This window comes from Peromyscus eremicus, chromosome X (assembly GCF_949786415.1).
Source record: "Peromyscus eremicus chromosome X, PerEre_H2_v1, whole genome shotgun sequence".
NCBI lineage: Eukaryota > Metazoa > Chordata > Mammalia > Rodentia > Cricetidae > Peromyscus > Peromyscus eremicus.
This window is the reverse complement of record NC_081439.1, coordinates 69,384,727-69,456,815: the sequence shown is the minus strand read 5'-3', so window position 1 is coordinate 69,456,815 and position 72,089 is coordinate 69,384,727. Positions and strand designations below refer to the sequence as shown.

Genomic DNA, 72,089 nt, shown 5'->3' with positions numbered 1-72,089 from the left:
TCCTGGCTGGAGTAATCACTGAGTCCGGAGCATCTCAGCCAGTAGTCTTGAAGCTGTTCTGGGTGGATAATTCTGAGGAAACTGCAACAAAGGCAATATGAGAGGCTGGATTAGCTGGGCCAGCCATTTTCATTGATATCTGGTCTCCTTAATCTGAAAACACATAAACATTCAAAGGTAACATACATATCTGCATTAACAAATGTATGGAATGTATGGTGTGTAAAAGTCAGCTAAAGATGAGTTTTTGTTTTATGTTTGAGTAAGTAAAAGGCATCTGTCAACTTTATATGTCCATTTGGACTGTATAGTCAAACTAATAGAAATCTCTATCCATGCTATATGAAAGGATGGCATATAATAATAAGTCATGAGGATAATGTAGTCAACAAGATTAATCATGTCTTATCTCATCTCACAGCTGTTCCCACGTCAAGAAATCAGCTTACACATCACCTATTCTGTAGTCTTTTTTGGCTTCCTCTCCCAGGTCTGTAGCCAAGACACTCAGGAGGTCTTCCTTGGTCAAAACAGATCATTATTAATCTGGAAGGAATCCACAACCTTTCGTTTTTCTCTGGAAACAAAAGCATAACCTCTCCCCCGATGCAAGAGATTGTCTGACTTCCATTTTGAAGTCAAGACATTTTTAAAGTATATAAGTTGGTTTAATTTAGTAAATTACATAATCCAATGTCTCTCAGCAGTTATTGTTTTTTTGTATGTTAGCATTTAAAAAAATCAAAGTTAACAAGACACCATATGGGATCCATATTCTCAGGGTATTTTCCATCCTTATATGGTTTAATTCTTTATCATTTTACTCTCTAAGATTTTATTATTTTTAAAATATTTTTTCTATGTCTGTCTATACCCATTTTTCCTTTAAATCTATACACATTGTTAAACATACTGTAACATGTCTAGAGGTTTTTTTTTTCCATCTGAACTCGCTTTATTGCATACATGTATCCTTTTCTGTCTACATGAACAAAACCTTAAACCTGGCATATGGTTTTGCTCATGGTACACTAGTGGCTTGAACATACAGGAACCTGCATTTTGCCTCAGTTTTGTATGGTTAGAATTTTTTAAAAGTTTTCTCAGGTCTTATGTGGATATGCATGGTGGACATTGGGCATCATTTGTAGCAAGTCTTATTTGTCCTTCATGCCACCTCCCAAATAATCAAATGGAGACTTCTTATTAATTATAAAAGCTTATACAATAGCTTAGGCTTATTTTTAACTAGATCTTACAACAAATTAACCCATATCTTTAAATCTAAATTCTTTTATATGGCTCAGTTACCTTTACTGTGTAATGGCCATGACGCTTCCTTTCTGTCTGTCTGGCAACTCCACCTTCCTTCTTCCCAGAGCTCTCTCTGTCCCCAGAAGTTTGGCCTAACCTCTCTTCCTGCCTAGTTACTGGCCATTCAGCTTTTTATTAAACTAATCAAAAGAAGCTTTGCTGAAGACACATCTTTACAAAGTACAAAAAGATTACTCTACAACAAAGGACAGCAAAGCATTGCAAAATGACTTTAAAACAAACTTTATGAAGTTGATAGAGGTTCTTAAAGAGGAAATAAAAAAAATCCTTAAATAAATTAAGAAAAAAACCAAACAAACAAATGGAATAAATCAATAAATCTCTTAACAAATGCCAAGACAGAAAAGAAAGAACACACAAACATGTGAAGGAAACAGTTCAAGAACGTAAAATGGAAATAGAAACAATAAAGAAAACACAGACTGAGGGAATCCTGGAAATGGAAAATCTGGGTAAGTGAACAGGAACTACAGATGCAAACATCACCAACAGAATACAATAGATGGAAGAGATAATCTCAGGCATTTAAGATACTATAGAAGAAACATTCATCAGTCAAAAAAAATTTGTATCTAAAAAGTTCCTAACAATATACATCCAAGAAATCTGGAACATTATGAAAAGACCAAATGTAAGAATAATAGTAATAGAAGTCAGAGAAGAATCATAGGTCAAAGGCCCAGAAAATATATTCAACAAAATCAAAGAAGAAAAAATTCCCAACCAAAAGAAGGATGTACTTATAAAGGCACAAGAAGCTTTTAAGAACCTCAAAGAGATTGGGCAAGAAAATAAAAAACAGTGCCATTGCCATATAATAATCAAAACACTAAATATACAAAATCAAGAAAGAATATTAAAAACTGCAAATAAATAAGACCTAGTAACATATAAAGGCAGATATATTAGAATCACACCCAACTTCTCATCAGAGACTCTAAATGCCAGAAGGGCCCTATCTTAATTAGGGTTTCTATTGCTGTGAGAGACACCAGGACCATAGCAACTCTTATAAAGGAAAACATTAATTGAACTAATAGCTTACAGCTCAGAGATTTTGTCCATTATCATCATGGCAGGAAGTATAAAGGCTGGGAGTAGGGTTGTCTGTAGGAAGTCATGGTGCTGGAGAACTCTACATCCTGATCCAAAGGCAATAGGAAGGGAACTCAGACACTGGGTATGGCTTGAGTATATAAGAGACTTCAAAGCCCACCTCCACAGTGACACACTACCACTACTTTTGGGGGCCATTTTATTCCAAATAACCACATTCCACTCCCTGGCCCCCAAAGGCTTGTAGTCATATCATAATGCAAACAATGCATTCAGTCCAACTTCAAAAGTTTCCATAGTATTTCACAGTTCCAACAATGTTTAAAAGTTCAAAGTTCAAAGTCTCTTCTGAGATACTTGCAATCTCTTAACTGTAGCCTGTGGTTGAAATATTGTGCACCCCAATAAACTTATATGGGGGTCAGAGAACAGAACAGCCACTATATCGGTTATTTGAGTTACAGATATTGTAATTGTTTACGATGGTTGGTTAAAAGTTGTTAATTGAAAATGGTCAAAAGATTCCCAGAGAGCACTGCCCCAGGTCCTATGCCTGGGCACCAGCCATTCCGGGAAAGAACTGCCCAACTTGGCCCCAGGTTCTGGCCATCAGGCAGGATGCCCCCACCCCCACCAGGAAGGTTTCCCTTCTCTAAGACCCGCAGCAGGCCCTGCAATCTCCACGCCCTGCCCCCATGCCCATCCGCCAAAGACTCCAGCCACTTCCTGACACTTACAGACCAGCCCCCATCTCCCATCCTGCCCCACACCTCCCATCTGGACAAGAGAGACCCCAGCCACTTCCTGAGACTTAGAGACCAGCCCCCACTCTCATCCCACCCCAGAGCTCCCATCTGGACAAGAGAGCTTCCATTTGGACCAGAGAGAGGCTTCCCGAATCTGTCAGCTCTGTCTGGACCAAGAGCGCTGAAAAGACCAAGAATGAATCCACAAGGAGATGGGCAGACGTCAAGGCAGAAGTACATACAGCAAAATGAAGAGCAATACAGCATCAATAGAACCTAGCCCTCCTCCAACAGCTAGAACTGAACATCACAAAATGGAAGAAGTAGAAGAAAGTAATCTTGTGAATAACATCATGAAAAGGCTAGAGCCTTATATTGAAGAAATCAACAATGTAATTGAGGAAAAGGCAAACAAAAATGGGAAGAATGCTATAAAAAACTAGAGGAAAGGGCAAATAAAGCAGAAGAAAACAATAAAGCCCTGAAAGAAAATCATGAAAAAGCAATGAAACAGATGAAGGAAACAGTCCAAGACCTGAAAAGGGAAATAGAAAAAATGAAGAAGACACAAACAGAAGGAATGCTGGAAATAGAAAATCTGAGTAAATGAATGGGAACTTCAGATGCAAGCATAACCAACAGAATGCAAGAGATGCCTGGAATGAAGCCTACTTGATCATGGTGGATAATTGTTTTGATGTGTTCTTGGAGTCTGTTAGCCAGGATTTTATTGAGTATTTTTGCATCACTGTTCATGAGGGAGATCGGTCTGTAGTTCTCTTTCTTTGTTGTATCCTTGTTTGGTTTAGGAATCAGGGTAATTGTAGCCTCATAGAAGGAGTTTGGTAATGTTCCTTCTGTTTCTATTGTGTGGAACAATTTAGAGAGTATTGGTACTAACTCTTCTTTGAAGATCTGGTAGAATTCTGCACTGAAACCATCTGGTCCTGGGCTTTTTTTGGTTGGGAGAGTTTTAATGACTGTTTCTATTTCATTAGGGGTTATTGGACTATTTAAATAGTTTATCTGGTCTTGATTTAACTTAGGTATGTGATATGTGGTATCTATCCAGAAAGTTATCCATTTCTTTTAGGTTTGATGGAAGAGAGAATCTCTGGCATTGAAGATACAGTAGAAGAAATAGATTCATCAATCAAAGAAAACACTAAAGCCAAAAAAGTCATGACCCAAAATGTCCAAGAAATTTGAGACACCATGAAAAGACCAAACCTATGAATAATAGGAATAGAAGAAGGAGAAGAATACCAACTCAAAGGCACAGAAAATATCTTCAACAAGATCATAGAAGAAAAATTTCCCAACTTAAAGAAGGAAATGCCTTTGAAGATACAAGAAGCCTATTGAATACCAAACAGATTAGACCCCCCAAAAAAAGTCCCCTTGCCACATAATAATTAAACAACTAAATGTACAGAATAAAGAAAGAATATTAAGAGCAGCAAAGGAAAAAGGCCAAGTGACTTATAAAGGCAAACCCATCAGAATAACACCCGATTTCTCAATGGAAACTCTGAAAGCCAGAAGGAAATGGACAGATGTAATGCAGACACTAAGAGACCACAGATGCCAGCCTAGACTAATATACCCAGCAAAACTTTCAATCATCATAGACAGAGTGAACAAGACATTCCAAGACAAAGCCAGATTTAAACAATACTTATTCACAAACCCTGCCCTACAGAAAGCACTAGAAGTAAAATTCCAATCTAAGGAAGTCAGATACACCCCCAAATCACAGGCAATATATAATGTCACAGCGGTAAACCCCAAAGAAAAGAAGTATATACACACTACCATGAAAAAATAACAGGAATGAACAATCACTGGTCATTAATATCCCTTAATATCAATGGATTTAATTCACCTATAAAAAGACACAGGCTTACAGAATGGATATGAAAGCAGGACCCATCTTTCTGCTGCATACAAGAAACACACCTCAAATTCAAACGTAGACAATACCTAAGACTAAAAGGTTGGGAAAAGACTTTCCAATCAAATGGTCTTAAGAAGCAAGCTGGTCTTAAGAAGCCATCCTAATATCCAGCAAAATAGACTTCAAACTAAAATCAATCAAAAGAGATCAAGAAGGGCATTACATACTCATCACTGGAAAGAGCCACCAAGATGAAGTTTCAACATTACTAAAGCTTAAACCACACATAAAACCCCACACATTAATAGTGGAAGACTTCAACACCCTACTTTTACCACTGGACAGATCTGCCAAATCATATCTTAACAGAGAAATAAAGGACTTAACTGATGTTATGACTCAAATGGACTTAATCAATATCTGCAGAACATTCCATCCTAACAAAAAAGAATATACCTTCTTCTAAGCACCCCATGGAACCTTCTCTGAAGTCGACCACATACTTGGCCACAAACAAATCTCAACAGATACAAAACAATTGGAATAACCACATGTGTTCTATCAGACCACCATGGTTTAAAGTTAGATTTCAACAACAACAAAAACTACAGAAAACCTACAATCTCATGGAAACTGAATAATGCTCAACTGAATCACCAATGTGTTAAGGAAGAAATAAGAAAGAAATTAAAGACTTCCTAGAGATCAACAAAAATGAAGACACCACATACCCAAACTTATGGGACACTATGAAAGCAGTGCTAAGAGGGAAATTCATAGCACTAAATGCGCACATAAGGAAGTTGGAGAAATCGCACACTATGACTTAACAGCATACCTGAAAGCTCTAGAACAAGAAGAACCAAAGTCTCCCAGGAAGAATAGACACCAGGAAATTATCAAATTGAGAGTTGAAATCAATAAAATAGAAACAAAGAGAACAATACAAAAAATTAATGAAACAAAGAGTTGGTTCTTTGAGAAAATCAACAAGATAGACAAACCCTTATCCAAAATAACCAAAAGACACACAGAGAGAGCATCCAAATTAACAAAATCAGAAATGAAAAGGGGGACATAAGAACAGACAGTGAGGAAATCCAGAGAATCATCAGGTCATACTTCAAAAACCTCTACTCCACAAAACTGGAAAATCTAAAAGAAATGGATAATTTTCTGGATAGGTACCGCATACCTAAGTTAAATCAAGACCAGATAAACTATTTACATAGTCCAATAACCCCTAATGAAATAGAAACAGTCATTAAAGTCTCCCAACCAAAAAAAGCCCAGGAACAGATGGTTTCAGTGCAGAATTCTACAAGATCATCAAAGAACTAATACCAATACTCTCTAAATTGTTCCACACAATAGAAACAGAAGGAACATTACCAAACTCCTTCTATGATGCTACAATTACCCTGATTCCTAAACCAAACAAGGATGCAACAAAGAAAGAACTACAGATCGATCTCCCTCATGAACATTGATGCAAAAATACTCAATAAAATACTGGCAAACAGACTCCAAGAACACATCAAAACAATTATCCACCATGATCAAGTAGGCTTCATCCCAGGGATGCAATTGTGGTTCAGCATACGAAAATCCATCAATGTAACACACCATATAAACAAACTCAAAGAAAAAAACCACATGATCATCTCACTAGATGCAGAAAAGGCATTTGACAAAATCCAACACCCCTTCATGATAAAGGTCTTGGAGCGATCAGGAATACAGGGACAATACCTAAATATAATAAAGGCAATTTACAGCAAGCCAACAGACAACATCAAATTAAAGGGAGAGAAACTTAAAGCAATTCCACTAAAATCAGGAATGAGGCAAGGCTGTCTGCTCTCCCCATACTTACTCAGTATAGTACTTGAAGTTCTAGCCAGAGCAATAAGACAACATAAGGAGATTAAGGGGATACAAATGGGAAAGGAAGAAGTCAAGTGCTGTGGGATGGTCTGTATGTCAAGTGTGTTGCTGATTGGTCAGTAAATAAATCACTGATTGGCCATTGGCTAGGCAGGAAGTATAGGCGGGACAAAGAGAAGAATTCTGGGAAGTGGAAGGCGGAGAGAGAGACACTGCCAGCCGCCATCAGGACAAGGAAGATGTAAAGTACCGGTAAGCCACAAGCCATGTGGCAAGGTGTAGATTAATGGAAATGGATTAATTTAAGATATAAGAAGAGTTAGCAAGAAGCCTGCCACAGCCATACAGTTTGTAAGCAATATAAGTCTCTATGTTTACTTGGTCGGGTCTGAGAAGCTGTGGGACTGGCGGGTGAGAGAGATTTGCCCTGACTGTGGGCCAGGCAGGAAAACTCTAGCTACAGTCAAGTTTTCCCTATTTGCAGATGACATGATAGTATACTTGAGTGAACCCAAAGATTCAACCAAGGAACTGATACAGCTTATAAACACCTTCAGCAACATAGCAGGATATAAGATCAACTCAAAAAAATCAGTAGCCCTCCCATATACAATTGAAAAACAGGCTAAAAAGGAAATCAGAGATACATCACCCTTTACAATAGCCACAAATGACATAAAATACCTTGAGATAACACTAACCAAGCAAGTGAAGGACCTATATGACAAGAACTTTAAGTCCCTGAAAAAAGAAATTGAAGAAGATGTCAGAAAATCGAAAAATCTCCCATGATCATGGATAAGCAGGATTAACATAATAAAATGGCAATCTTACCAAAAGCAATCTACAGATTCAATGCAATCCCCATCAAAATACAAACACAATTCTTCACAGACCTGGAAAGAATAATACTCAACTTCATATGGAAAAACAAAAAACCCAGGATAGCCAAAAGAATCGTGTACAATAACACAACCTCTGGAGGCATCATGATCCATGACCACAAGCTCTACAATAGAGCTACAGTAATAAAAATACTTGGTACTGGCATAAAAACAGACATGTGGACCAATGGAATCGAATTAAAGACCCTGATATTAATCTGTATACCCATGAATATATAATTTTTGACAAAAAAGCCAAAACTGTACAATGGAAAAAAAAAGCATCTTCAACAAATGGTGCTGACACAACTGAATATCAACATGTAGAAAGCTGCAAATAGATCCATATCTGTCAATGTGCACAAAACTTAAGTCCAAGTGGATCAAATACCTCAACATAAATCCAGCTACTCTGAACCTTAGAGAAGAGAAAGTAGGAAGTAGTCTTAAACGCATTGGCATGGGGGATCACTTCCTAAATATAACACCAGTAGCATAGACACTGAGAGAAACAATCAATCAATGGGACCTCTTGAAACTGAGAAGCTTTTGTAGAGCAAAGTATATGGTCAACAAGGCAAAGTGACAGCCTACAGAATGGGAAAAGATCTTCACCAACCCCACATCTGACAGAGGACTGATATCCAGAATATATAAAGAACTCAAGAAATTAGACATCAAAATGCCCAACAGTCCAATTAAGAAATGGGCTATTGAACTAAACAGAATTCTCAACAGAGGAAGCTCAAATGGCTGAAAGACATCTAAAGAATTGCTCAACATCCCTAGTCATCAGGGAAATGCAAATCAGAACGTCTCTGAGATACCACCTTACACCTGTCAGAATGGCTAAGATCAAAAACACTGAAGACAGCTTATGCTAGAGAGGATGTGGAGCTAGGGGAACTCTCTTCCACTGCTGGTGGGAATGCAAGCTTGTACAAACATTTTGGAAATCAATATGGCGCTTTCTTAGAAAATTGGGAATCAATCTCCCCCAAGACCCAGCTATACCACTCTTGGGCATATACCCAAGGAATGCTCAATCATACCACATGGGCACTTGCTCAGCTATGTTCATATCAGCATTGTTTGTAATAGCCAGAACATGGAAACAACCTAGATGCCCTTCAACTGAAGAATGGATAAATAAAATGAGGTACATATACACAATGGAATACTACTCAGCAGAGAAAAACAATGACATCATGAGGTTTGCAGACAAATGGATGGATCTAGAAAAAATCATCCTGAGTGAGGTAACCCAGACTCAAAAAAGACAAACATGGTATGTACTCACTCATAGCAGGATACTAGATGTGGAACAAGGATGACTGGACTGCTACTCACATCACCAGGGAGGCTACCTAGAAAACAGGACCCCAAGAAAGACACAGGGATCGGCCAGTGACAGAGAAATGGATGAGATCTACATGAACAACCTGGATGTGAATGGGGGTAATGAAGGGCAAGGGTTGATGGAAAGAGAGCTTAGGGGAGCAGGAGATCCCAGCTGGATCAAGAACAGAGAGGGAGAACAAGGAATAAGAGACCATGATAAACGAAGACCACATGGGAAAAGGAAAAAACAAAGTGCTAGAGAGGGCCACAGAAATCCATAACCATACATCCAGCATAGACTACTGGCAATGGTCAAGAGAAAGCCCAAACTGACCTACTCTGGTGATAGGATGGCCAAACACCCTAATTGTAGTGCTAGAAACCTCATCTAATAACTGAGGGAACCAGATGCAGAGATGCATGGCCAGGCCCCATGTGGAGCTCTAGGAGTCCAATTAGCGAGAAAGTGGAGGGTTTGTATGAGCAAGAATTGTTGAGACCAAAATTGGAAAAAAACACAGGGACAAATAACGAAACAAATGGAAACACGTGAACTATCAACCAGTAGCTGAGGAGCCCCCAACTGGATCAGGCTTAATCTGTTTGGGAGGCATCCAGGCACTGGGACCGAGACCTGTCCTCAATGCATGAGCTGGCTGTTTGGAACCTGGGGCTTATACAGGGACACTTGGCTCAGCCTGGGAGGAGGGGACTAGACCTGCCTGGACTGAATCCACCAGGTTGAACTCAATCCCCAGGGGAATCTTTGCCCTGGAGGAGATGGGAATGTGGTGTGGGCTTGGGGGAAGGCGGGGAAAGGGGGGGCTGGAAGGGGGAGAACAAGGGAATCCGTGGCTGATATGTAAAATTAAATTAAATTATAAATTTTAAAAAAAGAAAAAAAAGAAAATGGTCAAAAAAAAAAGAAAAAGAAAAAAGATATAGATAAGAGGTAGATTATTGAATCTACTCTGAAAAAAAGATAGAATAATAGAATAATAGGGTAGATTATTGAATATACTCTGAAAAGAAAAAAGGGAATGTATAGAAATAATAAGATAATAGGTAGATTTTTAAAAAAGATATAAAAATAAAAGCATAAAACAATAGATTTTTGAATCTACTCAGAAAAGGAAAAAGAGAATATGGATATGGTAAGATAAAAAGGTAGATTATTGAATCTACTTTTTTAAAAGAAACTACTTGTTTTAATTAGGATAAGAAATGAATTTTTTGTCTGAATTTTTCAAATTTTAATGGACTGGACATTGTTATTCTAAATAATGGAGTTTTTTTGTCTGAATCTGTCAAGTGTGAATGGACTAGATATTGTTAATGTGATTCTTGACTGTATGTATTGTATATACTTATTGTATATACTTTTTCTTATATTTTTATAACTTTTTTATCTTAAACAAAAAAGGTGAAATATGGTATATATATATATCATGCACCCCAGTAAACTTATCTGGCAGTCAGAGAACAGAGCAGTCACTATGTTAAACATAGGTTTAGGCAGTGGTAGCACACACCTTTAATTCTAGCATTCAGGAGGCAGAGATCCATCTGGATCTCTGTGAGTTCAAAGCTACACTCGAATCAGCCAGGTATAGTGACACATGCCTTTAATCCCAGGAAGTGATGGCAGGAAGCAGAAAGGTATATAAGGCATGAGGATCAGGAACTAGAGCCATTTTAAGCTTTTAGCTTTTGAGTAGCAGTTCAGCTGAGATCCACTCGGATGAGGAAACAGAGGTTTCCAGTCTGAGGAAACAGGATCATCTGAGGAATTTGGTAATGTGAGATTGGCTGGCTTGTATGTTTCTCTGATCTGTCAGTGTTCACCCCAATACCTGGCTCCGGATTTGTTTATATTAAGAAGACCTTTTAAGATTCATGCTACAGTAGCACCCTAAAAAATAAAATAAAATCACATACTTCCAACATATAATGGCACAGTATATAGATTGTCATTTCAAAACATAAGGAAGGGAGCATAATGATGAAATACTAGACAAAGCAAGACCAAAAACCAGCTGGGCAAACTCCAAATTCTACTTTTGAATTTTGAATTGCTAGATGAGGTTTTACTAGAAATTTTAAACCTAAACTATTTGAATAATGAAGAGAATGGAATTTTCTGAATTGGCTATTAAGCTAAGCAAAGAAGCATTTATTTATGAGTTTTGGTACAAGCTAGGAAAAGCAAATATAATGTATATATAAACCAATTATGTTATAATGCATTATACTTCCACAACTACATATATTTCTACACAATCAGGTGATACATGGGTTTGTAAATATGTTTTATTCATAAAGGAAGTGCTACAAATTACATAAATAAAAACAAGATACTCAATATGTAATAGCCTTTAGTGATGTCTAGATTAGCCTGTTATATCTTTGGAAACAAACTGAACTACTAACAAACATTTTACCTTCTACATTGACTTTCAAAGTTCAAGATTATCCATTCTCCTCTTCTGTTTCATGCATCACAGATTTCCCAGATGGTTTACTCTTATTAAAACACCTGTCTATGCCTCTGAATCACATTTTAGCTAATGATTTTGACTTTAGGCTGCACTGTCTCTTTTCGTCTCTATTAAATGTCTGTGCCTCCATTATTTGTTAAGAATGTTCTTAGATTAAGTTCCCAGATTTTTGCCCAGGATGGTGTGACAAAAGGAATGTGTCACTGAAAATGTCCCTAGTGAGAGAAAGAAAAAGGAGCATTAACTACTTAGAGGTATGGTTTGAATCTAAAACAGTTAAGACTATAAAATTTCAAGGAAGCCCTATAAGTTGGAAGGCACTTCAGAGATGACACAAAGTGTGGCCAGGGGCCATGTTCTCTATCCCCTAATCACTGAGTAATTGGAGATATGTTATCTCTGGGAAGAGATATTAACCCTGTGAGTGGCAGCACACCTTTATTGAAGGAAACTGACAGTGAGACTCTCTGTTATGTGTGATCAGCCATCAGTAACCCTGTGTTTAGGCAATGAAGGTTGCAGTCTAAGAGACATTGACTAAAGAACCACATTTTAATTTTCTTAATATCACCAGATTTAACAGAGAACAATACAAATGAAATATATATTCTTAGTTGTATATATATATATATATGTATGTATGTATATATATTACATAGTTAAGTTACATATTATTTATAGATTATATGTGATGTGAACATATCTTAGTGAATTTTTATGGGAAAGTGTAAATCTGTAGTGAATATTAGGTAACTTGTATAATTCAAGAAAACGACTACCTATATGGATTACAGTGAAAGTATTCATTTGTTATTACCCCACACAAATTTTGGATATAGTTATCTTTTCAAAAGAAATGTTAAAATGTTTGTATAACTGTACATTATAAGTATCATTTCATATTTTCAAGCACTACATATTCTTTTATTTGTATAATATCTTTAAGTAGTATGATTATTGAAAAATTAAAAATAAAACATCATGAATAATGAACAAATATTTTTCTGAAAAAGTAACATAGAGCAATGATTACTAAACAGTTGAAAAATATCATACAATGATATTGAAAGATTTGGGGTAACTTATGTACCAAACTATAACCTTTAATTTTCTTTTATGTTTATTAAAATGTAGCCTATTTACCCTCAGTTAAACAATATAAATTCATAGTTTTTTTTTTCTGGAGCTCTCCAATTTGGCTAATCTAGCTGGGCAACAAGTTCCCCAGATCCTCCTGTGGCCTCACACTATTCAAGCTTTGCAATAAAAATCATGTAAAAGTATTATTAGTTATATTCTTATTTCTGGTGAACTAGTGAATTTCTAGTTGTGTAGTTTTTATTCTTTGTAATCATAATCCAGAAATGCACTCTACTTTGGGCTCCATATTTATTATATCCATTCATATTTAACAATATTATATACATTGATGTTGAAACATTTTCCCACTTGTTCACAAACTTTGTCAAGTATTTACTTTGTCTTGAAATTGGCAAGTTTTCCCACTGTTTTGTTGAAACAAATGACTTGTTGGAGACCCTGGACTCTGTTCCCCTGGATTCTGTTCCCAGGGACCCTTCCTACACCAGTGGATCCCCAGCTCCTTGCCATGTGTGCTGCTGGGCCCTGCCTCCAATCTCAAAAGACTCTGACCACTCAGACAGGTCATACCATTCACAGATGGCACGAGCCACAGCAATTTGTTCAGATTTCAGCTGCTCAGGTGCAGGCCAAGCTAACACACAGAAAGAAGGACAACTCCCAACTTGGACAGAGATTCCCAAATAGACCAAAGTCATGCCAGCTGCCAGAAAGCCATGGCAGAAAGTCCAGAAAATCAAAGAGGAAATAGAAATCAAGGAATAAAGTACCCATTAAACAAAGAGAAACTCAGAAATCAGAGACTACAACTAATCATCCCAAAGCCAGATGCCTAAAGACCAGTGTAAGAGCACAATCAACAACAGCCAGGACAATATAGCAGAGCCCATCAATACCAAGACCTGGATATTCCAAGCCATCCAAAGCACAAGAAAATAACCTTAAAACCAACTTTATGACTATGACAGAGGTCCTTAAAGAGGAAATGAAAAAATTCCCTTAAAGAAATTGAAAAAAAGACAATCAAAAAATTAGAGGAAATCAACAAATCCCTTAAACAGTGCCAATAAAAAATAAACAGAAGAAGGAAACTATGCATGACATGAAAATCAAAATAGAAGCAATAAAAATACTAGCCAAAGTCCCCAAAACAAAATTCTAAGAAAACACCAGAAGATAGGTTTTTGTTGTTTTTCCTTTTGACATTATTTTGATTTTATGACTGCCAAATTGTTATATATGTGAGTATTTATGCATACATGTAATACATGTAATTGAAAAAGTTAAAATTTCATCAAACTGCTTTTTCACATTCAAGTACAAAAATGTTTTTGCAAGGCTGAAAAAGTGTACAGATGTAACACATATTATAAATACAGGTTTCTGCAAAAACTGTGTAATGATTTCAATGTACAGATTTAATTAGCTATTTCAAAATGTTTATATTTAAGAACATCACTATAGACTACAAATTTATTTTAGTATATTTCAAAATTTCATACTTAAACATGGAATACAATTGAAATTTTTGTTACTGAATATACATAATATTAACTTCCATATATAAATCCACAATTTGTGTACTTTCCTCTCCCAGGCAGATAGAACAATTCAAAAATCACAAAGCAGAAACACTTAGACACTATCAACTGTTTCATTTATACTAACTCACATGAATTGTTTATTGCTATTTTTGTTAAACTAATCATATCAGACACAATCTGGATCAATTAGGAGTAATAAAATCAAATTTTGGTAATTTATTTTTAATGTGATTTTAAGAAACTCATGGAATTTTTCCTTCATTCAAGTGATTTTTAATATATACTAAATAAAATCAAAACGGATTATTCACATACATATGAATGAATCTGATTGATTTTTGAACATTTGTTTTAAGTGTATATAAAATATAATTTAAAAAGCAGTCTAGCCAAGAAGCAGATTACCCATAACAATTGAACAAAATAAATCAAGCTCATAGAAAATGTGATCACGAAATAAATTTTTTTTTTGTTTTTTGTTTTTTGTTTTTTTGAGACAGGGTTTCTCTATAGCTTTGGAGCCTGTCCTGGACTAGCTCTGTAGACCAGGCTGGCCTCAAACTCACAGGGATCCACCTGCCTCTGCCTCCCGAGTGCTGGGATTACAGGTGTGTGCCACCACCACCCGGCAAAATAAACTTTTAAAACAAAATAAAGTTTGAAATTCTAATAAATTTTGAAAACATTAAAAAGAAAAAAGTTGCCAAGTTCAGTATTCTATATGCTTATTTCTTCTGCAAATGTATGTTATTCTGTGCTTAGTATATTAATTGTTCTGGTTTATATTTATTGTAATCTATGTAGATGTTAGTAACTGTACAAAGTGAACATTAGTTTGTGCTCACATTTTTAAAATTCCAGAAAATGATTCTCAAAATTATTTACTTAACTATGAAGTGGTAAAGTATAATATAGAATATAAATACACAAATATAATAGTATATCAGATAATGTGTTGTATATTTATAAATTATTTTTTCTTTAGCCCTATGTGAATATATTTCCATATAGATTGTATATTAGATGTAATATGTATTTAGAACCAAATAGTTATTTAATCCTTACAAGTTTAGATAAAAGGAAAGAAAAGACACAGATATTGAGCTATAAGTAGAAAGATAAGAGAGTCTGTAAACATTTGGAATGTTACAAGTATAAAATTTGGATGCTGGTTGTGGCCTTCAGTGAAGGAGATAATCAAGACCAGAAATAGTTCATAGTTTTGTGTTGTATAAGTTTAGTACTTAATAGTTTTCACTTATATCACAAGCCATTTCACTTCAATTAGAAGGTCATATGTTATATATTACTTATCTGTTGGACTGTCACTAATGTATAGATATGTTGTATTTGCAATAATGTGTTTCTCATGGCATTTATTCATATCTAGCTACAAAAACTGCAGTAACATTTGCAATGTCATTATTATGATTTTATTGAATTTTGGAGGGAACCAAATATTTCATTGCGCAGAATCTCTAGAAGTCCCTGGTATGACTTTGTCTATCTCTCTGTTGCTATCTTTACCAGGATATTGTTTAATTTGTGGCCAGTAACAATACTTCTATCAGCAGAAATAGATGTCAAGGGAGTTGCAAACATCATCTTGGTTTAGTTGCTGACTCAGTGTAAATAAACAGCTTCATATTCCAATGATAAATATGAAGGTTAATTCTCTTCCCCGAAATGTTTACTGTAGCACATAGTTTGTATTCAGTTTTGCAGTGTAATGGAACCATACTAAATTTATAGATCACAAGATATTGTTTCAGATGAATATTAACATTACTAAATTTTAGAATTTAAAATTTAAAAAAGAGAGTGATAATCCTACTTTAATTTCCAGAAAAGTTACAGAAATGATGTTTAAAATCTTGAAAGTTGTCGAAAGTACACCCACAGATGGAACAAAGATATTTCCAATTGTTCTTGTAGGTTATGATTACTAGTTTCAGTTTGTGACAAGTTCTCCAAATATTTTTAAAATATTTTCTATGGACAATGTTCTGGGTTGGGAACTGTGGCAGGTAGAATCTTGGCCTCACAGCAGGGTGGTTTCCATTGTTGTTTTGATAGGACTTACTAGTTTTTCTTTGAGTCAATCTTTCAATAAGTGGGTGGTAGTAGTACACTCTCAAAGGCCTTCCAAAAACAATATTCCTTTCAATGTTGTTGAGAACATTTGGGTCAGAAAGAATGGCTACATATTTATGCTTTACCCATGTGTTATGTAGACAATGTTCAGGTGGAGAGAAATTTCTCCTGCACAACAGGTAAATAATCATCCTATTTATCTCATCAAAATGAATAAACGGGACCTGCTGTTGCAGGGAATGAGAATGTACCATTTTGTCACATGTGGAATTAGGAAAACAATCACTCATTTTCATCTCCATCCTTCCTGGGTAGAACATTGTTTTATCTGATAAGGGCTTGTTTTCATAAATTTGTGGTTGTGGGATAGAGAGATAGATAATGCTAAACAATCTTAACCTAGGAAATGTCAGCTTTCTTGGAATAGGTATCTGTAGTAGAAGAGTGTCTTCTGTTAATTCTTCATTTGGTGGATCATTTTGAGTCTTCTCTGCTTCAGACTGGCTATTTTCTGTTGCTTGAGGACACATATCTTCTTGGGAGATTGATGAGTTTAGCTCCCTGCCTGATTCATTGGTTTCCACCTGAGAAATTGTGTTGGCATCAGCAAGTGGAAGTTCTTTCTCTGTCTCACAGGCATTTGGTTGCTCAATTTCAGCATTTTTGAGAGCATTTTCAGCTGTATCGTTTCCTTGGTCAGGAGAAGACATGCTAGATACTACTGAGAGAGAGGGAGATAAAGCTTTATTAAATAGAGGAATGTTTCACTTCCTAATAAGACAGTATTTTAGTCTTTCAGAAAGCATGTAGATGTGTCATTTCTGTGCTTCTTCATAACTCTAAACATATTAGAGACCTCACTCCTGACAAAAATTGACTGTCTCTCTGCCCAACAGCAACAATAAACTTTCTTGGCATCAAAAGGTATTACAAGCTGGTAGAGAAGAAAAACTATCAATACTCCTACTCTGTTGTCAACCAGAGGAGCCAAAGTAACAATCAGTGTGACAAAATATACCTATTGATACATTGGTAGTATGATTGCTATGGAGTTAATCAGCAACTTTCTGATTGGAACTCTTACTCAGTCTTATATTGTTAATCAGATTTAGCAAAAAGTTACTTTCTAAAGGCTTTATATTTTTATTTTATACCCATAGATTACTGCAGCTCTCATCCTTAATTAGGAAATTTTCTTATTCCAGTACACAGTGGTTTACATAGAGAATCATTAGTAGTCAGAGTATAAAGAGTAAGTAACTATAGCCTACTCATCCCCAAGTGAGAAATCTCTATCAGCTTCTCCAGACCAGGTTCAGTGACCTTACTGGAAGAGGCAGTGGAAAAATGGCAAGAGCCAGAGTTTGGGGAGGAATTCTCTGGAAAAGTGGCCTCTGTCCATTATACTCATGGGCTCACAGCAGCTCCAGCTAGCTGTATAAAACCTTCACAAGATCAGTAAGCCAATCAAAATTTATCTAGAAGCCTCACCCCAGCCCAGAAGTTTTGGTTTGTTTTTGATAAAAAACAGTGATGGGTAAAAGAAAAATATAAATACTCTGATATCAATTATGTATAAATTTGGGGAATTAGCATGGCTTGCATTTCTTCTCATGTCTACCTTTCATGAACTACTCTAGAATTTATGGATAGGTAAGCTGTACTTTATGAACCATTGTCTGATAAAGGAGACCTGAGGAAACTTTATATCTTGAATTCACCTCTACTAATAAATTTCTTTCCTCTAACTATTCAACAGGCATTTTGTGTATTAATAGACTTGAGTTTGTATTGCATGATCATCTTTTCCTTCAACTTAAGACTTAATTTAATGTTTATGAATGTTTGATATTAAGGAAAGAATGAATGTTTTTTTCCTATCAAAAGGATTTCACATTATTTTGCAGTAAACGAGTGTAATGATATTTAATTTCATATACTTCACTACATAGTGCTATTTTAAGACCATAAACAAACTATCTATTCATTTTCTACAATATTTAATCAATTTACAAATTTATTTCTGTTCAATATAATAGTTTGTTATGATTTTACTTATTTCATGCTAATTTCTTTCTTCCTTATTTATTTATTATTGTGTAATAGTACATGATGGATATGAATGAATTTGAACAGCAAGCACCTTTACCTACTGAGCTATTTTGCCACTCAGCATCTTAGTTGTATTATGTCTTTTCTAGTTCCTACTCAGGCATTCTACCTGAAGAGTCCACTCCTAATTCTCTAAACTACTTTTTAAAAAATCTATTCTCCAGAGTTTTCTTTTTTTTTTCCATTTCCACAGGCATATGTATGGTAGCCTGATAAAATTTTTTGAGTTTTTGTCCTTTCACATATAGAATTTAAAGGAAAATCTCTACCAAAATACATTTACATACACAATTACAATTATAATTAAGATAAAGTAATAAATAGAACCTATGTTTTAGGAAAACTTTGAAATAATTAAACTTACTAGTTTGATGGCAATAAGACTGGAAGCTTTTTAATAAGGATGAGATTCAGCAACTGGGTGAGAAGTGCAGCTTTGTGGTTATCTATAGATCTTGTTGGATAGATCCTTAAATCAAATAAAAAATATTTTCAGAAAATCGAAGAAAAGTAAAATTCTACACCTTCCTTCCATAAGATAACGCATGAGCTGATTTGTTTTGGGGTAGGACCTTGTTCTTATATTCAAGGGTAACTTTTAGAAACGTTGCTCCATTTTAACTTCTGAAGTGGTATTTATATAAGAATATATGTGTTAATTGTTTATGTATTGAAAATTATGTCACAAATATTTATACTACTATATGACAGTAAGATAATTATCAAGAGAAGATACGTTATATAAAAAGACTGTCTTACGCAAAGAAGTCACATCAAATATCATGTACTAAGAGGATAATGATATTAATAAAAACAGATATCTTGGGCCCCAATAATTCTTACTCCACCTCAGCCATTCCTCCCAGGATATCTCCATTCCTTTTTTGACTCCCTGCCAACTGCAGGCTGAAGACCCACTCTCTTCTAGAAATCCCATAATCATCAAACTTGGCAGGGACCCAGGCAAGCTACATGTACTTTACTTCATCATCGAAGACTTCCTAGGATACTACTATACCCACCACTACTGCCTCCCTTATCCGATCTTTCCAACCTACAATCACACTCTTTGGATTCACTATGACATGTAGTATGAACACAAGGTCCCCATAATTCTCCGTTTACCAACCTACTCAGCCATTTAAGCTAGTTCGTCTCCCATCTTTTGGAATTTTTCCTTTACCCTAGACCCTCTTCCAGGAATCCCGTAAGTACCATACTTGGCAGGTACCCCTGCTGTGGGGTGTATGGCAAATGTGTTGCTAATTAATCAATAAAACACTGATTGGCCGTTGGCTAGGCAGGAAGTATAGGCGGGGCAAGGAGGAGAATAAAGCTGGGAAGTGGAAGGCTGAGTCAGAGAGACACTGCCAGCTGCCACGATGACAAACAGCATGGGAAGATGCCGGTAAGCCACGAGCCATGTGGCAAGGTATAGATTAATGGAAATGGATTAATTTAAGCTATAAGAATGGCTAGCAAGAAGCCTGCCATGGCCATACAGTTTGAAAGCAATATAAGTCTCTGTGTTTACTTGGTCGGGTCTGAGAGGCTGTGGGACTGGCAGGTGAAAGAGATATATCCTGACTGTGGGCCAGGCAAGAAAACTCAAGCTACAAATGGCGTCCAACGTGGTGGCAAGAGTTTCCACCTAAAAACTGAGAAAAAAGATTCTAAAACGGAGCTAAAAACAGCTTCCTAATTGTCTCTCTCAAATGAGTGGCAGCTGCTGTTTTCAGCTACTGGTGGGTTCCTGGCGTGCATGCTCAACCTGCAGTATGGTGGGAATCAGGCCTCTGCAAGTGGCACATTAAGCTGCATGGTGGATTTAGACTTTGACAGTACAAAACAAAAAAAGAGGTTTCTGGGCTACACGCTGCTTGGATAAAAGCATAGACCCACGATAGCTCCCAGAGCTGCTGGTAAACGTAGCCATGTTGGGAAGCTGAGGTGGGCGGAGCCAGCAGCCACAGCTGCTGCAGTTTAAAGTGATAGATTCACAATAAGACAGATTCAGATGTAATAGTTTACAATGTGTGTAAAAATGTACATAGGCTTGAAAGAGAAAGAAAAAGGAATATATACAGTTATATAAAGAAACAAATACATAGTTTTAAAAAATAAAGTCATTAAAGAGACAGTAAAGGTAGTATAAAAAATAAGCCACGTAAAAATGGATCTTACACAGAGAATCTGGATTGTGTTGTCTTTGGGATTTTTAACTGCAGAAAAACATTTGATTGTAAAAGCTGTTGAGTTATGCCAAAATGTATATTTTAAAGATACCTTGACTTCAAAATTTGGATGTAAGGATATGTTACTTTGGAAAGGAGACTCTGCTTTTGTTCCCACAGAAAGCCAGAGGCTATGGATTTGTTCAAGATTAAGATACATCAGGTTTGACCAGCCAAGACCCCCTGAAGGTCTCCGATGACACCATGGCCCAGATGATCCAACATCCAGAATGGTTTGAAGGCATCTGGCTCAGACGATACAGCCTCATGGACTATTCCATAATTCTAAAATTTTCTTTGTTTCCCCATAAGATACAGCGCCCCCTTCCAGCAGGAAGTAGTAAGAGAAGCTACGCCCAAATTCCCAAATTATATGTAATTTTACTTTGTTAAGGTTAAAACCTTCCTTTTTGAAAAAAAAAAAGGGGGGGGAAGTGCTGTGGGGTGTATGGCAAATGTGTTGCTAATTAATCAATAAAACACTGATTGGCCGTTGGCTAGGCAGGAAGTATAGGCGGGGCAAGGAGGAGAATAAAGCTAGGAAGTGGAAGGCTGAGTCAGAGAGACACTGCCAGCTGCCACGATGACAAACAGCATGGGAAGATGCCGGTAAGCCACGAGCCATGTGGCAAGGTATAGATTAATGGAAATGGATTAATTTAAGCTATAAGAACAGCTAGCAAGAAGCCTGCCATGGCCATACAGTTTGAAAGCAATATAAGTCTCTGTGTTTACTTGGTCGGGTCTGAGAGGCTGTGGGACTGGCAGGTGAAAGAGATATATCCTGACTGTGGGCCAGGCAGGAAAACTCAAGCTACATACCCCGGTAAGCTACCTGTGCTAAAAGAAAGATCTTCCAGACAAAAATTAAACAGAGAAATCTTAGAGTTAAATAACATTATAAAAGAAATGGACTTAACAGATATATGCAGAACATTCTATACAAATCCTGAAGTACATAATTTCTTTTTAGCAGCCCCTAGAACTTTCTTTATAAGTGATGATATATTAGTTCAAATACAAATTAACAAATATAGGACACTTTAAATAGCACCTGGCATTCTACCTTATCATCATGAATTAAAGCAAAATATCAATAATAATAGAAACATTAGGGAGTACATAAAATCAGGAAAGCTAAATAAATCAGCACTGAATGAAAACTAGGTCAACAAAAAAATTAAGATGAAAATTTAAAAACATTTTAAAAATAGAATAAAAATGAAAACACAACGTTCTAAAATTTGTAGGTCACAATGAAGGTAGTTCTAAGAGGAAAGTTCATAGCATGAACTGTCCACATCAAAAACAAGTAGATATCACTTAATAATAACTTAATGATATAATTAAATGCTTTAAAATAGGAAGAAATATTACCTCCAAAGACTAACTCTCAGGTTTAAAATTATTGATGTAGACATATAAAGAATAAGTGAAAAGAAGAGTTGGTTGTAGACAAATTTCTAAATGGTCTTAATAAATAAAAAACATGGAGCAAGGAATTTGGGTTAAAGCCTGAGAAAAAGAACAGAGGAATAGGACAAAAGACAGGCTAACCTCACCTCACCAACTCTGCAGCTTCCAAAGAGAACATTTTCCTATATACTCACATTTATATGCCTTTTTTATTCTGTTCTCTCATTGGCTCTCTTATGATAGCTACATCATTTCCTCTTCCTACACAGCTCTGTCACTTTCTGTCTGTCTGTACAGACCTCCAGACTTCTATGGTTGCTTTTGGGATTAAAGACGTATGTCACCACATTTGGCTCTGTTCTCTAGTGTGGCCTTGAACACATAGGGATCCTGCCTGTTAAGTGATAGGATTAAGGGCATGTGCTACCACTCCCTGACTTCTTTGTTTATTTATAATGGCTGGCCTTTTTCCTCTGATCTACAGCCAAACTTTATTTATTAAAGCTCAAATAAAATATCACCACATTTCAGCACAAATAAAATATCACCACATTTCCCCTTTTTTGTCTAATAAAAAAGTTGTAACTAATATAAGAAAAACTGTATACAATATGTACGATAACTATATACAATGTATAGAAGTAATAAGTGCATCAAAATGTCTAGTGCATTTGCATTTGACAAATTCAGAGAAAATATTCCATTATCTATCCTATTTTGGTAAGTCCAAAATGTACCTAATTCATTTTCTATTCTAACTTATATTACCAACAGAAACCTATCTTATGATGTCTTTCTAACTTATACACTTAACACCTCTTAGTGAGTTTCTCTTCTGAAGTTCTTAACAAGAAAAACTATAAATCTAACTATCTAATCTTCAACTCCCTCAGAGGCCAGAAAAGGAAATAATATTACCTAGTAAAACAGGAAGTGAAAACAAGTGACTTCCAAAAATATTAGTTATGACAGAAATAGCCAGCTTCCTGGACAGTCACCTGAGGTTTCTCTGAACATTGGGGCATCATCTTCAGCCTACAGGCCTACAGGCTTAGCATGTCTGAAAGACTCATTTGTGAAACAGGGTGTACACAAGGTCTACAGCTCAACCTCACATTCAGTCAGTGCAAATATTCCATGTTCCAGATAAACTTGAATTTCACCAGTGTTCTGTCATGATTCAGGATTTTAAATTCTAGAAATTGCTGATGTTCTTGAAATTCAGCTTTCCATTATTCTCGGCTTGTGGGTGGCTTCATCTTCCTTATTAAATGCCAGTCTACCATTGGGAGGTTAGACTTTGTCTGCCTAGTTACTCCTTCAAGAATAACTGTTTCAGCTGCTGTTCCACTGCACACCAGAAGCCATCAGTCCATTGCCTCTTCAGCTGCCTTTGAAGAAAGGGACACTGTACCTTTTCCAGATTGCAAAACCACTTCAGCGATGGTGCCATGGCCTGGCCTCAGGTTGCCAAAGCTTCAACCACATTTGTCTTGGCAAGGATCGGTAGTCCTCTGTTTTGTGCCCTGTTTGTCCATTTTGGATAGCATTCTGTCAGTAGTCAATGCAAGGGCACTTTCTTGCCCAGTGGCTAACTTTTGCCACAGTGAAAGTTAACTCCATGTGGAGGTTCTTCAATGCCCTTAACTTCTCTGAAGTAGATTGGTGCTGCCAGGAGCAGATATGTTTCATAGTCATAAAAAAAGAAAAAAAAATCTATGTTATTTAAACATTTTAAAGGCCATATTCTGTAGATCTCTGAAGGGTTTGAAGATGATCTGTCTAAAATATATCACTGCTTGACCTTGAAAATGTACCTAATGTGACTACAAGTTCAATTTTAATGACTAACTACTAACTTTCATTTATTTGTATCTTTTTTTTTTTTTTTTTTTTTTTTTTTTTTTTTTTTTGGTTTTTCGAGACAGGGTTTCTCTGTGTAGCTTTGCGCCTTTCCTGGAACTCACTTGGTAGCCCAGGCTGGCCTCGAACTCACAGAGATCCGCCTGGCTCTGCCTCCCGAGTGCTGGGATTAAAGGCATGCGCCACCACCGCCCGGCTCATTTATTTGTATCTTAACAGTTGGTAATAATAACATTAAAGGTTAGCAAATTGCATTATATTGTTAAATGAACAGTATAGGTACAATATCCTGAACAAGATAAGAATTATAATACAGTATTTTCTAATAAAATCAATCTCAAATTTGTATCAATATACATAATTTGTATACAATATACAAAAATCTAATCCAATGTAAAATATTTTAAACTAGTAGTTGCCTTTTAAAAGTAGATTCAATAATTTACCTTTTTACTGATATCATGTGTATATCCTCTCTTTTTTCTTTTCAAGTAGATTTAATAATCTACCTTTCATTCTATCATTTCTATATTTTTTCAGAGTAGAGAAATAATCTACCACTTATCTATATCCTTTTTTCTTTCCTTTTCTTTTTTTCAAACAAGAACCTTAAATCTAATCTTCTTTGTTTAGCCTCTTTCCTGACCATTAACAATAACAATTTGTAACCTGCCATCCTAAACAATGACAGTTATCCAAAACCCAAAACCCACAGAAGGACCAAAAACCACCCACGCCACCCCACCTCTTGGGAATGTGGGCATTGTGTTCTTAAAATTGCCTCCTGCATTTATGGGCAAAGGCATCTTTAGGGGATCCTGAAAAGAAAATTTTTGGGTTAATTTTCAAGTCCTAGGAGAGGTTGCTGTATCATTTGTTGACCGGTCTCTGAATAATGCAAAAGAACAGGGATTATCTCAAGTCCTTGCTCAAATAGTTTGTGAGGCTGGATCACATCAGCTAGCCATCTCAAAATTGTCCTCAGCAGTTTGTAGTCCAAAGGTGGTTTTTGAGTGATATGTATCAGCTTAGTGGTATTATTATTTTCCTTGTGGAATCGTCCTTGAGGGCCCCACCATCTTTCTGGAGACTTCAAATTCACTGATAGGCCTAGTCTGATTCCCTGCAGAAAACTGATACAGACTCCAACACAAAAACATGTATAGACAGCTAAATGAAGCCCTTTATTTCTAGAATTGGTTAGTACTCTCTTAGACCATTAATATCATAACCAAAGATATATATATATATATATATATATATATATATATATATATATATATATAACTAATCTTATAAATTTTCATATTAAATTCATACCTTAATGCTGTGGGATGTTCTGTATGGCAAATGTGTTGCTCTGATTGGTTAATAAATAAAACACTGATTGGCCAGTAGCCAGGCAGGAAGTATAGGGGGGACTAACAGAGAGGAGAATTGAGAGAACAGGAAGGCAGAGAGAGAGACACTGCCAGACACTGCCATGACAAGCAAGATGTAAGGTACCAGTAAGCCAGGAGCCACGTGGCAACTTATAGATTAATAGAAATGGGTTAATTTAAGATAAAAAGGTAGATAACAAGAAGCCTGCCATGGCCATACAGTTTATAAGTAATATAAGCGTCTGAGTGATTATTTTATACATGGGTTGTAGGACTGTGGAGGCTTTGTGGGAACTGGAGAGAAGCTCTCCAGCTACACCTTAAGAAAAGTTTACAGAATCAAAATGCAACCAAAGAATTGAGATTAGTGGCAATGGAATAGTCCCTTAATTTTGGTTTTCTTCTGTCCCATATCAAATGCCTCTTTCTTCTGACATGATACAGAGATTTTTCATTTTCCTTTTAACAAACATGCTTGGTTTAGAGAAGGAGAGAACCATTCTCCAACTCCAAAACCAATTTTAGTTTTTAATTGAACTGAGACTACATAAAGACCATTTGTTTTAAGTGTCTGTAGAGAAGAGCAGAAACAAACACTTCGGAAGACTTATGAACTTTTATACGTTATATACCAATAGGCCAATTAACTTTTTTACTTGGGACATTTTTTTTTTCTGAATGATGTGTCCTTTTTCTTCAGATGTCTCATTTGTCTAGTGTTCTTCAGATTGCTTAGCTTTCCTTCTCCTGAAAGACAAATACAAAAACTCTTCCCCAAGCCTAACTTTTGGAGGTTCACTTTTGGCGAGTTATATCTGATTAAAAGAAAAGCATTTGTTAATGATATAAGTTAAAATTGGATAGTCATGCTGGTCAATGAACTATCACCTCTTCTAAGTAAGAAATCTCTCTTGTTCAAATTGAACTTTTATCAATTTTGATGGTATCCATAACTTTTTTCTCCTGTGGAAACAAAAGCAAAACTTCATCCCCAATGTAACACATATCCTGGTTTCCATTCTGAGGTCAGCACATCCTTAAAGTTTATAAGCTGATTTAATTCTGTAGTTTTTTTTCTATTATCCAATGTCTTTCCACAGCTCTTGTTACTTTCTCATTAGCATTGAGAAAATTCAAAGTTAATAGAGCATTATGTAATCTATTTCTGGTTTTTTTTTGGTTACTGCTTTCTGTTTATTTATCATATCCTTTAGAGATCAATTTGATCTTTCTATGACTGCTTGGCCTGCAGGATTATGTGTTATATCTGTAGTATGTTTTATATTGTAAAAAAGCAAAAAAAAAAAAAACTGTTTCATTTTATCAGAGACATATGCTGGAGCATTGTCAGTTTTAATTTGTGTAGGTATACCCATGATGGCCATAACTTCTAGCAAATGTGTGATTACAGAATCAGCCTTTTCAGAACTCAGAGCCGTCGCCAATTGAAATCCTAAGTAAGTACCAATGGTGTGGTGTACATATTTCAGTTTTCCAAATTATGCAAAGTGAAATACATCCTTCTACCAGATTTCATTCTTTTGAGTACCCTTTAGGTTACATCCTGCTGGTAGTAGAGTCTGATTGTGAAAAGAACAAGTAGGACATTTCCTTGGCTTTGTGCTAGGATATGGGAAAATCCTTTTTTAAAACTTTACTATTAACATGATTTTTTTATGTAATTTTGAGGCCTCCAGCACATTTCCAATCAATAATTTATTAGTCTTATCATTACCTTGTGCTAGAGGGCCTGGCAGACTCATATTGTATCGGATGTGAGTTATGTATAAAAGATGCTTCCTATTTCTGATTATAACTTGTAACTGAATAAATAACAAAGTTAATTCTGACTCATCAGAGACAAATTCTGCAGTCTTAATATGTAATACCATCCTTTCAGCATACTGAGGGTCAGTAACTATGTTGAAGGGTTCAGAAAAATCCATTAATACCAACAGAATAGCATACAATTCTGATTTATGAACTGAATTATAAGGACTTTGAACCACTTTACTTAAATTTTCTGATTTGTAACCTGCCTTTCCTTGTTTGATTGCATCTGTATAAAATGTATGGGCTCCAGATATGGGTGTTTCCTTAACAATTCAAGGCAGAATCCAATGAGTTCTCTTTATAAGTTGAATTCTATCAGTTTTGGGATAGTTGGTATTAATGTCTCCAAAAAAATTACTGCAAGCTCTTTGCCAAGGTTCACTTTCTGTTCATAACTTGTCAACTTCATCCTTAGTTAAAGGTACTACAATTTCTTCTGGGTCTATTCCTGCTAATTGACAAAGTCTCAATTTTCCTTTTAAAATCAAGTCAGAGATCTTTTCCATAATTATTTTTCACTTTGTTTATTTGGTAGAAATATCCATTCCAATATAATATCTTACCTCTGTACTAAAATTCCTGTAGGAGAATGCTTAGAGGGTAAAATAACCAAAATGTAATCCAACTTTGGATCTACATGATAAACATGTCCTTCCTGTACTTTCTTTTCCACCAAGGCCAATTCTCTCTCAGCTTCAGCTGATAATTCTCTTGGATTTTTAAGTCCTTGTCACCTTCTAAGGTTTTGAACAAATTACCCAGTTCATCATTTTTTCCCAAAAAACAGTTCATAGATGAGAAATGTCTCTAAATAATCTCTTAAAATCATTAAGAGTCTGTAATTGATCTCTCCTAATTCGCACCTTTTGGGGCCTAATTTTTTGTAGCTCTATTTTATATCCTAAATAATTAATAGAATCTCCTCTTTGTATCTTCCAGGAGCAATTTGTAATTCCAAACAAGGCATAATTTTCTCTACTTCTTCAAACATTCTTTCTAAAGTATCTGTATTTGAATCAGCTAGTAAAATATCATACAAGTAATGATAAATTATAGATTTAGGAAATTGTTTGCATATTACTTCCAGTGGCTGTTGTACAAAATATTGGCACAGAGTTAGGCTATATAACATTCCCTGTGGGAGAACCCTCTATTGATGTCTTTTGACCGGCTGACAATTATTATAAGTAGGCATCATGAAGGCAAATCTTTCTCTGTCTTTTTTTTTGTAAGGGTATTGAAAAGAAATAGTCTTCTAAATCGATAACTATAAGAGGCCATCCTTTAGGTAACAATGTAGGCAAAGGAATTCCAGATTTTAGAGAGCCTATTGGCTGAATTACCTTGTTGATTGCTCTTAGGTCTGTTACCATTCTCCATTTACCAGATTTCTTTTCAATAACAAATACAGGAGAATTCCAAGGGCTGGTTGATTCTTCAATATGCTGTACATTTAACTGTTCTTGTACGAGCTCTTCCAAAGTCTGAAGTTTCTCTGTTATTAAATGCCGTTGCTGAACCCATACCAGTTTGTCTGTTAACCATTTTAAAGGTAAGTCTGTTGGTGTCTTTGAAAGATCAGCAGTTGTTGTGCCCTGTTCTTGTGCAATCTGGATGGCTGGTGACCACTCTTTATAATAATATCTCCTAATATTTCTCTCAGAAATATGTGTTAGTTTATGGTTTGTTTCTGAGGTTGGAGGAATATTAATCTGAGTATTCCATTGTAATAGATCATGGCCCCATAAATTCAGAGCTATATTAGCTACATATAGCTTTAATTTTTCTCTCTGTCCTTCTGGCCTTATATATTTGAGCCATCTTGTGCTCAGTTTCACTTGAGATAATGTTCCAAGCCCTAGCAGCTGAACATTTACCTCCTGAAGAGGCCAATTTGGATGCCAAAATTTTTGTGCAATTATTGTAAAATCCACACCAATGTCTACAAAACCTTCCAAGAGAACATTATTTATTTGTATTTTTAATTTTGTTCTTTATTCATTTAGAGAAGTTTGCCAAAAAAATTTGCTTTATGATTTGTAGCTGGAGAATTTCTCTCTAGCTTCCGCCAAGTCCTGCCACTCCCAGAGCCCACTTATTAAAAAAAAAAAAAACACACAGACTCTTACATTATTTAAACTGCTTGGCCATTAGCTCAGGCCTATCATTGTCTAGCTCTTACTCTTATATTTAGCCCATTTCTATTAATCTATACTTTGCCACGTGGCTCATGGCTTATCAGTACCTTACAACTTCCTTGTCCTGGTGGCGGCTCCAGGCAATCTCTCCCTTCCCTTCCTGTTTTCTCAATTCTCCTCTCTGTTAGTCTCGCTTATACTTCCTGTCTGGCTATTGGCCAATCAGAGTTTATTTATACAGAGCGATATCCACAGCAATAATTTCTCCTGAATTTCCTCTTCTCTCTGCTACAGCTCTTCCATTAGTCTAAGCAGCCTGATTTATTCCAATAAGCATTTGGTTATTTAATTGCTCTGAGAAGTGGTATCTTCTTTGATGGCAGGAAAAGTCTGAATTGATTTTGCCATGGGGGCCTGTGCGAGGCCCCCTGGGAGTTTCCTGACAGCAGAGGCAAAGGATTACATTCTCTGTCCCTTGTTGATTTACATTCATTGATCCAAAGTTTACCCTTACCACACCTTCTCCATAAAACTGAAGGGAGGAGCATTCTGTTATCATTATTTCTTGAATAACCCTTGTTTCCAGGAATGCCCTGTTTATAGTCCCTTTTCAAATGACTCTGTTTTCTGCAACTAAAACATATGACATTATTATTTTTCCTCAAAGCTTTTGACATCACCTCTCCTATCCACCTATCATCATGGTCATGAGACTCAATATTAATTGTATCCTTGATCCAATCTTCCAGGGGTGCTGGTCTGCCCTTTAATGGCTTGATTATTCTTTTGCATGCTGCATTCATGTTCTCAAAAGCCAAAGATTCAATTATTATCTGTCTAGCTTCTGAAGACAGCCTTTGTAAGAAAACCTTGTATGACTTTTGTAATGACTCAATTATTTTTCCTTCTTCCTCAGTTGTGTCCCACTCATTCATGGCTGCTATGTGGTGTAGAATTAAGATTTGGTTATCATATAAGCATTGTCTTTGTATAACAGCATAATCGCCCTCTCCAAGAAGCTGATCCTGGGAAATTTACACACCTCTAGTCCTACATTGTTGTTCTATTGTTTTAGCTTACTCTTTAAAACAAGTTCTTCATTGTAATTTTGATCCAGGCTGTAATTAATTCTTTCCAGTCCTGAGGGATAACTCTATTATAAGTTGACCATGAGTTTAACATTGGCTTTACAAATAGAGTATGCATGCCATATGCTACTATAGCTTCTTTAAATCTCCTTAAATCTAACATTTCCAATGGAGTCATTTAGCTTGTACATGCCCTTGGGCAGGTAGTTCCTGTAAAGTTGCTGGATAGGTTAAGTTTGGTTGTTTGAAAACAAGCAGTCTCTCTGTAACCATATAATTTAGTCCTGAAATAATTTCACCTTTAAATTTTCTGTCTGGTTCTGAACTTTTCTATAATTGATTGTAACAGGTTTTTCTAAAGTCAATCCTGAATTAGGTTTACTTTTAAATTCTTCTGTCTGGGTCTGAATTTCTCTATGATTCATTTTAATAGGTTTTTCTCAAGCTTTTATCGTGTCTCTTAAATTGACCAACCTTTTTAATGCTAAATAAAAATTATCAGACAAATAATATTCATAATTGATGCTATGTACATCCCATCAACATTGACTATCCCCCCATTTTACTGTTCCATTTTAAAACTGCCTAATGTGTTATCAAACATAGACTAAATTCCTTCTATGGTAAAAATGTTTCCCATTTTTTAAGGTGGGAAAATAATTCTCTTTCAATTAGTTTCACCCTTGTAGATATCTTAATTGACTTACCAAGTCTGTCGACTGCATAGAACAGTAGAAGTCTGAGGGAATTTCAATGCAGCTACCTAATATGGTTGCAGTCTGAAATGGGAATCGAGAGTGAGCCCACCTCCACCAGGAGAGAGAAAGCCAAAGACCCAGCCTGAGCCATGCAACTGAGCCTGAGCCAGGGAACCTGTATGCCCACAAGTGTTTTTTTGTTTTTTTGTTTTGTTTGTTTGTTTTTCTAATGTATTCTTGCCATGTTCATTGGACAAATTTCTAAATTGTTTTAATTAATAAAAAGCACTGAGCCAGAAATTTGGGTTATAGCCTGAGAGAAAGATCAGAGGAATAGGACAAACCCCAAGCTAACCTCACTTTACTCAAAAGTGATAGAATTCAACTAGAGAACAAAAAAGGCATATAAACATGAGTATACAGGAAGAAGCTATCTTTGGAAGCTACAGAGTTGCTGAGGTGATGTTAGCTCATGGTTTGACCTATTTCTCTAATCTTCCTTTCAGGCTTTCACCCCTATATTTGACTCCATGTTTTTGTTTATTAAGACTGTTTAGAAATTTGTCTGCAGTTGGTTCTTAGAAAAAAATCAAGACTGACAAGTCTTTAGTCAAATAAAGCTAAAGATGAAGAGACAAAATCTAAACTAATAAAATTAGATATGAAAGGGGAAACATTACAACAGACACCCAAATGATTGAATTAAAAGAATAAGAATTATAAGAAATATAATAATTATAAGAGTACATATAAGAATATGTATCATTAAAAGTCTGCATTCCAGCAAACTGGAAAGCATAAAAGAAGTGCATTGATTTCTTGATAGTTACATAAATTACTTATCAAAGTTAAATCAAGATAAATAATTTAAACAGATCCACAACACCTAATGAAGTAGAAGCAGTAATTTAAAGTCTCTTAACAACAAGAAGAACAAAACAAAACAAAACGAATAAATGCATGCCAAAAATACCCAAGGCCAGCCTGATAGACTCACTGTGGAACATTAATGAAGAACAAACGGTAATCTTTCTTGATTTACTCTACAAATTAGGAACTTAAGTAAGACTATAAAATTCTTTTTATAAAACCACTATTATGTATATCCCAAAACTACACTGACTCCATAAAAAAGAAAGAAAATTATAGATCAATATCCCTTATGAACATAGATGGAAAATTTGTAGCTGGAGAATTTTTCTCCAGCTCCCACCACCAAGTCCCGCCAGTCCCAGAGCCCATTTATAAAATAAACACACAGACTCTTACATTATTTAAACTGCTTGGCCATTAGCTCAGGCCTATCATTGTCTAGCTCTCACTCTTATATTCAGCCCATTTCTATTAATCTTTACTTTGCCACGTGGCTCGTGGCTTATATTACTTTACATCTTCCTTGTCTTGGCAGTGGCTCCAGCCGGGTCTCTCTTTCCTTCCTCCTTCCTCAATTCTCCTCTCTCCTTGTCCCGCCTATACTTCCTGCCTGGTCACTGGCCAATCAGTGCTTTATTTATATAGAGCGCTATCCACAGCAAAAATTTTTCAGTATAATGCTTGCAAGTCAAATTCAAGAATATATCAAAAAGATTATCAACCTCGATCAAATTGTTTTAACCCCAGAACTGCACAAATGGTTCAGCAAATAAATATCAATAAACATAATATACAACATAAAGAGATGAGAAGACAGAAACCACATGATCACCTAATTAAATAAAAAAAATGCCTTTGGCAAAATCCAACATTGTTTTGTGATGAAAGCCATGGGGAGACTATGGATATGAGAGACATATCTCAACTTAATAACGGCAATTTACAGCAAGTACACAGTCAACCTCATTCTAAATGGAGAGAAACTCAAACCCTCTCCATTGAAATCAGGAATAAGACAAGGATGTATATCCTCTTTATACCTATTCAATATGGTATTTGAAGTCTTAGAGCAATAAGACAGCTGAAGGAGATCAAGGGGATATAAATAGGAAAGGAAGGAGTCAGAGAATTTTTATTTGCAGATGATAAAGATTCCACCTGGAAACTGCTACAGCTGACAAATATTTTCAGTAAAATAGCAGGATACAATATTAACATAAAAAGGAGTGTCCTTCCTACACTTAAATGACAAACATAACTGAAAAAGAAATCAGGTCAACAATACTTTTCACAATAGCCTCAATGAAAAAAAGAATTCTTATAATAATGCTAACCAAGCAAGTGAAAAACTTACATAGTAAATTTTTTAAGGTATTGAAGAAGGAAACTAAAAAAGCATAAGGAAACAGACTTCCCATGACATTTATCAGAAGGATTAAATATGAATACACAGAGTGTGACAGGATACACAAACCTAATACAAGTTCAGACAAATGCCAGCAGGGTAAAGGGGAAGTGTGTACAACAGCATACCCACCCATGAAACTGTTTGAAACTGGTAGCTTTGGGGAGAGAGCAAATCATTTTTTTCCAAAGGTTTGACTCTGGATATCAAGCATATCCTAGAGTAGGTCTCATACTCAGAAGTAGTTAGCCAACAATTGGACTCTACAATTGTGTGTGTGTGTGTGTGTGTGTGTGTGTGTGTGTGTGTGTGTGTTGTTTATTTTTAAGAAACAAACAACTCAAATTTGGGTGCATGGAGTGGGTAGATCTGGGAGGAGATGGGAAAGGGTAAAGAAGCTAAACTATTTACAATTCACAGTTTATTGTAGAATTTGTATTTTAAAGGGATATTTTAATAGTAAATATCCTCTTCCTTATCTTATTTTCTTTCTTTTTTGTGGATTTATTTATTTATTACTGACACAGTGTTCTGCCTGCATATATGTCTGCAGGTCAGAAGAAGGTACCAGATCTCATTATAGATGGTTGTGAGCCACCATGTGATTGCTGGAAATTGTACTCAAGACTTCTAGAAGAGCAGCCAGTGCTCTTAACCACTGAGCCATCCTTCTAGCCTTGTTTATCTTTTTATAATAACTTCGACAATCAATGTTGGCTTAGTTGAAAAATACATTCTGCCATTACTATTCTTCCATTTTGTGTGCTGCTATTTTTATTTGGTATTCCCAAATAACTTACATTTTTTTACAAATTTTTATTGCATATATATAGTAAAAATATATATCTTGACATATTTCAGTAAAATAATTTATAGTATAAATTATATATATATTTCCTTTTCAATAAAATGTTAAACTTTTTATGCTTAACAAAGAAAAATGTTGATGTGTTCAATTACTTACAATATAATATGTAACATGGAATGGTAATACACACTTGTAATCTCTGAACTTGGACGGCTGAGGCAAGAGGATAAAGATAACTCCAGATTCAAGGCCAGCCTAATCTACATAGTGAATACCAAGCTGGCCAGAGGTACAGAGTGAGATCCTCTCTCTCTCTTTCTCTTTCTCTCTCTCTATTTCTCTCTCACTCACACACATACATATACACACAAGTATAATATTGAAAATGATTAAATTAAAACTCTTGACTTGATAATTAGTTTGCTAAGATACATTACACATTGCTTTATCAGGTGATTATTTTTAAAACAGTAATCAAAACATAAAAATTAATATAAATTCTGATTTATATTTTTACTCTGAAGTCCTACTTAGTTTTGTAAAACATATGTGGAATTTGTAATGTAGTCAAATTTTTATTGCTTATAGATAACATTATTAATATTTTGAAAGCCCAAAAACACTTACAAGAAACTGTTTAAAATAATTGAACTCAATAAAATTATGAAATATAAAATCAATGTATAGAAATCTATAGTGTTGCTACATAGTAATAAAAACCAAAAAGAAAAAAATATCCTATATGAGACAGCTTTAAAAATATATAAAATTAAAAATGTTTAAATACAAGCATATAATCCTAGTACTCAGAAGGTAGAACAAGGAGAATCAGGAGTTCATGTCCAGCTGTGGCTAGACAGTGAGCTAAAGGACAATGTGGGCTAAATAATATCATGTCACTTAATACATGCACACACACACACACACACACACACACACACACACACACATGCTCTACATATATGTATATATACATGGAAATAAATATATGTGGAAAAAATAAGCAGAGTTGAAATATTTCTCCAATGAAATTAGAGAACAGTTATAAAAGGCATTAAATAAAACACAAAATAAAGCAGAAAGACCTCCCAGTTTCATAGTTTGGAGAAAAATAGTATTAATAAAATATCCCCATCACCCAAAACAATATAATATATACATATTATATATATATTATTTTCTATAAAAATATCATTATATCCTTTATAGATCTAGAATATGCTATTTGAATACCAAATTAAATTATCAAGAAAATCCTAAGCAGACAAAGCCATTATGAACAAAAGAAACAACACAATAGATATCCACCTCATTACTTGGCTTCAAAATATACTTCAAAGAAGGACTATCAAAACAACATATACTTGATGCAAATACAAACAAAGTGTGAATTATCTTAATTTTCAACTTTATTGGATATGGAATCATCTAACAGTCATACCTTTGGGCAGCTCTGTGAGGGAATTTCCAGGAAGCATTAAATCATGACCGCAGACCCTGACCCTAAGTGGGGAGAAATTTTTGTTGGTAAAGCCAGCCATAAAGAAGTCCAAGAAAAAAAAATAGTGCTGTTTGTTAGTTTGCTTTTCTTTGTACTGGTGAGTACACCAAATGATCCTCCCCTTCCCGCCAGTTCCTGAATAACCATTCAGAGCCTTAATATTACTTATAAAACTTGACCATTAGCTCAGGCATTTTATTAACTAACTCTTACACTTAAATTAACCTACTATTCTTATCTACGTTTTGCCACTTGGCTTGGTATCTTTTCTTAGTACCACATTCTCATCTTGCTTCCTCTGCATCTGGCTGTTGTCTCCTGACTCTATCCTTCTCCTTTCCAGGATTCTCAGTTTGGCTTTCCTGCCTAACTTCCTGCAGAGTTACCGGCCTGACAGCTTTCTATTAACTAATGAGAATAATACATATTCTTAGTATAAAAAAGGATTATAGTATAGCAGGTGAGTGTTTATATCCTACTGTTACTACTCTTTTCATTATCCTCCACTATGGTCAGAATCCAGTTTTTTGGCCTTCCAACATGAACTGAAGACTAATGATTGTCAAGGAATCTTTCAGATCTTCAAGGACAAACTGGTAGTGATGAAGTATCAAGCCTTGTAGACTGAGCAGCTTCTCGGCCTCTCAAGTGTACAGATAGTTGGATATCTAGACCATATTATGAGAGAATCTTGATGAATGGATCATGGAACATGAGTGATTCTAGTGAATTTGAATTTTTCTAGTGGGCTTGGTGGTTTCTGTAGCTGGCTCTACAATTCTACAAAAACTAATGTATAGAATTTCCTTTAAAAATGTTTCCTAGTAGTACTAGGAAATAATCAATAATGTGGACCATGTAGAGATCTATGCAATCAATGCATTTGATATTCCTGATTTAGTGTCTATGAGGATCAAGGATATCAGTGAATATAGATATAAAAATCTTAGATGTATCTGGAAAAGAAAAGCATATTAAGATGCTGGCTTATTCCTTCTAGTATCCCTGGATTAAGTAACAAAGGAAAGGACTGAACTCAGAGATGAAAATTTTCATCTCAAGCTTTGGATAAATAAATCAAATACTTATTGTCCCTAGCCAAAGCTAAAATGCAAACTTCTGCTCCCCCCTTATGATTTGCTGACTTACATAGCATGTTCAAGTCCTGTTTTAATTTAATTTCATGGCTGTGATAGATGCCCTGACAAAAAACAACCTGGGGGAGAAGGAGTTTCATTTCCACACTCTGGTTCATTCTAGGGAAGTCATTATAGGAATTGAAAGAGTTAATCACATTATTTCCACAGTAAAGAGAAGAGAAAATTGAATGCATGTATGTTCAATTCACTACTTATGTGTACTCACCTCAATTTCTCCACTTTCACAGTTAGGATCCTCTGCTTAGGAAATGGTGCCACCCACAAAAGGCTCCATCTTCCCACACCAATTAGTTAATCTACCACAGATATTTACACAAGACAATCCAATGAAAAAAATCCCTCACTGAAACACTTTATGGGTGATTCTAGATTGTTTGCCATTGATAAAGCTAACCACTATATGCCCCATCTGCTAAATATGTCTGTAGCTAAAGTGAAGACATGGATATAGCTGGAGCAATGTATTAATTTTGTCTGAAGTAGTCTCCTAGATTCAGTGCTAGACATACCACTGTTCCTAATGTATTCAATACTCTTAGACCTTGCCAGAGGGAATTATCTGTGTAACTGACAGATGACTATTTCTGAAGTAGATGCTAAGCATGACATATCTATGTACACTTCAAAGAACACTTTCAATATCCAACTTTTCTTGTAGAGTATAACCAGATGCATGTCATGTCTCAGCAGTTCTCTAGAGATGAGATTCACAGTGGAAACCATGAGGTTATATGCTACACTATTTAGGAAATTCATGAATTTTCTCATTCATGCATGCAGAGATCTCAGGAAAATATGTGTGAATGGATTTTAAGAATGTGGTATAGCTGTGGAAGGAAGATAAAACCAGATCAAGCTAAATATTTTTAAGTAGAACCATTGACTGCATGATAAAAACAGAAAGTTAAGGGGACAGGGAAAGAAAAACCAGAAGCCTTTAGCTTAGAATTTTGCTTTCCTTTCCTGCTGATAAAGTCACAGAGCCAGGAGACTTCAGACACAACTAATAGGGAAAATTGCCTGTAGAAATAGTGTGCTTCTTCCTAAAGCTATCTGTGCATATTTAGAGCTAAAGTAACATGGAACATCAAATTTTAATGCTCCTCTCAGATTCTTAAAGTTATCTGTGCCTATCTTGACACAAAATGACACTACCTGTAATTTTGTCATTTTTCTCTCCCTCACTAATTTACACTGCACCCTCAATCATTGTCTGCAAAAGAAAACAGATCTTTTAATTTTGTTGTAGACTACACTCTTTGAGCAATTTTTTTAAGGCTTCTTAGCAAATTTGGAAATGTAACTTGAAAACTATCCAAATTCTATATAAATATTGAACACACCAAAAGGAGACTCTCTTTTGAGAAGCTTATACCCAAATGAGTATATCTCATTTTTTCTAACACTTAACTTTTTTTATCTTGTATGCATAAAATCTACATTGCAATCTCATACTAAACTTCATCACTTCCTTATACTGGTTATTCTTAGAATAGTTTTTTGTATCAAAGCCAATATTTCAAGGTATTCCTCTTTTGGGAATGCTAACATCTCAAGGTGCAAGGCAACAGTGTAGAACAATGATTCCAGCACTGCCAACTTTGACATATTGAACAGAGATTCTAGATTTAACATTGCACTTATTGGAAATAAAAAAGAAAGTGCCATAATTTTATTAGACTTACAGGATGAGCCATAGATAAAAATCTTGCCAACTGTGAATGATATGAAGATGGTTTAGTGTTGATTAAGGGATTTATGGCTCAAAGGAATTTAAATACTTGAGTTGGTTCACCATGTTAAACAAATTCCCTCAAATGAGGGACCAAGAAGAAACTATTAGAAACCAATTGTGAGAAGTGCAGAAGTATATTTAAGAGCTCTGTCATCACTCCTTTCTGTGTGCCAGACTTTACAGTGAGAGTCACAGCTCCTAAATGGCACCAAAATACCACAGACCTAATTGGATCCTGGAATAGCAGAAGCCAAGTGGCAACCCTGAGTTGCCAAAGACATGGGAAGCTTACATATTGTAATGAACATAATAGGACAAGAAATGATTCCAATAGTCTGATTCATGTAGATGATGACAAAGCCTAGTTAACAATGATGTTCCCAGAAGTGAAATAAATGAGAAGCCTTCTAAGTTCTTGCTTGATATTTATGAGCAGAAACATTACAGAGCAAATGAATGAAAGCCTGCTTTGATTCATCCCAACAGAAATTCATGGATTCTCAACCAATTCCCTAACCTATGTAAAGAACCAGAACCCCTTGAATAAACTGGAAACCCTTAAGGAAGAACTTTTCTATAATATTACAAAATTTCTTTGTTATCTTTATCCCTTCTTCCAATATTTTCAGGACAACTCTAAATTGGGAAAAATCAAATAATCAGATGATAATTGAGTCAAGGAAGAAATAAAAATAATTAAAATCCCATAAAATTAAACAAAAATGAAAACATGAACACAACATAACAAAATCTATGGGACACTGAAGGCAGTCAACAGAGAAAAGTTTATAGCACTCAATGCCTAAACCAAAAGACAATTAAGAGATCAGAACTTAATTACTTAGTGAAACACTTGAATGCCTTGGAAAAATAAGAACAAATAATAACACTAAATAGACTGGAAGAGATAATCAAAATCAGGGCCAAAATTAATAAAATAGAAATGAAAGGAGAACATAAAAGAGACAATGGAACTTGATTCTTTGAAGTTATTAACAAATGTTTTTCAATTAACCAAAACAAAGTGAATGAAGACCTAAATTAATAAGATTAGAAATGAAAACAGAGACATTACAATAGACACTGAGGAAATTCAGAGAATCGTGAGGGCATATTTAAAATATTTTATATATTGATCCCTGCCTAAGTGTAGGCCAATCCAGCCAGAAGAACAGGTAGTCTGTAGTCTGCCCGTAAAAACTTCCCTACCCCTTTCATTTCCATAGACATGGTCTTCTACCATTGTTCCACTGCCCACCCCCTGTTGCTGTGTCTGTGTACCCAAATCAGACAGATATCCCCTGCTTAAGTGCTGGCCATATCAGCCAGAAGAACAGGTAGGTAAAATTAATCAGAGACTCCCTGCTAAACAAAAGGGTACTTTGGCCACCAGACCACAAGACAGGACACATGCTCACAGACCTCCTCAACTCCCTTGGTACCTCCTCCAGTACATACTGTATCCAATTCCCCTCCTCTCCTCATTGCTGTGCCCCAGAGCCCGATGGCAGAGACCCCTTCCTCAAACAAAGGCCACCAGAACTCCTGGTAGGATGTTTATTCAAGGACCTCTCCCTCTCCCACTCATCCATCCCCAATTCCCCCTTCCTTCCTTGGAACCTTGTCCCAGACCCCACTCAGGCAAAGAACTTGCTAGACCAGACAGAGGGTATGACTGCGTCACAACTCCAGGTAGGACACCTGCCTGGGGACTTCTTCCACTCTCTCAGTGACCCCCACACTGCACCAATCCTCACTTTCTTCCTTCTCACCATGATCCAGCACCTAATTCAGGTGAAGGCCTCCTCCTTAACAAGAGGCCACAATTCTCAGAAGTCTAGCCTTCAACTTGGGTGGAGAACACCTGTTCAACCACAGGCAACACAGGCCAGAAGAAGAGAGAGGAAACAAACTGAGAAACAAAACATCCATCCAACAAAGACAAATTCAGAATTAGGCACCTAGACCTATAATCACCCTGACCCCTAATGCCCCCAAACCAGAATAAGAATACAATAAACAACAGCCAGGGCAATATGTCACCATCAGAGCCTAGGTATTCTACTACAGAAAGCCCTGAATATTCCAACATAAATGACACACATGAAAAACACCTTAAAGCTAACTTTATGAAGACAATAGAGATCCTTAAAAGAGAAAACAATAAATCCCATAAGGAAATCATGGAAAAGACAATTTAAAACAAAAGAGGAAATGAATAAATCCCTTAAAGAAAACCAACAAAAAACAGATGCCACTGAAGGAAATAAATAAAACTGTTCAAGAACTGAAAATGTAAATGGAAGCAATAAAGAAAGCACAAAGTGAAGGAATTCTAGAAATGGAAAATCTATGTAAGTAAACAGGAACTATAGTTGCAAGAATCACCAACAGAATACAAGAGACAGAGGAGAGAATCTCAGGTATTGAAGATACAATAGAAGAAATACAAACAATAGTCAAAGAAAGTGTTAAATCTAAAAAATCCTGAAACAAAACATTCAGGAAATCTGGGACACAATGAAAAGATCCAACCCAAGCATATTAGAAATAGAGGATGGAGAAGATTCCCAGCTCAATGACACAGAAAAGATTTTCAAAAAGCTCATAGAAGAAAACTTTCCTATCCTAAAGAAGGACATGCCTATAAAGGTACAAGAACCTTACAGAAAACGAAAGAGATTGGACCAGGAAAGAAAGTCCCCATATTACATAACAACCAAACACTAAATTTACAGAACAAAGAAAGGATGTTAAAAGCTGCAGGGGAATAAGATCAAGTAACATTTAAAGGCAGACCTATAAGAGTTTCACCTGACTTCTCAATGCAGACTCTAAAAGCCAGAATAGACTGAATATCTGTCCTGCAGATTCTCATATATTTTTTATTGTGAGCCCAACCTTTGATGGCTGAGTCATCTTTCCAGCCCCTGCAGACTCTCAAAGACACAGATGGCATCCCAGACTACTATACTTAGTAACTTTCCTCAACATAGGTGGAGAAAACAAGATATTTCATATTAAGTGAAATTAAAACACTGTCTTTATACAAATCTAGCACTACAGAAGATACAAGAAAGAAAACTCAAACCCAAGCAGGTTAACTAAACCCATGAAAACACATGAAATATAAATAAACTAATATAAGCAAAATTTAAAAATGAGAAGAACATGCATGCACACATACATACTCTCACATGCTTACACACACATACAAACACACACTCACACACATACACACACACACAACAAACAAACAATATCACCACCAATACCAACAAAATAACAAATGAGCAGTCATTGCTCATTGTTATCTCTCAATATCAATGGACTCAATTTCTCAATAAAAAGACACAAACTAAGAGAATGGATGCAAAAACAGGATCCATCCTTCTGTTGCATTCAAGAAACACACTTCAACATCAAACACATTACTTTAGACCAAAAGGTTGTAGAAGGATTTTCCAAGAAAATGGACCTAAGTAGTAATCTGGTGTAGCCATTCTAATACAATTAAAACCAAAATGTATCAAAAGAGACTGAGAAGGACACTTCATACTCATCAAAATAAAAATCTACCAAGATTGTGTTTCAATTCTTATCATCTATGCCCCAAACACAAGGTAAAAGAAACATTACAAAAGCTTAAGTCACACATGTACCCTCACATATTGATAGTGGAAGATTTCAATACCTTAGTCTCATCAATATATACAGGTAATCCAGACAAAAATTACACAGAGAAACACTAGAGCTAACAGACAGTATGAACCAAATGTACCTAACAGATGTGTACAGAACATGTCACTAAAACACCTAAGAATATATTTTCTTCTCTGCACCTCCTAGAGCATTCTCCAAAATTATCCATATATCTTTCACAAAGCAAGTCTAAACAGATAAAATAAAACTGAAATAACCCTGTAGCTGAAGTTTTCCTGTGTCCCACCTGACCCATGGTCAGGAAAAATCTCTCTCACGGGCCAGTCCTGCAGCTGCTTGGACCCAAGTAAATACACAGAGGTTTATATTAATTAAAACTGCTTGGCCATTAGCTCAGGCTTATATTATAACCAGTGACTAGCTCTTACACTTAAATTAACCTATAATTCTTATTTATATTTAGACATGTGGCTTGGTACCTTTTCTCAGTTCTTCCTTCACATCTTGCTTTCGCTGTGTCTGGCTGGTGACTCTGGTCTCAGCCTTCCTCTTCCCAGAATTCTCATCTCTGATTATCCTACCTATACTACACTTTCTGCCTGGCTATTGGCCAATCAGCATTTTATTTATCAACCACATCAGAGCAACACACATTCACAGCACACAGAATGACATTCCCATAATTTTCCCTCTTCTTTCTATTTAAAAGGAAGGTTTTAACTTCAACATAATAAAATTATATATAACAAAACAGTTAGCAAGAAAGAATTTGTTATAATATCTAGTCTATTTATATTTGACAAACTTAAACAAAATATCCTATCTATATTTGTGAATCTAAGGTTTCATATCTATCTTATCTCTTATCATAAACAAAAAAAATTATAACTATCTAGACTTAAACTACATTAAAGACCTCAGAAGGATATAATATTACCTAAGTAAACAGGAAGTGCATTATAAGCAACTTTCAAAAATCTAGAATAAAAGAGAAAGCTGGCAGCCTAGACAGTCATCCAAAGTTCCTCTGTAAAGTTGGAGCATCTGTCTTCAGCCCACAGGCCTAGAGTCTCTTAGTCACTTTTCTCTGTGTCCTGTAGAATGTCTGGCAGTTTCTTTTGCGAAGCAGCAACCTGAAGGACCATATTGTCTTGCAAAGTTCAGTGGTTACCTTCCTATGGGTCCTGCATGTCCAGTCGATGCAACATTTTGTCAAGCAGTCCAGGCAAGAACAATTTCTTGCCCAAAAGGCTATTTTTGTCAAGAAGAAGATAAACTCCATGTAGAGTATTTTTGATGCCCATCCTCCTCTCTGAAGTAAATCAGTGCCACCAGGAGCAGACATGTCTTGCTGTCCAGAAAGTCTAAATTTTTAAAACATTTTAAATGCCATATTCTGTAGGTTTTTGAAGTGTTTGAAGATTACCTACCTAATTGAATTATATCTATGTATACCTAGAAAACTTAACATGACTATATGTTTTACTATTATAGAAGACTAATTATTAATCTGTATTTTTAATTATCCATTACAATTAAATGAGTTACATAAACATAATACAGTTTATGTAGAAATATATATATATATATATGTATATACAGTATAACAAAATTAAGTTTAAACTTGTATCAATAAACTAAAATCCATAGCAATGTAAACATTTCTAAACAAGTTGTTGCTCTTTAAAAGTAGGTTCATTAATCTCCCATTTCATCCTACCATATTTATACTATTTCTTTTTCTTCTTTAGAAAGAGATCACATTTATAATCAACCTGATTTAAATGAAAATATTGGTTTTTCTCTGTCCCACACCAGGGGGCTTTTCTGTTATGGGGCAGAAGAATCTCTCAAGGTTTTCTTTTAGCAAAATGCTTGGGTTTAGAGAAGGAGTGAGCCAATTCCATCTCCCAAAGCCAGCTTGGTATATTTGGGAATTTGGGCATAGATTCTCATACTACTTCCTGCTGGATGAGGGTGCTATATTCTTATGAGGATACAAAGAATATTGTAGGATTATGGAGTAGTTTGTGAGGCTGTGTTCTCTTGTCTTGAAACCATTCTGGATGTTGGATCATCTGGACCATGGTGTCATCGGAGACCTTTCAGGGGGTCTTGGCTGGTCAAACCTGTTGTATCTTAATTTGGAACAAATCCATAGCCTCTTGCTTTCTGTGGAAACAAAAGCAGAGTCTCCTTTCCAAAGCAACATATCCTTAGATCCAAATTTTGAAGTCAAGGTACCTTTAAAATATACATATTGATTTAACTGAGCAGCCTTTAGAATCAAATGTCTTTCTGCAGTTAAAAATATCAAAGACAACACAATACAGATTGTAATTGTAATATCCATCTTTATGTGGCTTATTTTTTATATTACTTTTCCTTTCTCTTTAAAGACTTTATTTTTTTAAACTATTTCTTTGTATAACTGTTTATATTCATTTTCTTCTTTCTTTTAAACCTACATACATTTTTACACACATTGTAAACCATTTAAAGTCTTGTTCCATCTGGATCTGCCTTATTGTGTACCTATTGCTTTAAATTGCATTGGCTAGTACTGAAGCAGAAGTACTCAGCTTTCCAACATGGTGGAACTGTGTTTACCACCAAGCTTACTGCAGACTCTGGGAAGCAGTGGGTCCATGTATCCATCCAGCAGCGTGTAGCCCAGAAACCTTTTTTTTGTCTGTACTAGCAAGGGCTAAATCCACCAGGAACACACTGTTTAGCTTAGAGACACCTCTGAGTACTGTGGCAGGAATCCGCAGCCATTCTGTAGGTCAAGCCCACACATCATGAACCTGCCATAATAGAGTTCAAGCCCACAAGCTGTAGTGTCTCACTGCCCGCATGAGTCATGAAGAAGGAACCTGTTTGGGGCTCCATTTATAATTGTTTATTAAATATTTTAGGTTATTTAAATATTGTTTCAGGTGGAAACTGGAGCTGTTGGGTACCATTTGTAGCTGAAGTTTTCCTGTGTCCCACCTGGCCCATGGTCAGGACAAATCTCTCTCACCTGCCAGTCCTGCAGCTGCTTGGACCCAAGTAAACACACAGAGGATTATATTAATTAAAACTGCTTGATCATTAGCTCAAGCTAACTATTGACTAGCTGTTATACTTAAATTAACCCATAATTTTTTATTTATGTTTAGCCATGTGGCTTGGTACCTTTTCTCAGTTCTGCCTTCATGTCTTGCTTCCTCTGTGTATGGCTGGTGACTCCTGACTCAGCCTTCCTGTTCCCAGAATTTTCTTCTCTGTTTATCCCATCTATACTATACTTCCTGCCTGGCTATTGACAAATTAGCATTTTATTTATCAACCAAATCACCACAATTCACATTCACAGCATACAGAACGACATTCCCATCATAACCCTATGAATCCTATCAGACCACAATGAATTAAAGTTGGATTTCATCAACCAGAGAAACAATTTTAAGCTTACAAACTTATGGAAACTGAACAACTCTCTGAGGAATGACTACTGGGAAAAGGGAAACAAAAGAAATAAGTTAAAGACTTCCTAGAATACAATGAAAATGAACGCACAACATATCTAAACTTATGGATCACTATGAAAGCACTGCTAAAATGAAAGTTCATAGCACTAAGTGCCTACATAAAAAAATTGCAGAGGTACCACACAAGTGATTTAACATCACACCTGAATGTTCTGGAAGGAAAAGAAGCAAACATACCCAAGAGGAATAGAAGGCAAGAAATAATCAAACTCTGGGCTAAAATTAATAAAATTGAAACAAAGAGAACAATACAAAGAATCAATGAAATCAAGAGTTTATTCTTTGAGAAAATCAAGAAGATAGACAAACCCTTATCCAAACTACCTAAAGGATACAGAGAATATCCAAATAAGCAAAATCAGAAACAAAAAAAGGGGGGCATAAAACCAGACATCGAGGAAATCTAATGGATCATTAGGTCATACTTTAAAAACCTATACTCCAACCAAATGGAAAAATCTGAAAGAAATGGATAAATTTTCTTCATAGATATCATTTATCAAAGTTAAATCTAGTTAAAATTAAACAATTTAAATAGACTTATAACCTCTAGTGAAATAGAAGCAGTCATTAAAACTCTTCCAATTTAAAAAAAAAAACAATGCCAGACAGTTTTAGTGCAGAATTCTATCAGATATTGAAAGAATTAATACCAAAATATCACAATTTATCCCACAAAATACAAACAGAAAGTACCTTGCCAAATTCATTTGAGACAATACTCACCCTGATACACAAACCACAGAAAGAATCTACAAAGAAAAGAATTTTAGACCAATTTCACTTATGAATATAAGGTATATTTGTACATTCCCATATGAACATATATGCATAAATTCTCAATGAAATACTTGCAAATCGAATCCAAGAACACATCAAAAAAAGTATCTACCCTGACCAGGTAGACTTCATTCCAGAGATGTAAGGATGGTTCAACATATGAAAATTTGTCAATGTAACCCACCATATAAACAAACTGAAAGAAAAAAAAAAACCATGGTCATCTTATTAGATGATAAAAAAAAGACTTTGACATAATCTAAAACCTCTTCATAATAAAAGTCCAGGAGAGGTTAGGAATACAAGGTACCTACCTAACCATAATAAAAGCAATTTACTGTAAGTCTATAGCCAACATCAAATTAAATGGAGAGAAATTCAAACCAATTCCACTAAAACCAGTAATAAGACAATGCTGTCCACTCTCTCCATATCTATTCAATATAGTACTTGAAATTCTAATAAGACAACTGAAAGAGATCAAGAGAATAAATATTGGAAAGGAAGAATTCAAAATATCATTATTCATAGACAATATGATAGTAAAAATAAACAACCCCAGAAATTCTAGCAGAGAACTCCAACAGTTGATAAACTCCTTGAGCAAAGTGATTGGTTACAAGATTCACTCAAAAAATCAGTAGCCCTCCTAAATAGAAAATGAAAAATGGTCTGAGTAAGAAATCATGGAAAAAAACAATAGCCACAAATAATATTAAAATACCTCAGGGTAACTGTCTGAGGAAGCGAAAGACCTGTATGGCAAAATCTGAAAGACTTTCAAGAAAGAAATTGAAGAAGATATCAGAAGATGGAAATATCTCCCATGCTCATGGATAAGTAAGATCAACATAGTAAAAATGACCATTTTACCAAACACAATCTATGATTCAATGCAATTACCATCAAAATTCAAGCATCATTCCTCACAGACCTTGAAAGGACAGTACTCAACTTCACACGGAATATATATATATATGACAACTAAAACAATCCTGTATGATAAAAGAACTTCCTGAGGTATCACCATCTATGATTTCAAGTCACACTAGAGAGCAATAGGAATTAAAAACAAATTTTATTGACATAAACATAGACATATTGATTAATGGAATTGAATCAAAGACACAGATATAAATCCACACATATATGGACACTTTAGTTTTGATGAAGAATCTATAAATGCACAATGAAAAAAGAAATTATCTTCAACAAATGGTGCTTATCTAACTGGATGTCTGCATGTATAAGAATACAAATAGGTCCATATCTATCACCTTGCACAAAACTCAAGGCTGAGTTGATCAAATAACTCAAGATAATACCAGAAACACTGAACCTAAAAGAAGAGAAATTGGGAAATAACTTTGAACTCTTTGGCATAGTAGACAGCTTGTTGAACAGAATACCAAAAGCACAGGTGCTAAAACCAACAATAAATAAATGAGACCTCATGAATCTGTAAAGCTTCTGTAAGGCAAACAACACTGTCAATAGGACTAAATGGTGGCTTACAGAATGGAAAAATACTTTCACTAACTCCACATCTGACAGAGGGCCAATTTCCAAAATATATAAAGAACTTAAGAAACTAGACATGAACAAACCAAATAATCCAATTTAGTATATGTGCTGCCAAAGCGAGCACCAAATAATCCAATTTAAATTGGGGTATAGATTAAAAACAAGAATTATCAACACAGGAACCTCAAATGGATGAGAAACACTTAAGAAAAGGTTCAACATCCTTAAGCATCAAGGGAATGCTAATCAAAACTACTTTGAGATTCCATCGTACACCTGTCAGAAAACACAAGTGACAGTTCATGCTGGAGAGGATGTGGAGCAAGGGGAACACTCCCCTATTGCTAGTAGAAGTAAACTCTTCTATAGCCACTATGAAATTCAATATGATGGTTGCTGGGCTACATGCTGCTTTGATAGAAGCATAGACCCACTGCATCCCAGAGTCAGCAGACAGCATGGCTCCCAGAGCTGGCAGTGAATTATCCCCACCATATTGAAAAGCTGAGATGGGCAGAGTCAGCAGCGAAGGCTGCTGTTTCAGTACTAACCACTGCAGTGTAAAGCAATAGGTTCACAATAAGGCAGATTCATGTGTAATAAGACTTTAAAAGGTTTACAATGTGTGTAAAAATGTATGTAGGCTTAAAAGAGAGAAGAAAATGAATATAGACAGTTATATAAAGGAATAGTTTTTAAAAATTAAGTCTTAGCTAGGTGGTGGTGGCACATGCCTTTAATCCCAGCACTCAGGAGGCAGAGCCAGGCAGATCTCTGTGAGTTCGAGTCCAGCATGGTCTACAGAGTGAGATCCAGTATAGGCACCAAAACTACACAAAGAAACCTTGTCTCAAAAAACCAAAATAAACAAACAAGTAAATAAAATAAAGTCTTTAAAGAGACAACAAAGGTAATATAAAAAATAAGCCACATAAAGACAGATATCACACAGAGAGTCTGGATTATATTCTCTTTGGTATTTTTAACTGCAGAGAGACATTTGCTTGTAAAAGCTGCTGAGTTAAATAAATATGTATATTTTAAAGGTATCTTGATTTCAAAATCTATGTCTAAGGATACGTTGTTTTGGAAAAGAGGTTCTGCTTTTGTTTCCACAGAAGATGAGAACCTGTGGCTTGCTTCTAGGCTCATATGGATCATCTGGAGACCTCTCAGGGGATCTTCCTTGATTAAACCATATTTCCCCCATCATTTCACCTTTTTTTGTCTAAACAAAAGGAAGATTTTAATTTTAACCTATTAAAATTACATATAACAAAACAGTTATCAAGCAAGAATTACAGTTACAGTGGTTCCTTAGAAAATTGGGAATTAATCTACCTCAAGACCCAGCTCTATCACTCTTGGGAACATAGCCAAAATTGCTCAATCATACCACAAGGACACTTGCTCAACTATGTTCATAGTAGCTGTATTCTTCAGAGCCAGAAACTGGAAACAACCTAGATGTTACTCAACAGAAAAATGGATAAAGAAATGTGTACATTTACACTATGGAGTATTACTCAGCTGTTACAAAAAAAATGACATCCTAAAATTTACAGGCAAATGGATGGAACTAGAAAAAAAATCATCCTAAGTAGGTAACTCAGACCCAGAAAGACAAATGTGGTATGTACTCACTTATAAAAGGATATTAGCTATAAACTAAAGGATAATCATGCTACAATCCACAAACCCAGACAGGCTAAGTAACAAAGAGGGCTTAAGATGGGATGCATGGTTCTCCCTGGGAAGGGTACTTAGAATAGATTTTGTGGGTGGACTGAAAGTGGGTAGGGATGTGAACAGGAAGGATTAGGTGGGCTTGTATTAAGGAGAGAATACTGGGAGGACAAAATGGTGTAATTATATAATTTCAAAAATTAAAGTTTTGGCCATCCTCAGCTATTAGAAAAAAATTATAAATTAAAACTACTTGGAGATTTAATCTTAGCCCAGTTAGAAAGGCAAGCATTAAGAAACCAAAAGAAAACAAAGTTGGCAAGGATGTGAAAAACAAGGAACCCTCAAGGTATTTTAGGTGGGGTAAAAATTAGTGCAGTCACTATGTAAATAAGTGTACCAATTTCTTTTTTTTTCCCTTGGTGTATTTTTTTTCCATTTTTTTATTTTATAATTTAATTTAATTTTACCTAACTGCCATGGATTCCTTTGTTCTCCCCCCTTCCCCCACCTTCTCTCCAGCCCACCCCTCATTCCCATCTCCTCCAGGGCAAAGACTCCTCTGGGGATTGAGTTCAACCTGGTAGATTCAGTCCAGGCAGGTCCAGTGCCCTCTTCTCAGGCTGAGCCAGGTGTCCCTGCATAAACTCCAGGTTCCAAACAGCCAGCTCATGCACTGAGGACAGGTCCTGGTCCCACTGCCTTGATGCCTCCCAAACAGATCAAGCTAATCAACTGTCTCAGTTATCCAGAGGGCCTGATCCAGTTGGGGGCTCCTCAGCTATTGATTCATAGCTCATGTGTTTCCATTTGTTTGGTTATTTGTCCCTGTGCTTTTTCCAATCTTGGTCTCAACAATTCTTGCTCATACAAACCCTCCTCTTTCTCACTAATCGGGCTCCTGGAGCTCCACCTGGGGCCTGGACATGGATCTCTGCATCTGGTTCCCTCAGTCATTGGATGAGGTTTCTAGCACGACAATTAGGGTGTTTGGCCATCCTATCACCAGAGTAGGTCAGTTCGGGCTTTCTCTCGACCATTGCCAGTAGTCTATTGTGGAGGTATCTTTGTGGATTTCTGTTGACCTCTCTAGCACTTTGCTTCTTCCTATTTTCATGTGGTCTTCATTTATCATGGTCTCTTATTCCTTGCTCTCCCTCTCTGTTCTTGATCCAGCTGGACTCTCCCGCTCCCCTAAGCTCTCTTTCCCTCGACCCTTGCCCTTCATTACCCCCACTCATGTCCAGGTTGTTCATAATTTCATTTCTCTCATCCATTTCTCTGTCATTGGGCGATCCCTGTGTCTTTCTTGGGGTCCTGTTTTCTAGGTAGCCTCCCTGGAGTTGTGAGTAGCAGTCAAGTCATCTTTGTTTTACATCTACTCACTCATAAGTGTACCAATTTCTTGGAAAACTATAAATAGACATACTATCTGAATCAAATTTATCAATTCTGGAACCTATACTCTAAGGAATCTACTTCTTAGTACAGGTGACATGTTATACATGTTCATAGCTACTCTATTTACATGATGGATATGATAAATAGACAATTAAAATATAATATTTATAACCATTGGATTTTGGTAAGGGAGTCATTTTTCTTTCTTTCTTTCATTTTTTGATTGAATATAGATTCTTCTCTCATGCAATATATCCTGACCACAGTTCCACCTCCCTCCACTCCTTCCTGCTCCCTCTCCACTTCTCTTCCCAAGATCTATTCCTCCTCCATTTCCATTCAGAAAGGAGCAAGTATCCATGAGAAAATAAGATAAATAAAATAAAACTAAAACCCTCATAGTGAGACAGGACTAGGCAACCCATTACTTCTCTTTAAGAATGTCTCCATGCCGGGCGGTGGTGGTGCACACCTTTAATCCCAGCACTCAAGAGGCAGAGGCAGGTGGATCTCTGTGAGTTTGAGGCCAGCCTGGTCTACAAAGCAAGTTCCAGGAAAGGCACAAAGCTACACAAAGAAACCCTGTCTCGAAAAACCAAAAAAAAAAAAAAAAAAAGAACGTCTCCTTATAGGTCAACTATGTTCTTGTGAATGGCCCCACATCCATAAGTATATGAGTAGCACAAATTAGAATCAATGGATTATTAAAATTTAAAAAGTAAATGTATACAGGTAAAAACCACTATTTTTCAGAAAATGCTAAGAATATCGTTGGAGAAGTAATATAGTATTTTCAATAAACAGTATTGGGAAAATTGAATGTTCACATGCAAAATAATTAACTAGGTATCCTGTTTCCCATGCTTCAATAATTAAATCAGGAATGGCAAGATGACTTAAAGAGTAAAAATATTTGACAACAAGCCTGACTATTTGACTTCCATTCTCATAGATAATCCATGGTGGAAGGAAAGAATTGACTCCTGCAAGTTGACCTGACTTCTACATATATGCCATTATAAGTGCCATCCCTCTAAGACACAGAATAAATAAACCAAAAATGCTAAAAAAAACACTTAAAAATGAACTCAAAATAAACTAAATATATAAACATAATACCAGAGCACAAAATTACTTTAAATAAAAAACAGAAAAATACTCATTTTGAAATGGATTTTTGAACAATACTATATAAATGCACAGGAAATTAAAGCAAGTGGTATCAAAGGTGATTATAACAAAGTAAAAATTTTATCAGATAAAAGAAAAATAAAATGAAGAATCACTGATAACACAGAGAAAATAATTTCAACTTATGCACAAAACAAATGGTAATATTTAAAATTTATCAAAAACAGCCATGGGGCCAAATTTTAAAACCAAAAGCTGAATACAATACTGAGTACTAAACAGGTAGTTTGGGGAACAATGAATACCAGTAAAGTACCTGAAAAACTGTTCAAAAGTGATATCCTTAGGGAAGTTCAGACAAATCCTACAAGATAACAGTTCGCCTTTCTCCAAAATTGGTATTATAGAGAATATTAAATCTTACAGGTGCTAGATAGGATGTTAAAAAAAGAAACACCTCAATAATGTTGTTGGGAATGCAGATTAGGCAAAATTAAATGTAATGTTCCTCAAAATATAAGAGTATAACTACCTTATCTCCAGCTAGCCAACTGAAAACGAAATCAGGATGCCAAAGAAATCAGGATGCCCTATTAATTGTCATACAATTCAAGTGATGGAAAATTTTTGAATGTGTGAAGAAAATGTGAAACATACACATACTGTATTAAGCTATAAAGGAACAATATCCTATTATTCATGACATGAATTAAAGTGAAGGTAATTATGTGAACTGAAATAAGACAGACCAAGATAAGCATGGCACAGTCTCACTTATATATGGAATAAAAAATTATTGGCCTCAGAAATTTTGAATGCAATGGTGATTAACAGAGGCTAGGAAGAATAACAAGGTAAAGAAAGAATGCTGAAAAGCTTGTCAATCAATACTGACTTACAGTAAAGTAGGTGAAAGTTTGGGTGTGCTATTGCATATTGAAGTACCAATAAGGTTCTTTGCATTTCTCCCAAACGAAAGGAAAGACTTTGAAAGATTACTTCATGAATAAGTAATAAATGATGAATGGTTGAGGAGATGCATTCATACTCATTTGAATATGGCATAATTACACAATGTAAACAAATGTTGAAATATAATATTATCCTAATAATTTCAATTTCTGTAAGTATTATAGTGTTTTCAAAAACACTAAAATATACTAAGTTTAAAAACAAAATATTCTCATTTTTAACTTTTATAAATTAATTTTTGTTATTGAGAGAAGTTATCCTTTTTTTTGTTTTCTCGTTAATCATATGGTGGCTTGTACAAGGCCCATATACTCTAGGATGATATACATTCCTTATACAAAAACTAAATATATAAAAAAAATCAAATACCACTTATGACACCTCAACTTAGTTCTCTTTCACTATATGAGTGTCACCTCTCCTTTTTCTCACAAAATCCCCAATATACATTTCTTAGATCCTTCAGCTTAAACAGCCTCAGGTAACACCTATCTTATAAAACAAGTACATATAAGCAAGGCAGTTACTTTGATCACATTCCAGTTCCTTCATTTAAACAAAATTAAATTTGATACTTAAAATTTTAACTTTACTTTATCTTTTTTCATCATTTAAAATTGTTAATGACAAATTCAAGTATTTACTTCCATTTGAGGTATGATCATAGACACAATTATAAACTTATTTAGCTCCTGATCCAGAGAAATGAGTTTTAGATTAACATTTCTATCTAAAAAAATGTAGATCAATCTTTTACAAGTAATAAGAAAATAATTGCTTATATATTGAAAATTAATGATACCTATATTAAGAAACACTTATTATGTTTCTCAAGTTTCAACTCCCCCTTCCTCTCCATTCTCATTAGTAAGAGTCCTACAAGATGGGCTTCAAGACAACCGATTGGTTCTCTGAATTTCTGCCCTTCTACATTTACACTTCTACCTTTTGAAAGTTCTGTTGACTGCATAATGTGCAATGGAATAGTAGGTAAAACAGTTATTCTTAAAAGAGTAACTAGGCTGATGGAGTCTAACCTCTCAATGGTAAATTGACATTTAATCCCAGCACTCGGGAGGCAGAGCCAGGCGGATCTCTGTGAGTTTGAGGCCAGCCTGGACTACCAAGTGAGTCCCAGAAAAGGCGCAAAGCTACACAGAGAAACCCTGTCTTGAAAAACCAAAAAAAATAAAAAATAAAAAAATAAAAGAGATGAAGCCACCCACAAGCTGAAAAGAATGGGATGTGGAGAAGTACGGGATGCTGGGATAATGCCACCCATGGACAGCTGAATTCCAATAACATCAACAATTTAAAGAATTTAAAATCCTGAATCATGACAGGACACAGGTGGAATTCAGGTTTATCTGATATGTGGACTACTCTCACCGAATGTGAGGTCGAACTGTAGGCCTTGTATACATCCTATTTCACAAATGAGTCTTTCAGATACGCTAAGCCTATAGGATAAAGATGATGCCCCAATATTGTGGAAAAACCTCAGGTGACTATCCAGACAGCTGGCTGTTTCTGTCAACTCAAGTTTTTTTTAGAAGTCGCTTGTTTACACTTCCTGTTTTATTAGGTAATATTATTTCTTTCTTGGGTCTCTGAGGGATTTAAAGATTAGATATTTATGGTTATGGTTAGTTAAAAATTAGATAGTTATAGTGAGATGAAGATTAGATAGTTATAGTTATAGTTAAAGATTAGGTAGTTATAGTTTTCCTTGTTAAGAATTTCAGGAAAAAAACTCACTGAAGAGGTGTAAAATGTATAAATTTAAAAGACATTATAAGATAGTTCTCTGTTAGTGATATAAGTTAAAATAAAAAATGATTCAAGTACATTTTGAATTTACCAAAATAGGATAGATAATAAAATATTTTCTCTGAGTTTGTCAAATACAAATGGACTAGACATCATTAAGATATTTATTGCATATATATATTATATATAGTTTTTGTACTTATTATATACAGTTTTTCTTATATTAGTTATAACTTTTTTCTTTTTATTAGAATAAAAAGGGGAAATGTGGTGATATTTTTAATTGTGCTTAAATGTAATTTTATTTGTATGTTAATAAGTAAAGTTTGCTTGGAGATCAGAGGTCATAAAAAGCCAGGAACAGAAGTCAGGCGGTGGTAGCCCACGCCCTTAATCCAACCACATGACAGGCAGAGTTGCTGTGTGGTCAAGGACACCGCCAAGCGTAGTGACATGAGCCTTTAATCCCAGTACCAACCACAGAGACCTGGAGGTCTATAGAGACAGGCAGTGATAAAAAGTCAAGTGGCTGGGCTTAAAGCCAATAGGAAAACAGAACAAAATAGCAATAAAAGTGTAAGTTAGGCAGGAAGAAGCTCTCTCATGTGGGAAACTACAGCTTGGTGATAAGCTAAAAAGTAGTCAATGGCTCTTTGCTAATTCTCTGATCTCTTCAGCTATTACCCCTGTATTTGGTTCTGTGTTTCTTATTTACTACCACAGTTTAAAATGTTGTCTACATTTGGTGCCCACGTGATAAGAATTCATTAAAAAGACACTGGTGGCCTCACAGGCCAGGGATTTACAGGCCCCAGGCCCTGCTGGAGCTATATGCAATCTGGCTGCACACAGTCAGAGTAGCTATAAGCGGTCCAGTCCAGTTGCTCACAGTCAGAGCTGCACACAACGGTAGCTAAAAGCCATTACATGTAGCTAGAGCTGCTAGTGGCCAGATCGCCTACTCGTGGTTAGAACTTAAGGGAGCTGGAGCTCAGGCACAAATCAGCTCAAGCCAGAGCACGTGGCTAGACTTTAGCTTTTAGCTTTTTTTCTTCTCATGGTAGGTAGTAGGTGCTTTCTTTCTTTTTTTTCTTCTTTCTTCCTTCCTTCCTTCCTTTCTTCCTTCCTTCCTTCCTTCCTTCCTTCCTTCCTTCATTCCTTCTTTTCTTTTCTTTCTTTCTTTCTTTTTTCTCTCTCTCTCTTTCTTTGGATTTCCTTCTTGGACTACAACCATGCTAGGTAGCTGTTTTAAAATTCCCTCAGACTTCTACTGTTCTATACAGACTTGGTATGTCAATTATGATATCAGATATCAAAAAAACACTAATTTTTTTCCCACATTAAAAAAATCTTTACATAATTCATTTAGATACATAATCTTCAAACACTTCAAAAACCTACAAAATATAACATTTAAAATGTTTTCAAAATTTAGACTTTCTAGACAGTGAGACATGTCTGCTCCTGACAATACCAATTTACTTCAGAGAGGAGGATGGGCACTCTATATGGAATTTATCTTCTTCTTGACAAAAATAGCCATTTGGGCAAGAAATTGTTCTTGCCTGGACTGCTTGATTGACTAGGCATACAGAACCTGTTAAAAGGTGACCATTAAACTTTACTTGACAAAATGGTCCTTCAGGTTCCTGCTTCATAGAGAAAACTGCCAGACATTCTACAGGACACAAAGAAAAGTGACTGAGAGACTCTAGGCCTGTGGACTAAAGACAGATGCCCCAACTTTACAGAAAAGCTTTAGATGACTGTCCAGAATGCCAGTGTCTCTGTCTACTCTCACAAGACTCCCAAAATTTGCTTGCATCCTTGTCCCATTTCTCAAGTAATATTATATTCTCCTAAGAATTTTGATGTAGTTAAAGACTAAATAGTTATAATTTCCTTAATTATGGTAAACAATAAGTTAAACATAATATGTTAGACTCACAAACATAAGATAGATATCTTCTTTAATTTTGTCAGAATACAAATAAACAAAATATTATAACTATAATTCTTGGTTGGTAACTGTTTTGTTATATGTAATTTTACTATGTTAAAGTTAAAACCTTCCTTAAAAAAAAAGAAAAGAAAAGGGGAATGGCTGTGGATATCTGTGTGCTATGAATGTGTGTTGCTCTGATTGGTTAATAAATAAAATGCTGATTGGCCACTAGGCAGACAGGAAGTATAGGCAGGACAAAGAGAAAAAAGAATTCTTGAAATAGGAAGGCTGAGTCAGGAGATGCTGCCAGCCACTGCCATGAGAAGTAAGATGTAAATATAAACCACAAGCCATGTGACAACTTATAGATTAATAGAAATGGGTTAATTTAAGATATAAAAACTAAGGGATAGAGAGATGCCTCAGAGGTTAACAGCAGTGGCTGCTCTTTCAGAGGACCTGAGTTCAATTCCCAGCAACCACATGGTGGCTCACAACCATCTGTAGTTAGATCTGGTGCCCTCTTCTGGCCTGTCTGTATACATGCAGGTAGAACACTTATATACATAATAAATAATTCTTTTAAAAAGATATAAAAACTAGATAACAATAAGCCTGAGCCATTAGGTCAAACAGTTTAAATAATATAAGCATCTGTGTGTTTATTTGGGTCTGAATGGCTGCGGGCCCAGGCAGGACTGGAAATAACTCCAGCTACAAAGAAACAATTATGTTTCTCAAGTTTCAACTCACCCTTCCTCTCCATTCTCATTAGTAAGTGTCCTACAAGATGGGCTTCATGACAACGGATTGGCTCTCTGATCTTCTGCCCTTTTACATTTACACTTCTACCTTTTGAAAGTTCTATTGACTGCATCACTATGTTCACACATGTGAAACCTAGCAACAAAATGGAAGCCTCTGAAGTATCATAATTCAAATTGGTATACTGAAATCTTCTTTAGATGGGGGATAATAGGAAAAACTGAGAGAGCCTGTGAACTTATCATTTTAAATGCACACACACACACACACACACACACACACACACACACAGACACAGAGAATCTTCAATTTTCCCTAAGATTGGAAAAAATGTAAAGCAAACTTACTGCACACAAGATAGTAAAGTCTTAATTCCTTATCAATAACACATTTTAAGTATATACCAATATGATCACATGTGTTTTCAACATAGTAACATCAGCCATATCCATATAAATTTAAATTTAACTATGTATACTATTCAAGTATTTAATAGATCTAGAAGGTCTACATGAAAGCAACAGGTAATTGTTTTGTTAGATTCATATACAAATGCTTTTTATTCCATTATCTTAGCCTTCCTCCTGCTATAGTAGATGGAAATATTTTATTTTCATATTTAACTGATTTTCTTTAAGTATCTTACCCTCTAATAATCAAAATATAGAAAAGTCTTAATACTCTTTTCCTAAACTTGACACTTTTATTTTTACCATGTGTCTAGAGTCCTTAAATTCTCATCTGCTGTTATTTCTATGAATAGTAAGAACATTTCTTGATACCATAAAGCCATGAGATGACAGATTGTTAACTCCTAACAATGTGGATAAAAGTTTTCACTGGTTTATTTTCATGAACTTTTTAAAACAAGAGCTCTCTTATTGGTTATCCAATATAAAGTGGTCACCCCAGAAAACATATGCATTCAAACAATAAAAACAGACTAATCAGGCATTATTTATATATGCATGAGTGTACATATATACATGTGCATGTTACAATAATAATCAATGAAAAAGAGGCTATCAATTTGAGAGGGGGTATTCATTGAAGGAACCGGAGGGAGGAAAGAGAAGGTGGAAAGTGATGTAGTTCTATTTTAGGTAAAAATGAATAAAAAAATGTGTAAGTATCTGCAATATTTAGGAGCCAAAACAGCAGAGCCTCTTACAACATGCAGATTGGCAGAAGCCAGAGGACAACAGGAACCATGCTGAAGTCACATAGCAAAGTTGGTAATTCCTAGAAACTCTATCCTACCTCAAAAATGTGAAACATAAATGTGAAACATAAAGAAATCAACTTAATGTTGATTTCTGGCCTCCACATGTGCACATGCACTAGCACACACACATACACATGCACACACAAACACATTTGAAAAACCCATAAACATTATCATTCCCATCTGTTTTCTTTCAGTGAATCCCTTGTATCCTACTTTCCTCCACATTCATTACCACAGTTATTATTTGGCGCAAACACATTTTCTTAACATAACACAATGATGTTGGCAATATGGTATGTCCTCCTAGTCAGTTGATTGTATTTGTTTGACAACCCAGTAAACAACTTTTAGTCAGATTTTAAGAATGCCAGAATTCAGTTAAATTAACATTAAAAAATGTGTCCAACTTTCTAGTGGATATTAATCTTTTGGCGATTTTCTGATAAACATGTAATTTTCTTCCCAAATTCCAAATACAAAACATGACTTACTCTCAGTAAAAACACATGAAATCACTGTATTTTTCTTCCTTTTGTTGAAAACAGATTTTTTTCCTCACATAATATATCCTGATTACACTTTTCCCTTCCTGTACCCAGTTCCCCTCCTGTACTCAGTTCCTCACGTCCCCATCTCCCCTTCCATCTGGATCCACTCCTTTTTCTGTTTCTCATTAGAAAACAAACAGGCTTCTAAAGGATAATAATAAAATAAAATATAATGAGATAAAATAAAAATTAACACATCAGAATTGGACAAAACAAACAGAAGGCTCAAGAGAAGGCATAAGAATCAGAGACCCACTAGTTCCCACACTCAGGAATCTCATAAAAGCACTAAAATAAAAGCTATAATATATACACAAAGGACCAGGTACAGCCCCATGCATTCCCTGTGCTTGCTGCCTCAGTCTCTGTGAGTTCGTATGTGAAAAATCCTGTATTTTACTGATTATTTCCCAATAAAATATCTTGATAGTGGTTTATTTCTATCTAAACAGCATGCATCAAAGTTACATTTAGTAAAACATGCCATGTTTGTGGATGACAAGTACAGTGTCTGAGCCTGCTAGAGGACCTTGCAAGCAAAGTAAAATGGTCATATGTTAATTATACTTATCTTTAATTTTATTTCTTCAAATATTTAATGTTGCACATTATTCCAGCTTCACTATTTTCCATGATAAAATATCTGGACCAAAAGTAACTTAAGGGAGTATAGGACTTACTTGGCTTATACTTCCCAACCTCAGCTCACCCTTGAGGGAAGTCAGGACAAGAACTCAAGGTAGAAACATGAAGGCAGGAACTGTGGAGTAATACTGCTCAATGGCTCTCTCTCTGATGTGTTCACTAGCTCACACATAGCTTGATTTCTTATACATACCAGGGCCATCTGCCTAGGGATGGTTTTGCTCAGCATATACTGGGTCCTCCTATGTGAAATACCATATTCCCAATCTTATGCCCCATTTCAAGGAAGATTACAATGGACTTTAGAGTCTAAGTACATTGAATGTCAAACAAATATTTTATATATTTATGTATATATGATATATATCAATTAAATTTTACAGAGACAATACAATAGAATATCTTTAGATAAATACTAAGATTATTCAATGATCCACAAATTACTTTCACAAATGTAGAACCTGATGTATAGATTTATACAGAAGCACCAAAATTTGGCTTCTATGCAATGAAAGTTAATAAGGAGAAAAGGATCAGCCCAGGATTCTGTGGTTTGATGGTTTGATGGTTTGGTGGCCAATTGTAATTCTAAAAATATTACTGCTTTGAATTCTGAACAGAGCCTGAAAAAGCTTTGAGAGTAACATTTCTAGAGTTTCAGATAAAAAGCACTTAAAACCCAGCACTATTTTGGGGTCATTGTTTTCACTGGAAATACTTGTTTTTCATATTGCATTGATGTATAAGAATGGAAGCCATAAAAACACAAACTAAAATGGCAAGGAGAAAGCTACAGAGGAGTAAAAACTGAAAGCAGGATTAGAGGGAGGTGGTGCTCAAGCTGTGAGGCCTCTTTTAGAAAGCATCAACAACTTTGTTCTGGTTTTTCCTGCATTCCAACTAATGATTCCCAAGGCAAATGTCACATCCCACCTTGCTTCCTATTTCCAACCTGCATTTGGCAATCTCTTCTTATCTCGATGTTGCATCAGCAAGTTTTTTTTTTTATTCTAAAAGATAACAACCATTGCAAGTATTTCCTTAGGGAGTCAAAGTATCCTGGAAAATACATTCTAGAGCTATGTACAGTTGAAGCTAACAATACTCTCTGAATTCTGTTATAGTCTTACAGTTCTTGAATTTTGTAAATCTTAAATGAGTTAACCAGATATGTAAAAAATTCGTAAACTGCCTTATCGATCAAAGTAAAAAGGGAACTCTTAGCACATATGTGATAGAAAGTATGTACATGTATGTTATTTTTCCAATATCAAATTCAATAAAATTTCTAATGGAATGTGCATTATGTTAAAAGCTAGCATTGACATCATTACTTCAATATGGAGGTTTTTCCTTCGAAGAGTTTTTAATTTTATATTTAGACATTTTTCCTTAAAAATCAGGAATAAATTAGATCAAAAATAATAGAGCAGTTTAAGCTTATATGAGAAATAACAAGTAAAAACAAAGTGAAACCAAACATGTTTCAAACTGCTAAGACTTACTTATGAGGCTTATGGTGATTCTGTAGTTAAGGGAAATCTGTTTCTGTCTTTTGAAAAAGTGGAGTAGTTCTTCAGTAAATGAGAAATTCATACATATATGAAAAGAAATTACTCAAAAGAATTTTCTTTGTTTAGTGTTTTTTGAATCATTTACAAATTGACCTATCAAGAAAATTTATTTATTTTGGAGACTGATAAAATTGGCATGTATGAATTTGTAATGAACTCCAAATGAAGCTTCACAAACAGGTTTTTAAAATGGTAATTTCCAAAGAATACAGTGTCATTACTTCTTTCTTGCGTATTCATTATTAGGGACTATACATTTATTTTTATATCTTTTCTTTAGAAAATATTTTTTTGTGTGTGTACACATGTGTGCATGGGTACCATAAGAGGCCAGAAGAGAGGATTGTATTCCCTGGAGCTGGACTTGCAGGTATTTGTGAGCTGGCTGACATGGGTATTGGCATCTGAACTCTAGTATTTAGAAAGAAACTTTCTTTATTGCTGAACCATCTCTTCAGCACTGTAGTTGTATTTTAATCTTTGAAGAACCTCCATACTGATTTTTATTATAAGTTTACTTCATTTTCCATCCCTACCTACTGTGTGCAATATTTTGCTCTCTCCACATCGTCACCAGCATACATTAATTTAGTGTGCTTTGACTAAAATCACTCTAACTGAGGCAAAGTGAGATATTACAATATAGTTTTACTTTGGTTTCCAAGATGTTTTGTGTGTTAGTTACTTTTCTATTGGCATGATAAAACACCGTTACCAGGCAACTTATAAAAGGAATAACTTACTTGAACCTGTGGTTCCACAGGGTTAGGAGTCTATTATGTCAGGGAACCATGGCATCAATCAGCGTTTATGGCTTCTGGAGCAGGAAGCTGAGTGCTCACATCTTGCACTGCAAGGACAAAGAAGTTCAGAACTGGAAATTCTGTGAGGATTTTAGCTACATAGCTAACCCCCAAGGACTACTTTCTCCAGTAAGGCTGCATCATCTACAATTTCCCAAACAGTGTCACCTACTGGAGATCAAATGTTTAATACACAAGACTAAGGGGGATATTTTTCATTCAAAACACTGAAATTAGGAACATGGAGATTTTTTTCCAACTTTTTTTTTTTTGCTTTTTATATGTCCTCTTGAGAAATTATACAGGTCTAGTGCAAATTTCAAATATTTGTCTTTTGTTAGTGAGTTAGTGGAATTCATTATCCATTCTAGTTATCAACTTTGGTCTGATGAATGTATTACAAATATTTCAAAGTATTTAATATATAACCTTTGCACTTGCTTGGGTGTTATTTTTGCTATGCCAACCCTTATATATTATATATAGTATCACTTAGCTTTTTGTTTGTTTGTTTCAGAGGCCCTGTTTGAATGTTGCTGTGGGATGTTCTGTATGGCAAATGTGTTGCTGATTGGTCTATAAATACATCACTGATTGGCCAGTGGCCAGGCAGGAAGTATAAGTGGGACAAGGAGGAGAATAAAGCTGGGAAATGGAAGGCTGAGTCAGAGACACTGCCAGCCGCCATGATGAAAAACACCATGTGAAGATGCCAGTAAGCCACGAGCCACGTGGCAAGGTATAGATTTATGGAAATGGATTAATTTAAGCTGTAAGAACAGTTAGCAAGAAGCCTGGCACGGCCATACAGTTTGTAAGCAATATAAGTCTCTGTGTTTACTTGGTTGGGTCTGAGTGGCTGTGGGACTGGCAGGTGACAGAGATTTGTCCTGACTGTGGGCCAGGCAGGAAAACTCTAGCAACAGAATGTCCTATTATTTTCCTTATATTTCATTTTATTAAGAATAGTTTGATAATTTTTAGCTACTGCACTGAAGTCTTCAATCTATTGTAAATCCATCTTTATAGTTTATGAGATATATGAATCTGCCTTCTGCACTTGGTCATCAAACTCTCCAGCATTATTTACTTATTTATTTAGCAACCTGCCATTTCTCCAATGCATGATCTCACCACTCTTGTTGAAACACAGTTGGCTATATGCATATGCTTTCTTTTCAACTTTCTACTCGGTTACACTTCTCTTTCCCTCTACTTTTATGCCAATATGATACTCTTATGATTATTACAGCTTGACAGAATGTTCTGAAGTCAGGAATCTAACACCTCCTTGTTTTGTTCTTTTTCTAAAAGTGTTTATGACTATATATGTTTATTTGTTCGGTGTATATACATTTTATCTATTTGTTTATTTATTTTGATTTGCAGAAATAGAGTCTTACATATCAGCTTCAACTTAACTTTCCCTCACTCTGTATTACACTCTGGTTTTGCATTCACCATCTTCCTGATTCAGTTACCAAAGTCCTGTAATTATAGCTGTTGTTCATCACATCTAGTAGAATATAGGTTTTGGATTCCTAGCTCTATGATGTATACTGGTGATATTTTCATATGACTTGGTTGTAGTTTGTAATTCTCTTTAGGTTATATGGACATCTAAACCATATTAATTCTTTTAATACATGAACACATATGCCTTGCCTCTTTTATATGTAACATGTACCCTCCAATTATTTCCACTAATTCTTTACAGTTTTCATTGTAGAACTCATTTACTTCTACAGTTAAATGTATTCTGAATCTTGGAGGTTATTGTTTTTTATCTATTTTCAAGTCTTGGTGATATTTGTGGTATTTTTAATGTTTAGTTACAATTCAGTGGTTCTCAATCCATGGATTATAACCCCTTTGGCAACTCTCTATCTTCAAAAATATTTATATTATAAATCATAATAGTAGCAATGAAAATAATTTTATGGTTGAGTGTCACCACAACATACGGTCACAAAGGAGCAGCACTATTTGAAAAGATTAGGAGGTGTGTCACTGTGGGTATGCTTTGGGGTTTCAAAAAGCCCATTTGCAGACCAGAGGCTCTCTCTTCCTAGTGCTTGTAGATCCAGATGTAGAACTCTTAGCTACTTTTCCAACACCATGTCTACCTGCTTGTTGCCATGCTCCTCTCCGTTATAACAATGGATTAAACTTCAGAAATTTTAAGCAAGGCCCAAATAAATGCTTTCCTTAAGAGTGCTATGGTCATGGTATCTCTTCACAGCAATAGAACCCTGACTAAGACCGAGGATTATGGTTTAGGAGTTGTTACTGTTGTGTCCATCTCTGGATTTAGTATCAGTGAGGTACTGGTCTCACAAAAAATGACCTATGTTAACTCCTTCCTCTCTTCATTTTTTGCCATAACTTATGATAATTAGCATTATTTATCCTGTATATGTCTAGTGGCTTTAAACAGTGAAGCCATCTGGTTTCAGACTTATTTTTGTGGGAATCTTTTATTTTTGATTAAATGTTGTGAGCTGTTATTGGTTTGTTTTTGTGTTGATATATATATATAAAGTTTTTATATTACTAAATGTGTTGTCACACCATTTTTTATAATATTGCTAATGAACTTCTGTATTTTTGTGTTGTAAATTTATTTGAGTTTCCCATTTCTACTTGTTAGTATTGGTAATGATTTCTAGTATCTTTAAGAAAGACTTGTTCATTGCCAAAGCAATATTTTGTGTTGTTCTCATTGGCTCCATTTTATTTGTTTCTACAGTGGTCTTTATAATTTCTTCACTACTATTAATTTTAGGTTTAGTTTATTCACTTTTAATTATTTTTTCCCTAAATTTAGTGTGCATATACATTGCATACTGACCACTCATACCCTCCACCTCATCCCATTTCCCTAGCACCATTGTCCACCCTCTATTCTCCCAATAAACCTATCACATTCATATATATTTATTCTATTTTTTTGATCTACTGAGGTTAATCAGGGTTGTCTGTGTGTGTATGAGATCTGTTGGAGCCTCATGTACTCAGCAGTAGAAATACAACTAAAGATAGTAAGTCCTCAGAATCTATCATAGCCAATAGTTCAAAGTTAAAGGATAGGACACTAAGAGCTCTCATCTTTCCATCAGTAATTATTTACAGGGCTAGTATTGTGCAGGTCCAATACAGGTAACCACAACTAGTGTTTGCAATTGTATCTCATCTAGAGGATGGCATTTCACAGCTCTTCACCCTGTCTCTCAGTTTTTACATACTTCTTTACTCTCTCCTGCAGTGTTCCCTGAGCCTTAGAGGGCATGGCATAAATCTCTTGTTTATGGCTGAGCACTGAGCTGTCACGTATTCTCAGTATCTTTAGCAGCCACAAGTCTGAATTCATTACCATTCATTGTAAGGAGAGGATTAACTCATTGAGGTGGAGAGTAGCTGTTTTGTCTGTTCTGGAGTTGGGAGAACTGCTTGTTCATGCTTGTTTTTATTTGCTTTTTATCCTTCTTTCTTCTTCTTTTTCTTTTTCTTGCAATTTTACTATGAGACCTAAGTTCACCTAAAACCTCAAACTCACTGTCCTGGTTAAGATTGTGTCAACTTGGCAGAGAAGACTTTGGAAAGAGTGAATCTCAATTTAGAACATTTCTCTATCAGAAGGGCCTATGAGTAAGTATGTGGAGCATTTTCTCAATTAATATTTGGTATGGCAAGGCTCATCTCACTGTGAGTGGTGCCACTTCTAGGCAAGTGGTGCTTGGAAGGAAATCAGGCTTATCAAGTCATGAGTAAACAAGCCAGTAAGCAATATTCCTCCACGGCTTCTGTTTTACAGTTTCTGTGTCCAGTTTCTTCCTCTCGCTTCCTTCGGTGATGAAGTATGATCTCAAACTTATATTTTGCAATAAACCTTTTACTAGCCAAACTATATTTTGTTTAGCAATAGAAATCTTAACTAAGACAGAATTTAGCACCCAGAACTAGGAATATTGTTGACCATATTTTGGGGAGGATTGTGGAAGGAGTTGGAACTTTGGATTGGAAAAGTTGTTGAGAGTTCTGAGCTTGATGAGCTATTGTGGGAACTTGGAGGATAATTCTTAGAACAATGCAAATATGGAAGTCTAACTTGTGATGTTTTAGAAAGAAGTAAAGACTTCTATAGTGGCTGGAGTTGAAGAATCAGACATGATTAAAAAGAGACCAGCAGTACTGAAGTGAAATTTTTCCTTACTGAGATAGTTGATGCTGGTTATGTGGAGCTAAGAAACAGAAATGAGTAAAAAGAGACTAGAACCAGTGCAGATTGTAAATCTGGGAGTATTTACTTGGGATAAGCACATAGAAGTTATAGTCCAGAAGTCAAAAAGGCTACATATCATGTGGACAGCTGTCTTTGACAATCATTGAGTTGGCACTGACTTTGAAAGTATGAAGGGGTCATGGAGAACAGCTGATGTTTCACACTGTGGAATTGGGCTGGAATGCCAGAAAAAAAGTCATTTTTACATGGGTAACCTCAGTTGTAGGAGATGCCCAGGATTGAAGTAGTCATGGAGAAAAATTGAAGCATGGCTCCATGTGGCAGGATCATAGTCCCTGAAGAGAGCTCAGGAAAGGCTCTTGGTGAAGGTGTAGCCCAGTTTCAGTAGAGATTCCAGAACCTTAGAGATTCTAGTACCATGGTAGGAGCACCAAGAACAGCATCAACAGTGAGGTAAAGCCATCTTGAATTAGGTGACAAGATGCACATGCTGTGGATGGCAGAAACAGAGAAATTGATCAGACAAGACCTTTTAGAGTCCTAAGAATTATTAATGGGTTCCATGTCGCAATCACTGAACTTTTTACACTGTTGAAATTTGGTTTTGATTTGATATTAATGTGATTGTGTCCTGATTATTCCATACTGGATTAAGAAAGCACATAACTTGCTTTCTATAATAAAGGATACCACAGTTAACAGATTTTGAATAATTTAAAGAGACATTTGATATTTTAAACAGACTGAAATTTAAAGGCTATGGGACATTAAAATTGTTGAACATTTTATATTACCATACTAATATTAATATGAAATCTTGGGGATAAACAAGATAGGGAAGGTTATAGTTTAATTAGTTTAATGAGAATGTATTGGTGTGTCAGACTGACAAAGGATCAACAGTCCTGGTCAGGTTTTTTTTTTTTTTTGTCAACTTGGCAGAACTAGACTTATCTGGGAAGAAAATCTCTTATGAGAAAAAATGTCTCCACAAGATTGACTTGTAGGCATATCTGTGAGATTTTTTCTGATTAATACTTGATGTGGGAGAGACCAGTCCACTGTGGTGGTGCCATCCCTAGAAAGGTGGTCCAGAGATGTATAGGAAAACAGGCTGAGCAAGCTCTGGAGAGCAAGTTAGTAAGCAGTGCTAAACCATGGCTTCTGCTTCAGTTCCTGATTTTAGGTTCTTGCCCTGACATACTTTCATGAAGAATTACAACAGTAAACTGACATTGTAGTCAGAGCTTTTCTGTGTACCCAAAGGGTACTCAGAGGAATGAAATCAGACAGATGGATTTGTTTCACTTTGCAGAATTTGGAAAACTGAAATATGTACACCATACTTATTCAGGATTTCAATGAGCAACTGCTCTGAGTTCTGAAAAGGCTAATTCTGTAATCACACATTTGGTAGAAGTTATGGCCATCATTAAAACTGACAATGCTCCAGCATATGTCTCTGGTAAAATGAAACATTTTCTTGCTCCTTACAGTGTAAAGCATATTGCATGTATACCACATAATCCTACAGGCCAAGCAGTCATAGAAAGAACAAATAGAACTCTAAAGGATATGCTAAATAAAAAGAAAGGGGTAACAAAACCCATTAGAAACAGATTATATAATGCTCTATTAACTTTGAATTTTCTCAGTGCTAATGAGAAAGGAACAACAGCTGCAGAGAGACATTGGATAGTAGAAAAAAACTACAGAATTAAATCAGCCTATATACTTTAAAGAACTGCTAACCTCAGAATGGAAACCAGGGTATGTGTTATGTTGGGATGAGGTTTTGCCTTTGTTTCTACAGGAGAAGAAAAACTGTGTATACCATCAAAATTGATAAAGGTTCTATTTGAACAAGAGAGACCTCTTAATTAGAAGAGGTGATAGTTCATCAACCAGCATGGTCATCCAATTTAAACTAATTTATACCACTAACAAATGCTTTTCATTTAATCAGATATAACTTGCCATAAGGGAACCTCCCCAAATTTAGGCTTGGGGAAGTGTTTTTGCTTTTGTCTTTCAGGAGAATGAAGTCTAAGGAGTCAGAAGAACACTGGGCAAATCATCTAGAAAAAGATCCCAAGAAAAGGAGTAAATTGGCCTATTGGTATATCACATATAAAATTTCAAAAAGCTTTCTAAATGTTTGTTTCTGCTCTTCTCTACAGACACTTAACACAAATGGTCTTTTTGTAGTCCCAGTTCAATTAAAAATTAAAGCTGGGTTTGGAGTTGGAGAATGGCTCACTTCTTCTCTAAACCCAAACATATTATTAAAAGGAAAATGCAAAATCTCTGTATCATGTCAGCAGAAAGAGCCATCTTCTGATATAGGACAGAAGAAAACAAAAAAATTAAGGGACTATTCTATTGCCACTAATCTCAATTCTTTGGTTATATTTTGATTTTTTAAACTTTTCTTAAAGTATGAATTTTATATAAAAATTTATAAGATTTTATATATATATATATATATAGTCATGATATTAATGGTCATATAGAGTACTAATTAATTCTAGACAAAAGGCTTCATTTAGCTGCCTGTACATGTTTTTGTGTTCGAGTCTCTAATCAGTTTTCTGCAAGGAATCATAACCAGGCCTAACAGTGAATTTGAAGTCTCCAGAAAGATGATGGGGCCCCACAACAATGATTCCATGTGGACAATAATAATACCACTAAGCTGACAAACATCACCCAAAGATCAGCTTTGGACTACAAAACTGGTCAGAACAATTTCGAGATGGCTAAATGAGATGATCCAGCCCCACAGACTACTCAAACAAGGACTTGAGATAAGCCCTGCACTTTGGCATTATGCAGAGACTGGACAACAAATTATATAGCTACCTCTCCCAGAACTTGACAATTACCCCAAAATTTTTCTTTTCAGGATCCCCTAATGATGCCTTTGCCCATAAACAGCAGGAAGCAATTTTAAGAACACCATGCCCTCATTCCAAAGAGGTCAGGTGGGGCGGGTGGTTTTTGGTCTTTCAGTGGGTTTCAGGTTTTGGATAGTTGTCATTGTTTAGGAGGGTTGGTTACAAGTTGTTGTTAATGATAAGGAAAAGGGTTAAACAAAGGAGATTAGATTTAAGGTTCTTATTTGAAAAAAAAAAGAAAGAAAAGAAAAGGAAAGGAAAGGAAAGGAAAGGAAAGGAAAGGAAAGGAAAGGAAAGGAAAGGAAAGGAAAGGAAAAGTGGATATAGATACAAGGTAGATTATTGAATCTACTCTGGAAAAAAATATAGAAATGAGAGAATAAAGGGTACAATATTGAATCTACTCTGAAAAGAAAAGAGAGGATACAGATATGATATGGATAAAAAGGTAGGTTATTGAATCTACTTTTAAAAGACAACTACTAGTTTTAGATAGTTTACATTGGATTGGATTTTTATTTATTGTATACAAATTATATATACTGAGATTGATGTTGTTACAAAATGCTGTGTGTATATTTCTAAACTTGTTCAGGATATTGTACCTATACAATTTGTTTAACAATGTAATCCAATTTGCTAATCCTTGAATCTTACCATTACCAACTATTAGGTTATAATGAAACGAAAGCTAGTAGTTAGACATTACAATCAAACTTATAGTAGTATTAGGTATGTTTTCAAGGTCAAGCAGAGATATATTTTAGATAGGCAGGTCATCTTCAAAACCTTCAGAGATCTACAGATTATGGCATTTAAAATGTTTTAATAACTTAGAATTTTATTTTATGACTATGAGACATGTCTGCTCCTAGCAGCACCAATCTACTTCAGAGAAGATATGGACATTGAAGAAATTGCATATGGAGTTAACTTTCATTGTGGCAAAAGTTAGCCACTGGGCAAGAAATTGCCCTCACATTGACTGCTGACAGTATGCTATCCAAATGGACAAACAGGACACAAAACAAAGGACTACCGATCCTTGCCAAGACAAGTGTTGTTTTATCTTTGGCAACAGGTGTCCTCTGAGGACAGGACAATATGGCATCATTGCTGAAGTGGTTTTGCAATCCAGAAAAGGTACAGTGCCCCTTTCTTTGAAGGCAGCTGAACAGGGAGTGGCCCAATGGCTTCTGGTGTGCAGTGGAACAGTAGCTGAAATAGTTATTCTTGAAAGAGTAACTAGTAACTGATGGAATCTAACCTCTCAAAGATAAACTGGCATTTAATGAAGGAGATGAAGCCACCCACAGGCCAAGAAGAATGGGATGCAAGAAAAGAATGGGATGCTAAGATGAAACCAACAACAAGCAGAGAAGAAAGGACAGTCAAATTCCAAAAACACCAGAAATTTCCAGAATTTAAAATCCTGAATCTTGACAGAATACTGGTGGAATTCAGGTTATCTGGTACATGGAATACTTGAACCAAATGTGAGGTTGAGCTGTAGGCCTTGTGTACATCCTACTTCACAAATGAGTCTGTCAGATACAATAAGCCTGTAGGCTGAAGATGATGCAGAGGAACCTTGGGTGACTGTCCAGGCAGCTGGTTGTTTCTGTCAACTCACATTTTTTTGGAAGTCACTTGTTTGCACTTCCTGTTTTACTAGGTAATATTATTTTCTTCTTAGGTCTCTGAGGGAGTTGAAGATTAGAAGTTGTAATAACAATTTTCCTTGTTAAGAAATTCAGAAAAGAAACTCACTAAGGAAGTGTAAATTGTATAGATTTCAAAGACATTTTTAGATAGTTTTCTGTGGTAATACAAGATAGGATAGAAAGTGAATTAGGTACATTTTGGACTCCCAAAAAAAGGATAGATAATAGAATATTTTCTCTGAATTTGTCAGTGCAAATAGACTAGATATTATTGATGTATTTATTGCTTGTATATATTTTATATAGTTATTGTACTTATTGTATATAGTTTTTATATTAGTTATAATTTTTTCATTTTTTATTTTTTATTAGACAAAAAAGGGGAAATATGGTGATATTTTATTTGTATGTTAATAAATAATGTTTGCCTGGAGATCAGAGGAAATAGCAAGCCATTTTAAGTAAACACAAAAGTCAGGCAGTGGTAGCACATGCCCTTAATTTGATCACTTGGCAGGCAGGGTCTTTGTGTATTCAAGGCCATAGTAGAGAACAGAGCCAAGTGTGGTGACACATGCCTTTAATTTCCAACCAACCATAGAGACCTGGAGGTGTGTACAGATAGGCAATGACAAAGAAGTGAGGTAGCTGGGCACTAAGATAGCCAATGAGAAGGCAGAACAGC

General features: G+C 35.5%; 1 protein-coding gene across 5 annotated transcripts; it reads right to left on the bottom strand.

Moving 5' to 3' along the window:
* Positions 1 to 15,699: 15,699 nt before the first annotated feature.
* Positions 15,700 to 57,903, bottom strand: Cpxcr1 (CPX chromosome region candidate 1). 5 transcript variants are annotated; one of them, XM_059250289.1, is made up of 4 exons: positions 57,791 to 57,883; positions 23,560 to 23,813; positions 18,860 to 18,964; positions 15,700 to 17,104 (listed from the first exon to the last, which is right to left on the bottom strand). In XM_059250289.1, the coding sequence occupies exon 4, from the start codon at positions 17,091 to 17,093 to the stop codon at positions 16,125 to 16,127; it is 969 nt and encodes a 322-aa protein (XP_059106272.1). In that variant the 5' UTR covers positions 17,094 to 17,104; positions 18,860 to 18,964; positions 23,560 to 23,813; positions 57,791 to 57,883; the 3' UTR covers positions 15,700 to 16,124. The 5 variants fall into 5 exon arrangements, with proteins under 5 accessions (XP_059106272.1, XP_059106271.1, XP_059106270.1 ...); XM_059250288.1 differs by lacking the exon at positions 23,560 to 23,813 and adding an exon at positions 35,675 to 35,736 and having other exon boundaries at positions 57,791 to 57,882; XM_059250287.1 differs by lacking the exon at positions 23,560 to 23,813 and having other exon boundaries at positions 57,791 to 57,903.
* Positions 57,904 to 72,089: the final 14,186 nt, after the last annotated feature.

Bases quoted from the DNA above. Each gene is read 5' to 3' on its own strand.
- Cpxcr1 (XM_059250287.1), bottom strand. From the start codon at position 17,093: ATGTCTTCTCCTGACCAAGGAAACGATACAGCTGAAAATGCTCTCAAA.